This window comes from Vulpes lagopus, chromosome 12, assembly GCF_018345385.1.
Source record: "Vulpes lagopus strain Blue_001 chromosome 12, ASM1834538v1, whole genome shotgun sequence".
In the NCBI taxonomy this organism is placed as follows: Eukaryota; Metazoa; Chordata; class Mammalia; order Carnivora; family Canidae; genus Vulpes; species Vulpes lagopus.
Window position 1 is genome coordinate 81,745,406 of NC_054835.1, and position 72,089 is coordinate 81,817,494.

General features: G+C 37.3%; 1 protein-coding gene across 1 annotated transcript; it reads left to right on the plus strand.

Moving 5' to 3' along the window:
• Positions 1–14,153: 14,153 nt before the first annotated feature.
• On the plus strand, positions 14,154–21,899 carry LOC121474090 (mucin-2-like). Its single transcript, XM_041726894.1, has 2 exons — positions 14,154–14,198; positions 15,267–21,899. Exons 1-2 carry the CDS (start codon positions 14,154–14,156, stop codon positions 21,897–21,899), a joined length of 6,678 nt encoding a protein of 2,225 aa, XP_041582828.1.
• The last annotated feature ends 50,190 nt before the right edge of the window (positions 21,900–72,089 follow it).

Genomic DNA, 72,089 nt, shown 5'->3' on the forward strand with positions numbered 1-72,089 from the left:
TTTCTGATATATCAAATAAAAAATTATGACTCTTCTCTCAAAGGCCTCATCCAATCTATCAGCAAACTTTGTTGGTTCTCAAGTACATCTAGAATCTAACCTCTCTTGCCACACTGCATCCACCCTTGTCCACCTCAGCATCTCTGCCCCTGATAATGCATATTACTGGTCTCCCTGCTTCTATCTTTGCCTCTTTCCTGTGGTCCTCGCAGTATCATAACCACAGTTATCCTTTTAAAGCGGGAGTCAAATCATATCAATGCTCCACTCAAATTTTTCAATGACTCCTGCCTCATCCAGTAAAATGTTAGGCTCTATGGGATCTGGGCCCTGTTTGCTCTATATCATCATCTCTTTCTGCTTCTTCCCTATTCACTGGTCCCCTAAGCCTTACTGGCCCCCTTGCTGGTCCTCAACCAAACTAGGCACACTTCTGTCTCAGGGTTGCTACACTTGCAGTTTTCTCTGCCAGAAATATTCTTCCAGAAACCACAGAATTCATCCCCTCACCTTCACATTTTAATTAACTGGCATTTTTCTCAACAGGGCTATTAGAAGGTGGAGGAGGGACAGTAAAGTGTCCTTCATACTGAGAAGGCATTTTGAGACAGAAAAACAAAGCAAGCACTCCAGACCATTCACACAGTTTTATTTAGGATAACTTACCAACAGGTGGACATTACAAGTGCTACACAGCTATTCTCTGCAAAGTCCAGAGCTTACCTTATAGAGTGAAGAGCATTGTGGTGAGGTTAATAAGTAGTTATCTAAAGTGATGCTTATCTGTGCACCAGAGGAAAGCTCAGAACACATTTTCCTGAATTCCAGCCAGGGCATGCACTAACCATCAAGGGGCCTGGAACATGTAGCCCTGAGGGAGGTCACTGTACAGACATGAACAAGATGAAGACAGCATTGTCAGCACTCTGCAGAGTATAGATGATGATCATATGTTTAAAATTACAGTGTCCCCTCCACTAGCACTTCTGACTATCAGAAGTGGTATATGGTATATATACCATTGTATATACGTATACCACAACTTCTTTGATAATATTACCCAACTATGTTTTTTCCACACAAGGTATTGCCTTTATTACATAAATTTAATATCACACACACACAACCTAGAAGGAAATCTCTGTGAAGCAGGGGTTTTCTTTTTTCCTTCTTTTTTTATTTAAATTCAATTAGCCAACATATACTACACCATTAGCTCCAGATGCAGAGTTCAATAATTTAACAGCTGCTTATAAACACCCAGTGCTCATTACATCATGTGCCCTCCTTAATGCCCATCACCTAGTTACCCCACCCCCCCACTCACCACCCCTCCAGTAACCCTCAGTTTGTTTCCTACGTTAAAGAGTCTTGGGCAACCCTGGTGGCTCAGCAGTTTAGCACCGCCTTCAGCCCAGGGTGTGATCCTGCAGACCCAGGATCGAGTCCCTTATCCAGCTCCCTGCATGGAGCCTGCTTCTCCTTCTGCCTCATGAATAAATAAATAAAATCTTTAAAAACAAAAATAAAGAGTCTCTCATTATTTGTCTCCCTCTCTGATTTCTTTCAATTCTGTTTTCCCTCCCTTCCCCTATGATCCTCTGCGCTGTTTCTTATATTCCACATATAAGTGAAACCATATAACAACTGTCTTTCTCTGATTGATTACTTCACTCAGCATAATACTCTCCAGTCCCATCCACATCAATGTAAATGGTAAGTATTCATCCTTTCTGATGGCTGAGTAATATTCCACTGTGTGTGTATATATATATATATAAATATATACACATTCTCTTTATCCATTCATCCATCAATGGACATTTCTGCTCTTGCCATAGTTTAGCTATGGTGGACATTGCTGCTATAAACATTGGGGTGCAGGTGCTCCCTCAAATTTTGTTTTCCAGAGTAGCTGTACCAACTTGCATTCACCAACAGTGTAAGAGGGTTCCCCTTTCTCTGCATCCTCACCAACATTTGTTGTTTTTGGACTTCTTAATTTTAGCCATCTGACTCAGGTGAGGTGGGATCTTAGGGTAGTTTGATTTGTAGTTCCCTGTTGAGCATTTTTTCAGGTATCTGTTGGCCATTTGTATGTGGGATTTCTTTCTCATATTGACTGATACAACCCAATTCTTAGAACAGAAACAAAGTAGACATTTCATAAATACAAGTGAATATTTTTCCATTACTTTAATCTACTAGGTTTTGGTCTGATAAAATAAAATTTTAATTCAGCAAATGTAGAAGACATTGCTAGCTCTTCATCAATAAATAAATAAATAAATAACCACTTCCTCTTGTCCTTGGGCACAGCTAGACATATCTCATTATCCCCTGTTATTAATTGGTCATATGACTGAGTGCCACCACATGGAATATGAGTAGAAGTAAGGTAGTCACTTCCAGGCCAAGGCTCTTAAAGGTCTGTCTACTCTTTCCTCCTCCATTTCTCTTTCATCAGCTGGATAAAGGTGTTGATGGGAGGCTAGCAGATGGTGGGACTACAAAATGAAATAAGCCAGAGTTCCTGAATCACCACATGAAATAAAGCTGCCCACTGACCTAGAACAGCAATCTTAAAGTAAATAAATAATTTTCTGTTAAGTGTGAGCCATTATATATATTGGATTCTATTTAGCATCACTCCATCTAACATGTAGAACATCTACACTGTACAATAAAGTTCTATGCAAAGTGCTATAGAACTACAGAAGATACAAAGATGAAAAAGATACCAAGTCTGCCACAAAACTAAGTAGCAGACAAATGTAAATTACTAAAAGCAAACTTATGAATGTCATCAGTGGGTAAGAATATTTTTAAATAAAAGAGAGAATATTATGAGAAAATAGATTAAGCTTAATTTTAAAAGGGGATCCTGGGAGAGTACTTAAAAGATTACATAACAATGTCTAAAAGAGATTGTATGAAAGATCTCTTTAAATGAAACTTTAAATCACAAGAGAGAGAACAAACTCAAAGAAATCCCATCAAATAGCATGCTTAGAGAAAATATGACATATACCCAAGGTCAATGACCTATGAAAATGTCAGAAAATGCTTGTTGCATGAATAAGTTTTGTCACCCCCGAAACATTTTGAAGATATAATAAAGCCAGATTTTCTTGTGCTAAATAATATCCTGGAGCAATTAAGCAATTCTATAAGGAACTCTGATTACAACACCAATGTCTCCAGATGAACAGAAGATAAGTTGAAGGCATCATCAAATATCTAAAAGTATTTGTCCAGAAAATAAAAGCCAGATCTAAACATAACTTGCATGCTCCAGCCAATCCAACTCACTAAGTCACAATATAGTTCTTCAGGAAGAATAGATATCCAAGAACAAATGCCAAGTTGCATCAGTAGCAACTACCTGTCCTTTGAGCAAAATGTCTCACTCCAGACATGATCTTCTCTGATGTCCAAATGAATCTATCAGTAAAGCTACAAGAGCCTTCTCATGGCACCTCCCTTGTCTCATTGTTCTATTTCTCCTGGGCTTGCAGATGCCTAACCACAGGGGCTGCTGAGACTCCCTGACCTCTCTAAGAGGAAAGATCCCACTCAGGTGGGTCCTTCGAACCCATGTAAAGTGGGCTTTAATATAGATCCAGGTTCGAACCCTTAAACATTATTTCCAGGGGCTAATAAGCCAGCAATGTTGTTAAGTTTTTTACATATTTACACATATCAGTGAAGAGAAAAGCATCAAATAATTCATAGTGATATTACTTATTAAGAAACCCTATCTTCATTTGCATTAGTTTCCAAGGGCAGCCCTAAAGAAGTACACTCTTCATACTCTTCAAATACAAAATTTATTGCCTCACAATTCTGGAAGTTAGAAGTTCAAATTTAAGGTGTCAGCAGAGTCATGCCTGCTGCCTCTGAAACCTGCCTCTTCTAGCTTCTGGTAGCTCCAAACATTCTTTGGCTGGGGTAGCATAATTCCAATGTCTGCCTGTCCTCATATGGCATTCTTCCTGTGTCTTCATATAGCCATCTTTCTATAAGGACACTAGTCATAATGGACTATTAGAGGCTCATCCTACTCCAGTATGACTTCATCTTAAGTGATTATATCTGCAATGACCCAATTCCCAAAGAAAATATCACTCTGAGATACTAAGAGGTAGGATTTAATATATATTACTGGGGGCACAACTCAACCTATCAAATTATTTAGCATGTATCTCTTGTCATCTTTTCCTAAAATTTTAATGCCAAATAACATTTAGTGTGGGTCACATGTATTTACTACCTGTCTTAATGTAAGAGTTTGCATTTTAGCTAATAATTTTAGGTTAATAAATGTTGACATTATTAAAACAAGACAAATCTGAATTCTAAAAAAAATTCATTAACGTAACATTAGAGTTCAAACACTTCCCAAATTAAAGCTATGGACCCATTTTTGGTAACTATGAAACTCTCACGAAAACAGAAGAGAAAATATCTCAACAGATCCTTCACTGACACTTCAATTGCAAACCACGGATAACCAGATGCAAGAAAAAAATGAAAGAGAGAAGAGAGACACCAACAAAGTATGACAGGGAACTAAATTATGGGGTACTAAACAATAATCAAAGTTCAAAGAGATGAAAGAAGAAGAAAAGTTCTACAATGCTGGTAATCTCATCAAATATGGCTTCATGAAGGAATTTCATTAAGGATGGCTTCATAAATACAACTTGAGAAGTCTCATTTTGATGGATAAGTAGTCATATATTACGTCAGATGCAGGAGAAAAAGAAAAATGACAGATCTCCAAAAGTGAAGTGAATGATAGGTATAAAAGCTATGAATAACTTTTATTTTAATTATACATCTAATATTCCAAGTATTCCTCTACATATCTTTGAAATATAGGGAGGGGGTGCAGAATGTGACCCAATCAATGCTGCCTGAAGTTATATTTTACATTTCTAAAGTAAATTATATCCTCTGTAAGATATAATAAAATCAGGCTCAGCAAGCAGATATTAAGTGCCTGATTTGCACAATATTCTATGCTAGAAGCTGTGGCCAATACAAAGGAGAACAAGTCCTCAAGCACATCCCCGAGTCAGACAGATGTGTACATTACTATAATAAAAGATATACTGAGTATATGCAAAATAAAACAATGTACTGGGATTTACAGAATAAATAAAATAAGCTCCTATCATTAATATTTTATAATACCACTGTCACGCCTTCAATCCTTTTTACGTTCTTTTCCAATTTATACATTTTATCTTGGATAAAATGAGCATGATTATAACAGGCTTTTTTTTTTTTTTTTTAAGACCATAGGCGGAAGCCTGGGTGGCTCAGTCATTCAGCACCACCTTCAGCCCAGGTTGTGATCCTGGAGACCCGGTATCGAGTCCCACATCAAGCTCCCTGCAGGGAGCCTGCTTCTCCCCCTGCCTGTGTCTCTGCCTCTCTCCTCTCTGTGTATTCTCATGAATAAATAAATAAAATCTTTTAAAAAAAGACCATAGGCTTTCTTCAGAATTATAGAAACTTGGTGTTTTGCAACCCTTCAGGCACATAGATTACCAAAACCTCCTGAAAATCTAAGTTGGCACTTGGAAAACCTGGCACCATGAACCACAACACAACTGTTCATCAGGAAGGAAGCCAAAGGACAACTGTCAAACACAGTAAATGACAACCACCTATTCTTTTGTTCAAGCAGAACCCTTCAATCCAGTCATGACCTTCTCTTCCATCAAAATATTTCCTATCCCTAAGAAGAATGGAATAGGGAAAACAACAGGTTATAAAAGCCACAATTGCCTCACTGGTTCTTCTTACTCGATTCCTTAGTCTTCACTTATTCCTAGATCATGAAGATGTTCAAACACAGTCACTGACAGGAGTAATTTGACCACATCGGGAACAAAAGATACTGCAAGAGTAAGTACTAGTAATTGTCAATAGAGGCTTTTGAAAAGACTCAGAGTCAGTTCTTTTAATTTAGGATTTTTCAAGTCAATAAAAAAAATTTCCAGGCATAGGATGAATTTCTCTTTTCTTTAAAGATTTTAATTGTTTATTTCAGAGAAAGGAGAGAGAGAGCACGCAAGAATGAGCAGGGGTTGGGGCAGAGGGAGAAGCAGGCTCCCCACTGAGCAGGGAGCCCAATGCAGGGCTCCATCCCAAGACCCTGGGATCACAACTTAAGCCAAAGGCAGACACTTAACCAATTGAGCCACGCAGGCACCCCGGAATGAATTTCTGATATGCCTTTAATGAAATTGTAGTCAATGATGCTGTTTTTACATATTTGGAATATCTGGTATATGTGGTAGGATATGATAAAGAATTCATTAAGCCCTATTTAGAAGAGCAAGTCCTATCTAATGAGTATTTCTAGACTCTTCTTCCAAACTTTTGATGTCAAGTAACTTGACTCATTTAATCATAGGTTTAAATTAATTGAATGTTTGTCTTAACATAATAGCAGAATATTGTTCATATTATTTCTACTCAGAAATTTAACTACAGCATCTATCATAGTATGGAAAGAGTAAAATTTTTAAAATATCAACTATGTAATTTGCTTACTCCATTATTCTTGTTCCATGGTTTAATTAATTTCCCAGAGAGCAGCACATAGAACTAACAAAAAATAAGACTATATTAGGGAAGAGATGCTCCCTGTCACAAAAAAAGTTTTCTTTCTTGAGAAGTTTTTGGGAAAAAAATACATTTTTTTAGATCGTCTGCAATAATATATGTTTTGCAGTTAGAAAATCATGTTTTCAAATCCTAGCTTTGTCACTTACCAGCAAACAAGTTGCTTAAACTTTTTCTTAGTATTTCTATTATAAATGAAGATAATTTTACCTACTTCCTAAAGTTGTTTCTAGAATTAAGTAACCAATGCAAATAAAACATGAGCCCATTTCTCAAAACAGTTCAGTAAATGGTAGTTACTCAGTAAATGGTGGACCTGTTTTCGAGACTGGAGACTATGTTCTCAAGACATACTGCACTAATGGGTCAGAAATCATCATCAGCTCTCAAATCCTTTAACTCTCACATCCCATGACTTCATAAAGTGAATTCCCAGTACAATGAAATATCTGCTTTAATCATACTAGCTCTTATACTACAGTAGTAGAGACAATCATAACTTAAATAATACAAAATTAAATAAATCCATTATATAGTTGCTGTCTAGACAACTAAGAATGAGCCAATTCTTGTTCTTTCAGGGAGCAGATGGGAAGGATGAAAGGGCTCTACTTGACACTGGGCCTCTTGGCACTCACAACCTGCTTCTCAGTAAGTACCACCAAGTCTACTCTGCTTTCATATATGGTTTAAAGACATTAATATGCACCTTAAAGCCATTAATATGTAATCTGAATTTTTTTAAGATTTTATTTATTTATTCCTGAGAGACACAGAGAGAAGCAGAGACATAAACAGAGGGAGAAGCAGGCTCCACACAGGGAGCCCCATGTGGTAGTTGATCCCCAGACGGGGATCACGCCCTGAGCCAAAGGCAGACGCTCAACCACTGAGCCACCCAGGCACCCCTGTAATCTGAATTTTTTATATTACTAAGCAACTATATTTTTCGATTTGGAGGGTGAAATAAACAACTGTAAAAATCATTAATTCAACAACAAATAATTATTGAGCATCTACCAAGTACTACATACTATTCTAGACACTGGAATACAGTAATAAGCAAAATAAACAATAAATAAATACATGATATGCTAGTGGTAATAAATGTTAAGGAAAATAATTAAGCAAGGAAAGGTGATATACAGAGGGATCAGGCTAATTTTTTTTACTGGATAGCCAGGGAGCACCTCTGAAAAGATGACTGAAAACATGACTTTAAAGGAAATAGCTGAGGGGAACAAGTGAAAGTGTGCCTGATATTTTCAAGGAACAATAAGGAGGCCCACATGACTGAAGTTGAGTTGAGAGAAAAATTAGTTTGAGATTATATCATAAACGTAACAGAAGCTAGATCATATAATGCCTTAGAGGTCATAGTAAAAAGTTTTTTACTCAGTAAAATGAACAGACACTGGAGGGTGTTAAGTGAAGGTATGACATGATCTGGTTTATGGGTTTTTTTAAGATTTTATTTATTTATTCAAGAGAGAGACATAGAAAGAGAGAGGCAGAGACACAGGCAGAGGGAGAAGCAGGCTCTATGCAGGGACCCCAACATGGGACTCGATCCCGGGTCTCTAGGATTACGCCCTGGGCTGAAGGCAGTGCTAAACTGCTAAGCCACTGGGGCTGCCCTGGTTTATGTTTTTTTTTTAATAAATTTATTTTTTATTGGTGTTCAATTTGTCAACATACAGAATAACACCCAGTGCTCATCCCGTCAAGTGCCCACCTCAGTGCCCGCCACACAGTCACCCCCAACCCCCACCCACCTCCCCTTCCACCACCCCTAGTTCGTTTCCCAGAGTTAGGAGTCTTTCATGTTCTGTCTCCCTTTCTGATATTTCCCACTCATTTTTTCTCCTTTCCCCTGTATTCCCTTTCACTATTTTTTATATTCCCCAAATGAATGAGACCATATAATTTTTGTCCTTCTCTGATTGACTTATTTCACTCAGCATAATACCCTCCAGTTCCAACCACGTCGAAGCAAATGGTGGGTATTTGTCGTTTCTAATGGCTGAGGAATATTCCATTGTATACAAAACCACATCTTCTTTATCCATTCATCTTTCAATGGACACCAAGGCTCCTTCCACAGTTTAGCTATTGTGGACATTGTTGCTACAAACATCGGGGTGCAGGTGTCCCGGCGTTTCATTGCATCTGTATCTTTGAGATAAATCCCCAGCAGCGAGTGCAACTGCTGGGTCGTAGGGCAAGTCCATTTTTAACTCTTTGAGGAACCTCCACAGTTTTCCAGAGTGGCTGCACCAGTTCACATTCCCACCAACAGTGTAAGAGGGTTCCCTTTTCTCCGCATCCTCTCCAACATTTGTGGTTTCCTGTCTTGTTAATTTTCCCCATTCTCACTGGTGTGAGGTGGGATCTCATTGTGGTTTTTTTTTGTAGTTCCCTGATGGCAAGTGATGCAGAGCATTTTCTCATGTGTGTGTTGGCCATGTCTATGTCTTCCTCTGTGAGATTTCTCTTCATGTCTTTTGCCCATTTCATGATTGGATTGTTTGTTTCTTTGGTGTTGAGTTTAATAAGTTATTTATAGATCTTGGAAACTAGCCCTTTACCTGATAGGTCATTTGCAAATATCTTTTCCCATTCTGTAGGTTCTCTTTTAGTTTTTTTTTGACTGTATTCTTTGCTGTGCAAAAGCTTCTTATTTTGATGAAGTCCCAATAGTTCATTTTTGCTTTTGTTTCTTTTGCCTTCGTGGATGTATCTTGCAAGAAGTTGCTGTGGCCGAGTTCAAAAAGGGTGTTGCCTGTGTTCGCCTCTAGGATTTTGATGGAATCTTGTCTCACATTTAGATCTTTCATCCATTTTGAGTTTATCTTTGTGTATGGTGCAACATACCAGATGCTGTGTTGAGAATAACCTACATTTTGTATTGATCTATGTTTTCAGCAGATTAGTTACTATGTTGAGAATTAACTGCAGGAATTAATGATTAGAAGTGAGAGGACTAACTAGGCAGTTACTGCAGTAAAAGATACTGATGGCTTAGGGTACAGTGGTAGTAGTAGAGAGGATCAGAAGTCATCATATCCTGGTTATATTTTGAAGTACAGCCAACAAGATGGACAAGGTGGGAGGCATGAGAGAAAAGTCAAATTTGACTCCAAAGTCTTATCCTAAATAACTAGAAGGTAGAAGTTGCCATCACCTAGAAAGGGGAAGCTTTTCCCAGAAACTTGCAGAAGTCCTGGAGGTCAGAAGTTCAGTTTTGATATAATAATTATGAAATTGTTATTAAATAATTCAATTAGAGGAGCCCCTCAGTGGCACAGGCAGTTGAGTGTCTAACTCTTGGTTTCTGCTCAGGTCATGATCTTAGGATTGTGGGATCGAGCACCATGTGAGGCTTCAAACTCAGCAAGGAGTCTGATGCATTTCTCTCTTCCTTTGTCCCTTCCCATGCTCACTCACACTCTGTCTCTCAAATAAATCTTTTTAAAAAATAAATAAGATCTAAACAATTCAAGTAGAGATTTCAAGGAAGCAGTTGGATGGAAGATTCTGAGTTCAAGGGAAAGTTCAAGAGGATGTTATAAATTTGTATGGTATGAGATTAAATGAGATAACCAAGGGAGTACTGATAGAGAAGACAAGAGCACCCAAGAATGAACCGTAGGCCTTACAAAACTAAGACATCAGGGAGAAAGAACCATGCCTGAGGAAATTTGAGTGCTAGTATTTATGAAGCCAACTTAAAAAAAAAAAAAAAAAACTATTCCAGAAAGGAGTGATTAGCTGTGTCAAATGCTGATAACAGATCAAGTAAAATGAAGACTATGAATTGACCACTGGATTTAGCTACATAGAGGTTATTGGTTATCTTGTGAACAATGACTTCTGTGAAAGAGTAAGGATAAAAGACTGAAGAAAAGACTGAAGGGAGTTTAAGAGAGAAGAGAAGTACATTTGGAGTAAGAATAGTTAACTCTTCCCAGGTGTTTTTCGCAAAGGAATGTGTTATAGCTGGTGGGGAAAGTAAGTCAAAAAAATATGTTTTTACTATAGAAAACAAATTGATGACTACCAAAGGGTGAGTAAGTAAGGGGATGGGTGAAATAGGTGATGGGGATTAAAGAGTACACTTGCCATGATGAGCACTGGGTGATATATGGAACTGTTGAAGCACTATATTATACACCTGAAACTAATAGTTTTTTAACTATATTATAGGAATTAAACTAAAAAAAAAAAGAACCAGTCTGGTCGGCTCAGTAGGTTAAGCCTCTGTCTTTGGCTCAGGTCATGATCCCGAGGTTCTGGGATAGAGCTCTGCATCCGGCTCCCTGCTCAGGGAAGTCTGCTTCTCCCTCTCCCTCCTGTCTCCCCTCACCTCATGTTCCCTTTCTCTCTCTCTCTCAACCTCTCTCTCCCTCTCAAATAATCTATTAAAAAATAATTAAAATTTAAAAACACAATATTATTTTCCAAAAAAAGAAATGTTTTTATACTGATAGAAATATTTTTGGAGGAGCAAAATATTGATGGAGGATAACTGCAAGAGTAACATCCTTGAGTAGGAAATAGGGAGTAGGTTTTAGAGCACAAGTGAATTAGAGCAGGTTTACATAGAGAGCAGATTTATATCTTTGGTGACAAGTGGGAAGATGACAGTAGATGGGTGAAAATGTCAGTAGGAGGGTAGATGTTGTGGAAGTTTGAAGAAGTTCTCCTCTGTTCAGTTTTCTTAGGAAAGAAGAAGCAAGGTTATCTATCAGGTGAGAATAAGAATAGAAGAGGTTTGGTAGTTTCTTAGGAAAGAAAACAAGGCAAGAATTAACTTTACAGAAAAGTAGAGGAGTGAGGACACTAGGGATTTGTCATTATCTGGCAGAATGGAATACCCACCTAGGGAATGTGCATAGAAGGAAAAGAGAAGAGATCCAAAGTCACTATACCATGCACACAGGCAACATTTAACTAGATTTACCAGGTGTCCACCACTTTCTTTGCCCAATATAATCATAAGGCATAGAATTTTAGGATGAAACTTTTACTTTAGCAAAGCATTAATGTCTCTTGTTAATGGAAACAAATGAATAATTCAGCTTCATTCTTAAGGGACTCTATTCTTTTATCATTTTCTGGTTATTTTTATTATTTTTCTCTTTAGTTTTTGATATTCTACAGTTCCACTATAATGTATATAGAAAGATTTCATTTTGTGTATTCATTTATTTGGTATCAGGCTTCTTAAATCTATGGGTAGGTGTCTTTTAGTAGTTCTAGAAAATTCCCAGATGTTATCTCTGAAATAATACCTCTATCCCATTCCAAGAAAGTTATGTTAGCCTAGTCCTTGTCACTCCATCTTCTATTTTAACACTTTTTATGTTGTCCATTTATTTGCTCTCTGTGTTGCATTCTGGATAACTTCTTCATATTCCCATTTTTCTCTTGAGTTGCACCTAATCTGTAGTTAAGTATGGATATATTTAAATGAGTTCTTGGTTTAATCACTGGGTTTCTTTTTTCCTTTCCTTTCACTTTTCTTCTTTTAAAATTTACCTTATTTTATGGTATTTTGTTCCTGTACATGTTTTCAAAATATCTTTAAATTTTTGTCTGATAATTCCATTATTTGGGGTCCTTTGAAGGTCTAATTCAGCTGTTTATTGTTTCTGCTGATTATTATTGATGTGCTTTTTTTTTCCATGTGAAGTCAATTATATTTGAATATAGGCTTCTCATTCTTTGAGACCTGGAATAAAGGTGAGTTCCTCCAGAAAGAAAATCTACATTTGCTTCTGTTAGGTGCCTGGACAAACAGCTAGGTCTGAAATCACTCTAAGTTCTTAACTTAAAGTTTCTTACATCATGCAGAATGTGAATTGAAGCTACAAAACCAAGGGAGTGACAACTTGTTTTCCAAATTCTTAGTATCAATATCCTTCTTTACTCGTACTTAATTTCCAATAAGCTGGTTTTTCTTGCTATCTTTTCTTAAACTAAGTCCATTTTGACACAATTGTCATTTCATAATATGTTTTATGTCAGCGCGGAATAATCATTCAAAAAATGTATTTGTTCCCACATTTCTTTCAAAATATCAAGTGTTTTATTTTCTGTAAAATATTTACTTATTTTGTCTGTCAAAAATAATTAGCTTTTGTCTACTCATCTTACCACTCAGTATTTAGTTCACAATAGTTGTCCTTTATTTCTGTAATTTCCCTTTCTCGCCACCCTAATACAGTGTCTCCTACAATAAATACACTATAAATAAAATAGCCACCAGAACCCAAAGGTACCCAACCTCTAGTGATAAAGAAAGGAACAGTAATAATGATTACATTGCAATGTGTCTATGTCAAGATAGTAATATTCAAAGAAAATTCTAGGGACACTTGGAATAGGCACCAACCCCAGTAATTTCTCTAGCATTTCACATTTTTACCCTTACTCACTACTTACCACCTCTCCTCAGACCATGTGTTGCCACATCTGCAGAGGCTTGAAAAACTGGTTCAGAGTTGGCAGTATGAAATTTACCAAAAAGAAATTAATAATAGCAGCCAGTTTTTGTGGACTCTTATTGCATGCCTAATATATATTAACTATTTAAATGTTTATTTCACTTTTTACAAGAACCTTAAAAATAGATAAATTACTATAATTTCACAATGTATATATTATAAACCAAACCACAGACTGTTTAAAAAAAAAAAAAAGTGTCCCAAGGTTGCAGAGCTGGTCAGTGTCAAAACCAGAATACTGAAACAGGTCCATGTGATTCCAAAGTCTGTGTTTTCACACATTAACATATATAGTATTGTATCACCCAGTAATAAATTGTTCTTTATTTCAATTTTTCAAAACCAACTTGAAAAGAACATAAGAAACATAATAAACTAACAACAATTTTTTAAAAATACATAGGAACTTAAAGTTGACTACAAATCACTTTAGTCACTAGTCAATATTAGTCAGTAGTGTAGGCAGTTATTCAAACAAGTGAAGTGAACTGAGTGCACCAACAGGGCAGCTGAGGCCTACACTAATTAGAACACACCCACCTCACAGGGCTGTGATGTTAAAAGATGATTTGATAATAGAAAGTGCAACGAAATGATCCTGGTTTATAATAAATACTCAGTAAACACTAGCTTCAATACAAAAATAAATTTAATAAAATCCAGGAACATATTAATGGAGGACACTGAAAAAACTGAAAATGTTCAACAGAAAAAATTCAAGCAGGTGAATGATTTGAAAATTTTTTCATACGGCAATGGAATGGAAGGAAACAAATGATATTTAGGCTGAATAAGAGAAGTCTTAAGATGACTATGATTGCAAACTGTCAAAAACTTTTTCAATCAATGAATATTTTTGTGGCCTTTTTTTATAAAAGACACCTTCATTAGCAAAGAAGCAATAAATAGTGTATAATTTCTGGCAGCAAGGGACTACACTTTAGTGCGGTAAAAAATGATATATACAAATACATAATTGCATGTCAATGCAAAATAGAAGAGATGCCACCCTCAGAACCAGAAATCACTTTCAGCAAGAAGCAGCAGGTAGTACCTATAGTATCAAAGGATGTGTAGGATTTCTGACAAGCAAAGATGTGAACCAAGGGTTTTCAAACCCAGAGAATTACCAAAACATACAGAACTAGTAAATCAGGTCAAAAATTAAGCAAACATAATGCAGAATTTATAAGTTTAAATTACAGGGGCACCTGGGTGGCTAAGTCAGTTAAGTATCTGCCTTCAGCACAGGTCATGATCACAGGGTCCTGGGATTGAGCCCCTTATTGAGCTCCCTACTCAGTGGGAAGCCAACTTCTCTCTCTCCCTCTGCTGCTCCCCCTGCTTGTTCTCTGTCTCTTTCTCTCTGTCAAATAAATAAATAAAATATTTTTAAAAAATTTTTAATCTTTTAAAAGTTCAAATTACAGACTTGAATCAAATCATAAGGAGGTAAAATAATCAATTCAGTACTCTAAGAAAATTCAAAAATATTAATTCAGCAAAAACTGTTGATTTAGAGGACGGAATGTAGCAAACTGCAAAGATTAGAGGAAGTTTCTATGAAGATAAATTACCAAGTTGTCTAGAGGATGTGCCAAGAAAGATTAAAGAGGAAGTAGTAGAGAAAAATTATTTGGACAGCTATTGTACAACAGAGGTTCTTTATATAAATATATTTTATAAATATATAAAGCATATTTCTATTTATATATTCTCTAGTAAGTAGATACTGAGTACCTAAAACACACAAGTCCCTTAACTAATGGCTCTGAATATAATTTGCTTTAGCCCCTCTATGAGTTGGAAGAATTGCAGTCTAATAGAAGACTCAGAGCTTCACATTCTAACTCCATAGCATCAGTCAGGGATATAAGATTTGGCAGGTTCTGTGACTCCGGGACAGCAGCCACCATGTGATATTCGAAGGGTCCTCCTAAACCAAAGTTCTATTCCCAATACAGCAGCTGTCTCAGAGAAGAGTTTTCCCTATCATTCAATAACAACAGAATTTTACCAATGCATAAGAAAAGCTTACTCAAGATTTTGAATCCATGAAATTTTAAATGAGGGTTAATTTATACTAAATGCTTTTCCTTTCTTTTTTTCCTGTAGACAAGTACAACACAAGAGAGACGAAATAGGCTGAAAAATAGACTACAAATGAATCCATCTGCACAAGCATCATCTTCACCTCAGCAAGTACTTTTCTTAAGGAAAAGTGGTAGAATTCCCACTCAGCTAAATCCATCTGCACAACAAAGACTTGGAGGCTCTCGAGCCTATTTAAATCCCGCTGGTCCAAAGAGATCTCCAAAGATGAAATCTAGTCAAACCTCTGCTGTACAGCAAATTAGCCGAAAACCCTCAAATTACCTGAATTTTCCAGTTAAAACAAGATCTAGAACTATCAAATTTGATGTAAATAAACCTGCCCAAAAGTTAATTAAAAGTAATAAACCTCTCATGGATACCTACACTCATTTAAAATTAGATAAATTCAAAATTCCTTCATATCAAAAAAACATGAAGCCCAAAACTAAGCTAAACTTATTAAGTAAACCAAGAATACCTAGCCAACCAAAATCTCAGTCAAAAATACCTGAACAAAATCAAAATAAACGCAAAAAAGAACAGCGTGTTATAAAGAGAAATCACCTAAGTGGGACTAAAAATCATCAAATTAGCCAACCAAAAGCTAGTCAAAAATCTGCCCATCAAAAAAGCCACCAACTCCAAAATAACATAAATATAACAGCTCACAAAAGATCTAGCAATACCAAATCTCATCTACTCAAAACTAAAATATTACCAAGGAAATCTAAATCTCTTTCCAGGGTAAATAATCAACAGAACTCAGATTTGACTAAGTTACCCGCAACTTCAACTGGTAAAAAATATAGTCAACGTCAAACAAGGCCACAAAGATTAGGTCCACGGAAAACATCTGGTAAATCAAAACTTCTAAAATACAACAGAAGTAAAGGTAAGAAGGTAAAGCAGAAAACTGGTCCAAATAAACCTGATCCAACTGGACCCAGACATGATCAACCTGGTCAACCCAAGCCTGGTCAAAAAAATTACAAACAAAATGTCAACCATCTCCCACATCAAATGAATTCAACAGCTCCCCTCAAAATTAACAAACCCAAATCTCAGCAAGGAAAAATGGTTAAAAAATCTCCAAGAAAACCTAAGCCTCACTTTATAACCAAAGTTGAGCAAAATCCAAAAAAATCTAATTCTCCTGTAGTTTTAGTTGGTAAACGAAATGGCCAGCACCAACCTAAACCACAAGCAATAGGTTCACATAAAATATATACTCTATCAAAGCTTCATAATAATGCAATCAAGAAACAACGAATGAGTCCAACAAAGACTTCTGAACAAAAGAAAATTAACCAAAGGAAGTATCATCTAAATTCTACTAATGAATCTGGAAACTCGAAACCTGTTGCAAACAGATCAAAAAGAACCAAAAAAGTGAAAAAACAATCTGGCCAACAGAGACCAGTGTGTAGACATTGTCCATCAGGCCAATCAAGACCTCTTCAAATATTTCCTATACAACAAAATAGCTACCAACTTTCAAATCACAGGCACTCATCAGCTCTTAAAAAACCTAGAATTATCAAATATCAGCCAGGCAAAATTACTAAAAAGTTATCAAGGAAACCTAAACCTTCCTGTGGGACAAAATTTCAACAAAAGCCAAAAGTACCCAAACGACCTTCAATTTCAAATGGTCCAAGGAAAGGTCATGGTCAAACCAAACCACAACCATTAAGTCCCAAGAAAATATTCAGCCAAGCAAAACTCCATAAAAATCCAACCATAAGGCAACAAAAGAGTCAAGTAAAAACTTGTCCAAATATTCCCAAACATCATCAGACTGGGCCCTTAGGGCATCATTTGAGTAAACCAATAAGAAAACAATCTGGCCAAAGAAAACCGAAGGCAAAAGCAACCAAGCAGAAGAAAAGCAGGAAGGCAAAGAATCCACCCTATTATTCAAGACCTCCCCACCCAGTCCCTCAATTTCATCTCCCTGGTCAACCAATACCTAGACCAAAGGTGCCCTATCCTAACCCACTTTATATTCATCTGTATAAACCCATACAACACCCTGCCTCACACATACATTGTGGAAAGCAACTAGGTAAAAAGCACCAACTTCACCCACACAGAACTTGTCAAAAGCCAGCACTGAAACCTAAACCTGGATTTCAGCAGCAGCATCCAGGGATACTTCCTACCACACAACCTGGAAAGTTGACAACAAATCTCAATCCAAAAATTTCTAAAACTGTATCCTCGGGACCATTTTTAGTGACCACCAAAGCCTCTGCAGCCATTTCATCTGGATCAACTAGCAGAAAGCCCACCACAAACTCACTGGCATCTACCACCAAATCTTCCTCAACTTCTAATCCAACAACCACAGCCACAGAATCCACTGTTTCCACCAAACCTGTGGTTAATACTCCCAAATCCTCCACAACTGCAAAGTCAGCAGTTCCTACCAACAAATCTTCCAGCACTAATAAACCTTCTACAACTATCACTATACCTACTACCACAACCAAAGTTATCTCCTCCACCAAATCCATCGTGAACTCTACGCCTGCTGCCTTCACAATCAAATCCACGACAACTTTAAAACCTGTGATTTTCACTACCAAATTGACCACCTCTCCCAAGCCTGAAGCACCTACCACCAAACTTACTACCATCATTAACACTGTAGCTGACACCAGTACATCTGCCACTGTATTACTTAAACCAACTGAAATTCCTAGTTTCTCTTCCACTGGCCCTACTACTATAAAACCTGCCCAAATGACCAAATCCGTGGTGAAAACCACTGAATCCCTTCCTACTACCACCAAAGTCAACAAACCTACCAGCTCAATATCCATCACCAGAAGAACTCCTGCTTCTAATTTCTCAACAATTGTGGCAGAAACTACATCTCCTCTCACAAAATCAGTTTCTCCATCTTTATTAACCACCACTCCACCTGCTACTACCACTGTTTCACCTGCCAGTACAGCCACACTGTCCTCGGTCCCTGCTACAACTCTGGCAGGAAGCACTAGCACCTTAAGAGCTGCAAATACTACAAAGATGCCAGCCACAACCACAGTTTCTCTCTCGACAGCATCACCAAGACACACGTCTGCTGCCACCACAGCTGCCCCTACTACATCTGCTCCCAAAGCTACTTTGCCCCCTCTCACCACAAAGGGTGTTCCCAACAAAGTAGGTATCTCTACCACATCTGTTGCTTTAACCACTCCTGCTCCCTCTGCCCTTCCTTCTTCAGTTTCTTCTACCTCCATCACCAAATCGTCTCTCTCCCCCACGGCTGCTGCCACCAATCCCACATCCATTGCTGAGGACACTACAGTTCCCGTGACCACAACACAGGTTTTCACCAGCACCCCTGCTGATTTTACATCTATTTCTACATCTACACTGACCACCACATCTATGTCTACGGGTTTAGAAGTTGGTGACACTACCTCTGACACTACAGCCACAACGCCCATGGAAACTACTGCTTCTCTTTCTAAAACCACGGATGCTCAGTCCACTGCACCTGCTGCTCTAGGCACAACAAAATACACAGTGATCACCCCTGAAACAACCACGAATCTTACTTCCACCACTACCACTATTCCTGATATGTTGCATTCGACTACCAGAACAGACGCTGCAGCTCCACTCACCGACACAACCCAGATCACTGCAGATGAGACATCAACACCTTACTCTAGCACATCTGATGACACTACACTTGATTATCAGCCTGAGCCTCCTGACTTCACCTCTGCTGCTTCCTATACATCACCTGCCACCACACAGCCCTCCACCTCCAAAGACATTCCCTTGGCTACACCTGCTGCCACTACAGCTGTTCCTACTGCTCTTCCTAAAACCACCTCTACTACTAACACAGATCTTGTTACCACCCTGCCTGCTGCCTCAAATATTTCCACTCCTTCCAGCACCATTCAAGCTGCCACCTCCAAAGCTGTACTTCCAACCACAGCCACTGCCACCTCTATCTCTGGTGTCACTAGCCAATCAGCTTCATCGACCTCACTTGGAGCAGCAGCATCCACAAGTATCACCTCTACTACCACTAACGTGCCTCCTCTGACCACAGAGGCTCCTACCACAGTTTCTTCCACAGTCACTCCTTCCTCTGCTGCTTCTGTCACCACACAAGCTGCCACACACGTGTCTGCTCCTCTTAGCACCACACACAGGGCCACAGGTATAGCCCTCCTCCCCATGTCCTCCACTGGACCCAGCACCTCCCTTGCCAACACAACCACTGCTATTCTTGACACTTCCCCTCAGGTTGCCGCTATCACTTCTCCAGCCCCCACTCCCGCTCCTTCCACTCCAGGTGCCTCCACTTCTGCTGCCACCAGCACTTTATCAGCTTACTCCTCCATGTCTTCTAGCACTTGGCCAGCTTTCATCACATCTCCTGCCCTCAGTTCATCAACAGCCACTGCGACCACTGCTGAAATCACTACGGGTGCTATTTCCACTACTTCATCTGACTCCTCTGCTCCTCACTCTACTACCATAGGAGACACCACAACCTCTCCTACTGACATTGTACCAAGCACCCTGCTCACCACAGATGATACGACAACACTGAGCTCTGGCATACTTGATGACACCACTACCGACTATGACCTTGACACTACCACTGCTGCCTCTGCCACCACTCACCCTGCCACAACCTCTCCAGCTCCTTCTACCACCTCAGAGCCCAACACTACCACTAATGATCACTCCAGCTCACCTGCTGCCACAAACATTTCTTTTCCCTCTTCTACTATACAGTCTGTCGCTACTACTTCTGACACCACCCCAGCTGCCACAGCCACATTTGCTCCTGCAACAACCACTGCATCTCTGACCACAACAGTAGCTGGGGTCACTAATAAGCTGGCTTCTTCCACCACAGTTGGAACACCTCCAGCAACATCCATAAGTACCACATCTGTGGCCACCAGCATTCTGGCCGTGACCACAAAGGGTGCTGGCACCAATGCTTCCACATTGATTTCCACCAAACCTACCTCTGCTCCCTTTACCACATCAGCTTCCACCTCCACTTCCCCTGCCGCCTCCAGCACACCCCCTCCTAACACAACCACTCCTGTCTCATCTACCACAGTCAGGACATTATCCTCTGCTGCCACCAGCACATCATTTTCTACCATGACAACTTCTCCTTCTCCCACCACTCAGGCTGACACCACCACTGCAGCCACCATCACACCTGCCTCTACCACCCTCCCCACAGCCACCTCCACATTGACTACCACTGAGCCCATCACCTCCACTGTGGTCTCCTCATCACCTACTACCATCACTAGTGCTTCTGCTCTTCCCAGCACCTCACAAAGTGCCACTAACACAGCTCCTCCTACCAGCTCAACCACTGCAGCCACCATCACACCTGCCTCTACCACCCTCCCGACAGCCACCTCCACGTTGACTACAACTGAGCCCGTCACCTCCACAATGGTCTCCTCCCCACCTACTACCATCACTAGTGCTTGGGCTCTTCCCAGCACCTCACAGAGTACCACTAACACAGCTCCTCCTACCAGCTCATCCACTGCAGCCACTAGCACAGCTCCAGCCAGCTCAACTATTTCTCCTCCCTTAACCACCACACAGTCTGTCTCTACCAGTTCCGCTGCCACATCTGTCCCTACCACACCCACTACTACAACCACCCCTGTCACAAATGTTGCCACCTCCACCGTTGAAGTCAGTTCCTCATCCGCTGCCACTATGACACCTGCTACAGGCACACTTGCCCCTTCTACTTCCACACAGCCACCCACCAACACAGCCCTGCTCTCTATCTCCTCTGCTATGAGCTCCATCCCTGCCACTACAATCAAATACTCCTCAACCACCACTCAGGCTGACACCACCACTGCAGCCACCATCACACCTGCCTCTACCACCCTCCCCATAGCCACCTCCACGTTGACTACCACTGAGCCCATCACCTCCACAGTGGTCTCCTCATTACCTACTACCATCATTAGTACTTCTGCTCTTCCCAGCACCTCACAGAGGTGGGAATCTTCGCCAACATCTGTAAGCACTATACACATGGCCACTCACAGCACCATGGTTACTAAAGCCAATCCTACCACATTAGCCTCTACAACCACTCCAGCTACTTCTACAGGCACACAGGCTACCACTGCCATGCCTGGTCTCACTACCAGGTCTGCTATTATTAGCACCATACCTACCACCACAATGACTTCAGTTCTCCTGACCACCATGTCTAGCACTTCAACCACTCCTTTCTTTAGTGTCTCATCAACACCCACCATGCCTGTTGTCACTACAGCTGCAACCACAGCAGCACCCTACATCACTTCAACTGATGCATCCAACACACCTGTTTCCACCAAAGAGATCATCTCTGACACCCCCAAGACTCCTTTGCTCACTACTACATCTGATTCTTCCACACTTGATGATACTGCCACTCCTGACACTGCAACTCCAACTATTATGACAATCAGTCCTGACATCACAGATGATGACACTTCAACACTTACCCCTAGCACATTTTATGAAACTATACCTGATGGTGATGATGGCACTACTAAGAATAACACAGACGAACCCACATCAGAAGATTTTACAGAAAGTCAGACTCAAACTGAATCATCATTTACTGCCTGACTACCATCAAGCACGATTTACATGGATTGAATTTCTGAACCAAATTTAACCTGAGACAAAAATCTTAGCCCTACTACTCTTTCAAACATACTAAATTTTCTTCTAACTAAAATAATGTTCATTTCTATTCTTAATATTTAAAGGAAGTTTAAATAGCATAAATGTATTTCATTTCAGTGAAATTTTCTATTGCCTATGAAATTAAGACTTAGCTTTAAATAGTACAAATCATGATGACTTTTTTCTCAAATCTATACCCAAAAGAAAGATTTAAGGAAATTATACCTAAACATTAATGGTGTTTGTTTTGGCGGATGAGATCTAGATACTTCAGGACTGAGACAGAATGGAATCATATTTGACCAAAGAAATTCCTATACAGAAAAATCCTATCCAACACCTCTCCCGAAACCTATCCAATTCTCCATATCACCCAATGAATTCTACAAATCCATTCTGGACTTTATAGATACCCACAAATACACAAATGTAAATCTTTAAGAAATATAAACAATTTTAAAGTAATCAAACTGCAAGCAAGTCAATTTATAAAGAAAAGTTAATAAGTAATTACTTACCAGTTATTAGTATCACAAAGAGATCCTAAGTTAAAAGAGTCTTTATCTGGGGTGCCTGGCTGGCTCAGTCAGTTAGGTGTCTGCCTTTGACTCAGGTCATGATCCTAAAGTCCCAGGATGGAGCCCCTCATCAGGCTTCCTGCTCAGTGGGGAGTCTGCTTCTCCCTCTGCCCCTCCCCCTGCTCATGCTCGCGTGCTCTCTCTCTCTCTCTCTCTCTCTCTCTCAAATAAATTTTTTAAAAAGAGTCTTTATCCGTGAAGGTGCAAAAGCAATTATAAATGAATTAAAGGGATCCAGCATCATCACTGTTTGAAAATCAATAGAGACCACAGGAAATATAAAATGCAAACAATCTGAGCTCTCATTCACATGAGACTGGCCATAAACATGCACATGGCTGCTGTTACCCAGGGCTCATTTGAGTGATAAGATTAAGATGTTGTCCAGGAAGAATAAGCTAGAAGCAACAAAAATTTAATTAAGATTAAAACTAATGTGAGAAAACTGAAGATATATTGTTGACATTTTCATTTTCTCTCTAATAATACTTAGACTCTGAAAAGATAATTTTTAAAAGATAATTTGTAGTTTTGAGGTGCACCAAGCACAGATCAGTCATTCATTAATCAAAATTATGAAATGGTTAAAGGTAACCTTTTACAAGGTGACAACATAACGCTAAAAGGAATTAAATGAATTATACATGAGAAAATTTAATATGGAGTATACATTATTCTTTACCCTACAAATTTATTTCTAAGAATTCTTATGAAAGTCAATCATTTTTAACCCAATCATATCAAAAGCACTAAAAATACCCACTATATAATACCTAACACTTATAATAAGAAAAAATCACCTTTTCTTTTATCTGCTGGGAAGCACTGAATTTTTATTCATGGCATTTGCTTAAAGAGTTATCAAGGAGAGTATGAAAAAATAATTATAAATTCACTCCCAAAATGGGATGCCTGTGTGGCTCAGTGGTTGAGCATTTGCCTTAGGCTCAAGTCAGGGCATGATCTCAGGGTCCTGGGATCCAGCCCTGCATCGGGCTCCTCGCCAGGAGCCTGCTTCTCCCTCCACCTATGTCTCTGCCTTTCTGTGTCTCTCATGAATAAATAAATTAAATCTTTAAAAATAAAATTGACTCCCAAAGACTATGATTGTGTATCTTTCACAGATTATACATAATAGCAGCAAGCACTAAAAAATTTACTTCAAAGCCCTTTAAGCTCTTTATTAGTTAAGCATAATAAAGGTCTTGTTAAATAAACAATGTATGTTAGCATTACCAAACAGAAGTAAATGCCTGCCACTGATAGGAAAGCTACAACCAAAAAAAAAAAAAAAAAAAAAAAACCCTCTTTTTTTATTTTCTCTAATAAAAGTTTTAAATGACCATTTTTTCCATTTGTTGTACATAAAAGAATCTTAGAGCCCCTCCATTTTGATTAAAAGGATATGTATGATAAGTTAAATGCAGTGATTAGATCTAGCCACACATAAAAACCTCAGATGCAAAAAAAAAAAAAAAAAAAAAAAAAACCTCAGATGCACCTCCAATACTTTCTTTACAACCTTATAACTCCTCAGTCTGGACAGATATTTGACTAGAATATATACCTGCAAATAGTAACCTAAATATAACACATTTCTTACATTTTTCAAGTGAGAGGACAGCCAAAAAGCTTCTGAATTTGTAAACTCAAACTTCTAAAGATGTAAATTAGATGATCACATTCTACTTATTTATTTAGTTACAGTTATATATGTTTAAAATCATATGTTATATGGGAAAAGATACTAATTTTTAAATGATGCTCTTTTCTGTTCTCACATTCATATAATTTTCTTCAAACTCTGCTGTTTCATCTTTGATGCACCATGAAATACATCTCATATCATATACACACCATTTTTAATATTTTAATGCTAGTCACTCACCACTAATGTGCCACAAAACATAGTTTGAAAAACACTGCGTTAAGAGTTACATTTGAGCTAGACTAATGAATCATCCAATGAGCATGGGTCACAAGCTACAAAATCCATTAACGTGTTGGGAATTTAGTTTTTTGAAAAATAACCTTTCCCCTGTTGATTACCTCTCCTTTTCATTCTAGTTTCTAGTCTTTGAGTGTGAACTGGCAAGGTTATCCTCCTTACCTTGCTGTCACGTCTCCAGATCTTGGCTAAGCAAACCTGAGTCCATTCTTCTCTGGGACTGACCTAGCACTGTAACCATCAAACCTATTTTGACCCGGATTCCAATTTCAACATTTTCAGTGCAGAATTTTCAAATACTCTTCCAATCCTAACAGCTTCTTTGTCTCACAATTAGTTGTCTTTGGCTGTAAATGGTGCCTGGACTCCAATTAATCCTGTAAAAGCCAAGAGCCTCTTCCCATGCCAAGCCAGGGCAAGTAAACCAATACAGCAAGAGAGTCCAGGGGAAAAACAAACAAACAAACAAACATGATCTACTAGAAATTAAGAAATATCTCAACCCCTGGGACAAAAAAAAAAATCAAAATTACTTATAAAGTATCTAGAAAGTTAGGAAGAGTTGAACACTTTCAAAGCTGTTTATCAAAGAAAAATCTAGCCTTAAATATTATTAGCAAAAATAAATACGACTACAACAAACTAAAAAGCTTCTGTTCAGCAAAATAAATAATCACAAAATAAAAAGGCAACCTAAAGAGGAGAAAAAACATTTGAAAATCATATATTTGATAAGGGGTTAATATCCAACATACACAAGAAACTCATACAACTCTAGCAAAAAAGAAAAACAAAACAAAAAAAAACAAACAGAAAACAATCCAATTTAAAAATAGGTAGAGGAATTGAGTATTTTTCTAAAGAAGATATACAAATGGTCAACAGACACATGAAAAGATACTCTACATCACTAATCATCAGGGAAATGCAAATCTAAACCAAAATGAGATATCACCTTATCCTTATTAGGTTTTCATCAAAGAGATAAGAGATAACAAGTGTTGGCAAGGATATGGAGAAAAGGAAACCCTAGTGCACAGGGTGGGAACGTAATTTGGAATAGCCACTCTGGAAAAAAGTATGGAGGTACTCAAAATATTCAAAATATAACTACCATACAATCTAGCATTCCCACCTCTGGGTACATATCCAAAGGAATCAAAACCATTATTGTGAAGAGATATCTGCACTCCCATGTTCACTGCAGCATTATTCACATTAGCTAAGGAATAGAAACAACCTGTCTGACAATGTATGTATGAAGCAAGAAATATAAGGGGTGTGTGTGTGTGTGTGTGTGTGTGTGTGTGAGAGAGAGAGAGAGAGAGAGAGAGAGAGAGAGAGAGAGAGAATGTGTGTACACACATACACAAAAGAATATTACCCAATTTAAAAAGAGGAAATCCTTTCGTTTGTGACAACATAGATGAATTTGGAGAACATTATGGTAAGTGAAATAAGCCAGAGAAGGGTGCCTGGGTGGCTCAGTTAGTTAAGCATCTGCCTTCAGTTCAGATCATGATCTTAGGGTCCTGGATCGAGCCCTGCTGTGGGTTCCCTGCTCAGTGGGAAGTCTTTCTCCCTCTCCCTCCACCTCTGCCCCCTACTCATGTTCATGCTCTCTCTCTCTCAAATAAATACATAAAATCTGAATGAAAGAAAGAAAGAAAGAAAGCTAAAGGAAGACAAATACTACATAATAGCACTTAATGTGGAATCTAAAGAAAAAAATAGTTAAACTCAGAAATAGAGGGTAGAAAAAGTGGCTTCCAGAGGCTGGTGGGGGAAATAGGGAGAGGTCAGTAAAAGAGTACAAACTTTCAGTTACAACAATAAGCTCTAAGGTCTAAAGATCTAATATATAATATGGTGATTTAGTTGATAACACTATATTATATAATTAAAATTTGCTAAAAGAGTAGATCCTAAATGATTGCACAAAAAAAGATAAATATATGAGATGATGCATGTATTAATTAACTTCATGAGGGAAATTCTTTCAAACTGTATAGGTGTACCAAATCACCATGATGTACACTTTAAATTTCTTACAATTATATACGTCAATTTTGCCTCAGTAGTGCTAAAATTAAAACAAGCAAACAAACTCTAGCTCTTCTCTAAATGTAGGCTCCCAAAGCTTAGCCCAGAGTGGGCAAGGCTAGAGCTCACATAGTTTACCTACTAGATGATGGCTGCTCACCTGCTGCCTGCCAGACTTTGCTAGGTGCTAAAGACACAGAGGTTAATCAGGCAGATATGGCCCTGCTCCTTTGGAGCTTGTGATCCAGTCAGGAAGTCATCCAGGAAGCAAAGAATTATACAAAGTTTTAGTTACATTGTGATAGTCTATGAAAGCCTGGCAACAGTGAACTTAACCTAGTCTGGAGCTATGAGAGAAGGCTTCTCTAAAAAGTGATATTTAGGCTGAACCTTGCACTAGGCAGGAGAAGCTAGATAAAACTGAGGGGGAAATAGCCCTACACTGATATTGTCCACCTGTCCACCAATGTGAAGGCTTTTCTATATACATTAAAATACCAAGTACAGTGAAGCTCCCAGAGCCACCTTGGAAATCTCCCCATGTCACACCAATGTGATATCAAAAAGGTTCTGAGGAGCCTCTTTTTCTCTCTGGGATCACAGAACCATGAGACCAAGAATACCAGGAACACTCACTCTCCAAAGTCTACTGTGCAGGATAGAGAGCCTACACAGTTTTGTTTTGGTTTTTCCATTGCAAACTTAGGCATAAGCAGCAGTATAAATATAGTGCCACATGCCAAACTCTGTGACTGAAAGCTAAATTAAACATAGTGGTATTCAAACAAGGAAGGAACGCTGGACAAGAGGAAACTGAATCGGCTTTGGGAGATTTCTCTAATTGATAAGATTACTTTAACAACTGTGGTTTTGAACACTTCTATTAATGGCTATGATTTTGAACAATTAGCTAGTCTCCTGGCTAGAAGTGATCCTTCTTAAATGAAAGATAAATCACTAGCTTAAAGTAAATAAATAAAACTGGCCATTGTTCTTAAAAAAACATATTAAGCTTTGCTCATAATTACTTAAACTATTAAACTTGAACATTATTTTAAGTATTAAATAGCAATTATTAGCCAATACTAGTTGTTGGTTTTATTTTTATCATAATGTTTAAATTTGAATTAATGGTGAAAGAGTGAAATGTGGTGGATTGTGGGCAAAATGGCGGAAGAGTAGGGGTCCTTGTTTCGTCTGGTCCCCCTAATTTATCTAGATAACAATCAAACCATCTTGAACACCTAGGAATTCAACCTGAGATGTAAGGAAAGAATGGCTGGAACTCTACAAATAGAAAAGTGACCACTTCTTGTACGATAAGAGTGCAGAGAAGAGAAATGGAGGGGATATATTGGGAGATAAATGGTGGGAAGAGTGAGACTTTATAAACTGGCTATGGGAAAATGATATAGCCCTGGAGCTCAAAATCAGAACATTCAGAAATCTGTTCTTATGAGAGTCTTCCCTACCTGAAAGGTGTTCAGTGGTGAAGTAGGGCACAATCACAAGTGGGATAGTGGGGTCTCAATATTCTCGGAGCCACAGAAAGAACAGGGGTGCTGAGCTGCCAAAGTCCTAAACATTGGAGCCAGGAAACGGATTAGGTCAGTGAGCCCTGGAGGAGGCTCAGCTTGTTTTGCCATAAACCACAAACCACAGCTGGATCAACTGACTGCTCTCTGTGTTGGGTCCCTACAACGTCTGGAACGCAGCAACTCTCTGCTTTCATCTGGGAGAGGCGGAGCAGGTGTGTACTCCACCGGGTGAATGCTCTCTGTGCCAGGGCCCTGCAATGGACAGAAGTGGGGCAAGCGTCTGCTTCCAGCAGGAAGAGCAGAGCGGGCAAAGGCTCTCCCTGCTGGAACACTACAAATTACACAAATCAGTGCCCCTCCCTCCCCCAGAGTAAGGATCTAAATGGGCTCCACAGGAGTTTGTAGAGTTTGGCACATACTATAATCTCTCAGCTCCAAGGATCAGGATGAAACCATTTTTTTTCACCCTCAAAAAAGGCACAGAAAGCCTTCAGGGAACAAAAGCTTACACTGAGCCCACCGCCTTGGAAAGGCGCAGTGAAACTCCACCCAGACACCTGGGAATCAGTGCAGCAGGCCCCTCCCCAAGAACAGCTGGAAGAATAGGGGAACAGCAAGTTTACTGACCAAACAGGACTGGAAAGCTCTAGGACCACGGGAAAAGTATACAGAACTTGAGGTTTTCTTTTATGATTCATTTATCTTTAAGTTTAAAATTTTCCTATTTATATTTTTCTTTTTTCCCCACCTCAACTAGTTTCTTATTTTATCAACTCCTTTTTAAGTCTTTTCTTTTTTAACTTTCATATTTTATAATTACATGTTACAGATGTATTATTCATTTTTTGCTTCCTTTCAATATATTCAATTTTGGTTTTGTACATATATAAATTTTTTTTTTGCTTTCTTTATAATTTTGGAATTTAGTATCTTCTAACACAGACTGAAATATACTCAGGAACAAGTAGATAACCTTGTTTTGTCCACTCTGTGAGATTATATTTTCTCTCCACCTCTCCTCCTTTTGCCCCTTTTTTTTTGTTTGTTTCTCTTTTTTTTATTTGTTTTTTTTTTTTAATTTGTCTTTTTTCTTTTATTTTCTAGTCCCTGACCTCTTCACAATTGTCTAGTGTATATTTTGCTTGGGTCATGGTTGATATTTTTTATTCTGCTCACTCAAACAGCCATTCTGCACTGAATAAAATGACTAGAAGGACAATTTCACCACAAAAGAAAGAACCAGAGGTAATACTCTCTGCCACATATCCCATAGATATGGATTTAAGTAAAATGTCAGAGATATAGTTCAGGATTACAATTATACAGTTACTAGTTGGGCTTGAAAAAAGCTTAAAGGACTACAGAATCTCTTAGTGTAGAAATGAGAACTAATGAGGCTGAATTGAAAATACTCTAACTGAAATGCAGTCTAAACTGGACGCTCTAACAGCTAGGATAAATGAGGCAAAAGAAAGAACAAGTGACACTGAAGACAAGCTCATAGTTAAGAAAGGAAGCTGAGAAAAGAGAAAGAAAAACAACTAATAACCCACAAGGAAAGGCTCCAAGAAATAAGTGATAGTTTGAAAAAAAAAAATCTGTATTATTGGAATTACTGAGAGCATAGAGAGAGAGGAAAAGAAGGTATATTTGATCAAATCATAGCTGAGAACTTCCCTAATCTGAGGAAGGAAAGAGGCATTCATATCCAAGAGATAACAAGGAGCCCTTCCAATGTCAACAAAAGCAGATCAACATCCTGACATATAATAGTGAAGCTTGTAAATATCAGAGATAAAGAGAAAATCAGAAAGCAGTTCAAGACAAGAGATTCTTAGCATACAGGAGAAGAAATACTAGATTAACAGCAGACCTATCTACAGGGACCTGGCAGACAAGAAAGGGCTAGCATGATGTATTCAGGGTACTAAATGAGAGAAAAATGCAGCCAAGAATACTTTATCCAGCAATGTTGTCATTCAGAATAAAAGGAGAGATAAAGAGCTTCCAAGATAGAAACTGAAAGAATATGTGATCACCAAACCAGCCCTGTAAGAAATATTAAGGGGGGGATCATGTAAGTGAGGAGAGACTCCACAGAAACAGAGAAAATCTGCAGAAACAGGGACTATACAAGAAATACAATGGCATTAAATTCATATCTTTCAGAGTTACTCTGAATGTGAATGGGCTAAATACTCCAGTCAAAAGACACAGGTATCAGACTGGATAAAAAAAGCAAGACTCATCCATTTGCTGTTTACAAGAGACTCATTTTAGACCTAAAGTTACCTTCAGACTGAAAATGAGGGTACAGAGAACCATCTACTATGCAGATGGACCTCAAAAGAAAGCCGGGGTAGCAATCCTCATATTAGATAAATTAAATTTGAAACCAAAGACTGTAATAAAGATGAAGAGGGACACTATGTCATACTTAAAGGGTCTATCCAACAAGAAGATCTAACAATTATGAATATTTATGCCCCTAATGGGGGAGCAGCCAAATATATCAACCAATTAATAACCAAAGTAAAGAAACACATGGATAATAATAATAATAATAATATATTAATAGTTGGAGACTTCAACACTCCACTCTTAGCAAGGGACAGATCATCTAAAGAGAAAATCAACAAAGAAACAAGGGCTTTGAATGACACACTGGACTAGATGGACTTCACTGATACATACTGAACATTCCATCCTAATGCAACCGAATACATACTCTTCTCAACTGCATATTGAACTTTCTCCAGAATATACCACATGCTGGGATGCCTGGGTGGCTTACTGGTTAAGCATCTGTCTTAGGCTCATGGCCCGATCCTGGGGTTCTGGGATTAAGTCTGCATTGGGCTCCCTGTGAGGAGCCTGCTTCTCTCTCTGCCTATGTCTCTGCCTCTCTATCTCATGAATAAATAAATAAAATCTTTAAAAAAATAGACCACAAACTGGGTCACAAATCAGGTCTCAATTGATACAAAAGATTGGGATCATTTCCTCCATATTTTCAGACCACAATGCTTTGAAACTTGAATTCAATCACAAGAAGAAATTTGGAAAGAAGTCAAATACATAGAGGTTAAAGAGCAACTTACTGAAGAATGAATGGGTCAACCCAGAAATTAGAGAGAATTAAAAATATTCATGCAAACTAATGAAAATGAAAGTATAACTGTTCAAAACCTTTGGGATACAGCAAAGGCAGTCCTAAGAGGGAAGTACTTTACAATACAAGACTCTCTCAAAAAATTAGAAAAATCTCAAATACACAAGCTAACCTTACACCTAAAAGAGCTAGAGAAAGAAGAGCAAATAAAGCCTACACCAAATAGGAGATAAAAAATAATAAAGATTAGAGTAGAACTCAATGAAATGGAAACCAGAAGAACAGTAGACAGGAACAACCAAACCAGGAGCTGTTTCTTTGAAAGAATTAATAAGATAGGTAAAACACTAGACATATTCATCAAAAAGAAAAAAGACTCAAATTAGTAAAATCATGAATGAAAGAGGAGAGCTCACAACCAACACCAAAAAAATACAAACTATTTTAAGAATGTATTATGAGTAACTATATGCCAACAAATTAGGCAATCTGAAAGAAATGGATGTGTTCCTGGAAACTTATAAACTTCCAAAATTGAAACAGGAATAAAAAGAAAACCTGAACAGACCAATAACCAGCAAGGAAACTGAAGCAGTCATTAAAAACCTCCAAGAAACAAGTGTCCAGGGCCAGATGGCTTCCCAGGGGAAATCTACCAAACATTGAAAGAAGAAATAATGCCTAACCTACTGACGCTGTTTCAAAAGATACAAATGGAAGGAAATACTGTATGTTGGCAAAATTAATTTAAATTAAAAAATAATTTAAAAAAGAAATGGAAGGAAAACTTCCAAACTCTTTCTATAAGGCATTACCTTGATCCCAAAACCAGACAAAGACCTCATCAAAAAGGAGAATTACAGACCATTATCTCTGATGAAAATGGATCCAAAATTCTCACCAAAATACTAGTCAATAGGATCCAAAAGTGCATTAAGAGGACTATTCACCATGACCAACTGGGATTTATTCCTGGGATGCAAGCATGATTCAACACACACAAATCAATGTGACAGATCATATTAATAAAAGAAAAGACAAGAACCATATGATCCTCTCAATTGATGCAGAAAAAGCATCTGACAAATATAGCATCCTTTCTTGATTAAAACTCTTCAAAGTGTAAGGATAGAGGGAACATACCTCCATATCATAAAAGCTATCTACAAAAAGCCTACAGCAAATATCATTCTCAATAGGAAAAAACTGAAAGCTTTTCCCATAAGGTCAGGAAATGACAAGGATGCCCTCTCATCACTTTTGTTCAACATAGTACTAGAAGTCCTAACCTCAGCAATCACACAACAATAAGAAATAAGAGGCATTCAAATTGGCAAGAAGTAGTCAAACTCTCCCTCTTCACAGATGACATATTTTATGTGGAGAACACAAAACACTCAATCACAAAATTGCTAGAACTCATATAGCAATTTGGCAGGATACAAAATCAATGGACAGAAATCAACTGCATTTCTATATGTTAAAATGAGACTGAAGAAAGAGAAATTAAGGAATCAATCTCATTTACAACTGCACCAAAAGCATAAGAGACCTCAGAATAAACCTAACCAAAGAGGTAAAGGATCTGTACTCTAAAAACTACAAAACAAATTGAGGAAGACACAAAAAGATGGAAAAACATTCCATGCTCATGCATTGGAAGAATAAATATTGTGAAAATGGCTATGCCACCCAGAACAATCTACACATTCAATGCAATCCCTATCAAAATACCATGGACATTTTTCACAGAGTTGGAATAAATAACCCTAAGATTTGCATGAAACCAAATAGCCAGATGAATGTTGTAAAAGAAAAATCAAAGCTTGGGAGCATCACAATGCCTGACTTCAAGCTGTATTACAAAGCTGTGATGATCAAGACAACATGGTACTGGCACAAAAACAGATACAAAGATCAATGGAACAGAATGGAGAACCCAGAAATGAACCCTCAACCCTAAGGTCAACTCATCTTTGACAAAGTAGGAAAGAATATCCAACGGAAAAAGGACAGTCTCTTCAATAAATGGTATTGGGAAAATTGGACAGCCATGTGCCCAAGAATGAAACTAGACCATTCTCTGACACCATGCACAAAGATAAACTCAAAGTGGATGAAAGATCTAAATGTGAGAGGAATCCATCAAAATCACAGAACAGAACACAGGCAGCACTTTTTTTTACCTTGGCCACAGCAACTTCCTGTAAGACACATCTCTAAAGATAAGGGAAACAAAAGCAAAAAAAACGAACAATTGGGACTTAATCAAGATAAAAAGCCTCTGCACAGCAAAGGAAATAGTTAACAAAACTAAAAGACAACCTACAGAATAGGAGAAGATATCTGTAAATGACATATCAGATAAAGGGCTAGTAGCCAAGATCTATAAAGAACTTATCAAACTCAACACCCAAAAACCAAACTAATCCAGTCAATAAGTAGGCAAAAGACATGAACAGACATTTCTCCAAAGACCTACACATGGCCAACAGGCACATGAAAAAATGTTCCTCATTACCTGTCATCAGGGAAATACAAATCCAAACCACAATGAGATACCATCTCACACCAGTGAGAATGGCTAAAATTAACAAGACAGGAAACAACAAATGTTGGCAAGGTTGTAGAGAAAGGGGAACCCTCGTATACTGTTGATGGGAATGCAAGCTGGTACAACCACTCTGGAAAACAGTATGGAGGTTCCTCAGAAAGTTAAAAATAGAGCTACCCTAAAACCCAGCAATTGCACTACTGGGTATTTATCCCAAAGATACAAATGTAGTCAAACGAAGGGGCACTTGCACCCCAACGTTCATAGCAGCAATGTCTACAATAGCCAAACTGTGGAAGGAGCCTTGATGTCCTTCAACAGATGAATGGATAAACAAGATGTGAGATATATATATCCATCTCCATACACACACACATATAAACAATGGAGTATTAGGAAGCCATCAGGAAGGATGAATACCTACTACATACATCGGCATGGATGGAACTGGAGGGTATTATGCTGAGTGAAATAAATCATTCCAGAGAAAGACAATTATCGTATGGTTTTACTTAATATGTGGAATATAAGAAATAGTGCAATGGGCCATAAGGGAAGGAGGGGGTACGAAATGGGAAAATAATTAGAGAGGAAAACAAACTATGGGTGACTGTTAACTCTAGTAAACGGAGGATTGCTGAAGAGGAAGTGGGTGGGGGAGGGGTAACTGGGTGATGAGCATTAAGGAGGCCACATGATGTGATGAGCACTGGGTGTTATACTATATGTTGGCAAACTGAATTTAAATAAAGAAAAAATAAATCTGAACCAATGAATGGACAGAAACAAAAGAAGAAAGTAAAATTTTCAGGGAATCCTTAAACTTCATTCACTAATCAAATCTTTTTAATTTGCTTGCTTTGTTACTTTCCTATTTTTTTATCAGGGCAATTTAATAGGTGGCAGCATGACAGAGGAAGTAACAGAGTAAACTGGGAATCAGTGTATCAGGGTTCTAATCTAGTTTTAGTTACTAATTAAATTTATTCCGTGATTTTGAATTTTAAATAACTTCATTCTTTGTAAATAAAACACTTAGTTGACTAGGTTATTTGTAAGTTTTTCTGTTGTTTAAGGGTTCTAAGCTGGGATCCCTGGGTGGCGCAGCGGTTTGGCGCCTGCCTTTGGCCCAGGGCGCGATCCTGGAGACCCGGGATCGAATCCCACATCAGGCTCCCGGTGCATGGAGCCTGCTTCTCCCTCTGCCTGTGTCTCTGCCTCTCTCTCTTTCTCTCTGTATGACTATCATAAATAAAATTTAAAAAAAAAAACTTTAAAAAAAAAGGGTTCTAAGCTAATTAAATAGAAATTTACTTCCTCTTCACATCAACTCTAATCATTAATTGCTTACGTAGGATTGTTATTTCCAAAATATAGCTGACTAGATAGTCAAACAGTGGTGGTTTGTCTAATGGGAACTCAGAGAGGTATGGGTAAAAGGGTGAGGATGATTTGTCCCAAAGGGAATTTGGCAAACCTCAAAAACTTGATTGTCAATTTTCATTCTACATGAATGTCTTCTAGATTTGGAGTAGTAAAGTTGTAGAAGAGAAAACACTCTAGTTGTTTTTGCTATCAATATACTACATCCTCAAATAAGATAAACCAGAAATACCCTATTTCATCCACCATCACTACCAGGAACTGCAAGAAAATAGACCTTGATGCTGAAGAAAGAATTAAAAAAATAATAATAACCCCAGAGAAGATGTAACTACAAGTCATCCTTGCCCAATTTAGCAGACTAAATTCATGCAGTTCATGCAATCAAAAAGATTCATTCTGGACAATGCTATAAGTCAATCTGACCTAATGGACCTTTATAAAAAAACTCCATCAAACATCAGAATACAAATTCTTTTCAAAGGAATGTGGAGCAGTCACCAAGACAGATCATGAAAAGTTTTCCTTTTTTGTGGGGGATGGAGCAGAGTCAGGGAGAGAGAGAATCCCAAGCAGGCTCTATGCCCAGTGTGTGAGCCTGACATGGGCTCAATCTCACAACCCCAAGGTCACAATCTGAGCTGAAATTAAGAGTCAGACACCCAAGCAACTGAGCCACCTAGGTGCCCCAATCATGAAAAAATTTTTAAAGTCTCAATATACTAATCTTATGAGATTTGATATCATACAAATGGTCTTCTCTAACCACAAAAAAATTAAGCTAAAATTAAATAATAGCAAGATAGATGAAAAATCTCCTAAAAATTAGAAATTAAATAACATTCTTTTAAATTACCCACCTATTAAAGAATAAATCAAAGAAAAAGTTAAAAAATATCTTGAACTAAATGAAAATAAAAACACAACACATGTTAAATTTGTGGGATGTAGATAAAGCAATGCTTAAGGAAATTTCATATTAGGAAATGCTTATATCAGCAAAGAAGAAAGGTCTCAAATCAAAGATATCAGCTTCATTTTAGGAAACCAGAAGAAGGATATATTAAACCTAAAATGGTCTGAAGAAAGAAAATAATACAAATGAGAGAAAAAAAAAAGAAAAGGCTATAAAAATAAAGAAAATCTATTAAACCAAAAGCTACTTCTTTGAGAAGATGAATAAAATTACTGAACCATTAGTCAATCTGATCAGATAAAAAAGAGAAGACACAAATTACCAAAATCAGAGAGGAGAAAAACACTACAAACTCATCAAACATTAAATGACTAATAAGGAATATTATGATTGACTTTTGACAGGTTAGATGGAATATAACAATTTCCTCAAATGACACAAACTACCAAAGCTCACACGGGAAGAAACAGGTAAACTGAATAGCGCTATATGTATTAAAGAAATTGAATTTGTTATTTAAATATTTTCCCACAGGCAAACTACAAGCACAGATGGCTTCACAAAGAAGTTCTACAAAATATGTAAATAAGAAATAATACCAATTATTTTTTTGAGAGAGAGAGAAAGAGAGAGCAAGCAGCGGGGAGGGGTAGAGAGAGAATCTTAAGCAGACATCAAGCCCAGCATGGAGCCTGATGTGGGGCTTGATTTCACAACACTGAGATCATAACCTGAGCTGAAATCAAGAGTAAGACACCTAACCAACTAAGCCACCCAGGTGTCCCAGAAATAATACCAATTCTATACGAAGCCTTCCTGAAAATAGAAGAGGAGATAATATATCCTAATTCATTTTAGAATGCCAACATTGCCCTGATACTAAAACCAGACAAGACATTATAATAAAAAAAAAAAACTACAGGCCATTTTCCTTTGTGAACATAGGTCAAATCAAACAATATATAAGGAAGATGATATGTCATGACCTAGTGAGGTTCATCCCAGGAATAAAATGTCAATGTAACATTCAAAATCAACTAATGTAATTCACCATATGGAAAGATTAAAATGAAACCATATGGTCATCTCAGTGAATAAAGAAAAACCATAATTTAAAATAATTCAACATTCCCTCATGACAAGAGTAGAAGAGAATGTCCTCAAACTAATAATGAGTACTGGCAAACAAAAAAGCCGTATCTAACATAATACTATTGGTTCACAAACTGGCCCCTGGTAACACAGGACAAGGAGAGATGGAAGAGAGAGGAAGACCATTCCAGACTGTAGGTAACAGTTTTAAGAAACAAGGGAACTTATGTACAAGGCTTGTCTTATATTCAATTGAGAAGTTCTCAACAACACATTGTTCTCTCAAGGCTGCATCCTTGAAAATGGCTCCCATAAGTGTAAATGATGTGGGTGGGGAGGAATGTACATTCCAAGGACAGAAGGGTTGATGAGCTTGATTTCACAGGTCCACTCACAGGACAACCAGAAATCATGTCCTCCTCATGACCTCCTCCAACACTACAGCCCTCCTGACCTATTTTTATAACCTTCCACAGAGCTCTCTTCCACACTGTGTCCAAAGTAGTCAGCAAGGGGTTTCATTAGCATGGAGGTAGGAAGCATGGTGGCAATAATACAGACATATGCAAGAGGAAATACAGATTAAGATAATGATTCCGAATAATAAGTAACAATTTTTTCTACCAAGAGCCTTATGATCCAAACCACTGATTTAATAAGTCCCTCAGTTTGGGAATTCACTGGTGTCATGTGATTTAAAGAAGATGACACATTAGCAGACTCATTCATCAGGTATGAACATACAATTTTCTGTTTGAATAAGGTGACAAGTGCCTTCTTATGAGGCAATAATAATGTCCAAGACCATTCTGTTTTGGATTACTGCTTTTCTCCTGAGAGACATCTCAGTGTTCAGTAAAGATAGGCTATGTCAGCTATCATTTAAGGCTTGCTGGGTGAATTTAGTAAAGAATTCTATGTAGCTTACAACATCCTCCAGGCCACTGGAGGTAAGAAAGCAGCCAAATTACCATACTACTAGAAAATAAAAATGCCCACCTAGCTTTGAGGATAGGGAGATTGGCAGCTTTAGAAATTTAACCTGGTTAATACATGTTGGCCAAGGGAGGCAGCGCTTTTAAGCATGAGGATATGCCAGATCAGGACTTCAATCTTCTTCCCTTTCTCAATGCTGCATGTTCCATTCTAGGTATAGTATATTTCAACAAGTACAGCTTGTAGTAAGACAGTGGGATCCCAGTGAAGATTGAGTAATTCCCCTTTACCCAGAGGTATAAAGTAACTCAGCCATCCTAGGAGGACATCCCATTCCAAATTCTAGTAGACATCACCTTTACTAGACATGACAGAGTTTGGCATTCTCAGCAACATACCTCACTGACCAACAGTTAAGAGTCAGACCAATAGCTGTCTCCAGCACTTTCCAAACCTTTGTGGTGTTGGGTGTCTTGGCAAGGGTCCCCAATTTTGCATACAAGGCCAGAGGCCTACTGGCTTGTCATCCAAATACATTAATGCCTAGGATATGAGGGGATGGAGAAACATTTATCAAGCAAATGGATGTCAAAAGAAAGCCAGAATATCAGACAAACTAGACCTTAAAACCAAAACTACAAGAGACAAAAAGAGGCACTATATAACCATAAAGGGAACAATCCAACAAGATATAAAAGTTGTAAATATTTATGCAACCAACATGGGAGCACCCAAATATATAATAAAAAATTAATAAAGGATACAGGGAGAAGCTAAGATAGTGGAGTAGTAGGAGGACCCTAGGCTTGTCTACTCCCTCAAACACAGCTAGATAAATATATTAAAGCCAGGGACCAAACACTTCCCATAGCAGACAGGAGAGCATCTGCAGACAAATGACCTGAAGGATAGAGCAGCCAAAACACAACAGAAGAGTACACAGAGAACAAAACAGAAACACTCCCTGAAGTGCCAGATCCTGGGCACTACATGACCACTTTTCATAAGGCTATTATTTTCAAAAGCAGGAGACCCAAATGATTTTTCTAACACAGAGAAGAAGGCAGAGTCTTAGACAAAATGCCAAGACAGAGGAATTTATCCCAAATGAAAGAACAAGATAATGCCACAGAGATCTAAGTGCAATAGATGTAAGCAAAATGCTTGTTGAAGAATTTAAAACAATGATCAAAGGATTCTCACAGGGCTTAAGAACAGAAAACATCAATAAGAATTTTACCATAGAGATAAGAGAGTTAAAAAAAATTAATCATAGGTGAAGAGTGCAATAAACAAGATTGGAAACAGGCTGGATGCAATGAACAGCAGGCTGGAAGAAGCAGAGGCACAAATTACTGACCTAAAAACAAAGTAATGGAAAGTAATAAGAAAATAATAAGGAAAGTAATGGAAAGTACTAAGGAAAGTAGTAAGGCTGAAAAAAAGAACTATGCAACAAGAGAATGGACTTAGGAAACTCAGTGACAACATCAAACATAGTAACATTCATATCATAGGAGTCCCTAAAGAAGAACAGAAAGGGGGCAGATAAATTATTTGAAGAAATAATACCTGAAAACATCTCTGAACTGGGGAAGGAAATAGATATGCAGATTCAGGAGGCACAGGAAGACTCTCATCAAAATCAACAAAAGCAGGCCAACACCAAGACATATTATAATTAAATCTGAAAAATATAGTGATGAAGAAAATATCTTAAAAGCAGCAAGACTAATAAAAAAACCACAAGACGAAAGAAGTCCTTAATTTATAAGGGAAAACCCATAAAATTAGCAGGAGATTTTTTAACATAAATTTGGCAAGCCAGATGTCCACAATAGCCAAACTGTGGAAGGAGCCTCGGTGTCCATCGAAAGATGAATGGATAAAGAAGATGTGGTTTATGTATACAATGGAATATTACTCAGCAATTAGAAACGACAAATACCCACCATTTGCTTCAACGTGGATGGAACTGGAGGGGATTATGCTGAGTGAAATAAGTCAATCGGAGAAGGACAAACAGTGTATGTTCTCATTCATTTGGGGAATATAAAAAATAGTGAAAGGGAATATAAAGGAAGGGAAAAGAAATGTTGGGAAATATCAGGAAGGGAGACAGAACATAAAGACTCCTAACTCTGGGAAACGAACTAGGGGTGGTGGATGGGGAGGAGGGCGGGTGTTGGAGGGGAATGGGTGACGGGCACTGAGGCGGACACTTGACGGGATGAGCACTGGGTGTTTTTCTGTGTGTTGGTAAATTGAACACCAATAAAAATTAATTTAAAAAAAAAAGTCAAGTATATTCTATGCAGTTAGGCTATCATTCATAATAGAAGTAGAGATAAAGAATTTCCCAAACAAAAACTAAAGGAGTTTGTGACCACTAAACCAGTACTACAAGAAATATCAAACATGGTAAATACCAAGAAAATCAATCCAAGGACTGACGAAACAAACTGCACAACTAGTGGGAGAGAAGATGCCACATCATTGAAGGCAATCTGGACACAGTGTGAAAACAGTGACCTGAAAAACACTTAGAGGATGCATGAAAGGAAATTATTTGTTCTTCTAGGAAGGCTTCCCTGACAGCAGCAAGCATGAACTCCCCTCTTCAGGGAAAAGGGAGCTGACTAGCACCATTTCCCTTCCTCATCCCTCAGTATAAACCAACTGTAGTAAACAGCACAGCACCAACATTGGCTGCATAACCTGCTTACACCAAGTCCTGCCCCCCTGCACTCTGCTGGTACTGCTTTTCTCAGGCAAGGGTGCCTAAGTATCAGTACAGGGGGCTCTTCCCCAGAAAATCAGCACAATCCCCCACATACACCATGTCTACTGAACCACAGAGTTCTGCAAGCTTCAATTCTAGCAGAAATAGCATCAGATCTCTTTTAACAAACAGACGAGAGCACAGTTAGTTAAAATTTGCCACAATATCCAAACACTCCCCATTGCAGGCAAGAAGAAACTGCAGAGGACTGACCAAAGGGACAGGACAGCCATAACACAGCAGCAGAGTGCTTGCAGCACACACCAAAAACACCTCCTGAAGTACCAGGCCCTGATCATTATACAATCTCTTCTTCATAAAACCATTACTCCAGGAAATATAATAAGATTTCCTAACACACAAGAGAAGACAGACCTTGACAAAATGGGAAGACAGGAATTCATTCCTAAAGAAAGAACAGGTAAAGGTCACAGCCAGGGTCCAGCTGAAACAGATATAAGTAATATGCCTGATCTAGAATTTAAAGTAGCAATCAAAAGGATATTAGCTTGGCTTGAGAAAAGCATAGGAGACATCAGTGATACCCTTACTGCAAAGAAAAAAGAGCTTAAAACCAACCAGGCTTAAATGAAAAATACAATAACAAAGATTCGAAACTGAATGGATGGAATAACCATAAGGATGGAAGAAGCATAGGAATAAATAAGTGATACAAAGATAAGAATTGTGAAAAATAATGAAGCTAAACAAAAGAGGGGAAGAAAAATTATGGATCATGAAAGTAGACTTAGGGAACTGAGTAACTTTATCAAACATAGTAACATTCGTATCATAGGAGTCCCAGAAGAAAAAAGAGAGAGAAATGTGGGTTGAAGATTTATTTGAGGAAATTACAGCTGAAAACTTCCCTAATCTGGGGAAGGAAACAGACAACCAAATCCAGGAGGCAGAGAGAACTCCCACCAACAAAAAAGCAGACCAACATTAAGACACATTGTAATGAAATTTGCAAAATACAGAGAAAAGAAAAAATACAGAGATGAAGAAAAAAATCCTGAAAGCAGCAAGACAAAAGAAGTTCCTAACTTGCAGAGGGAAGACTACTAAGGTTAGCAGGAGATCTGTCCACAGAAACTTAGGAAGCCAGCAGAAAGTGGCATGATATATTCAAAGTGCTGAATAAGAAAAATCTGAAGCCACTAATACTCTATCCAGCAAGACTATCATTCAGAATAGAAGAAGAGATAAAGAATTTCCCAGACAAACAAAAACTAAAGGAGTTCATAACCACTAAACCAGCCCTGCAAGAAATATTAAAGGGGACTCTGTGAGTGGGAAAGAAAGACCAAAAGTGACAAAGACAAGAAAGAAACAGAGAAAATCTCCAGAAACAATGACAAAACAAGTAATAAAATGGCAATAATAAAATATCTATCAAGAATTACTTTGTATGTAAATGGACTAAAGGCTCCAATCAAAAGACATAGTATGTCAGAATGGATAAAAAATAATAATAAGATTCATTTACATACTACCTGCAAGAGATCCACTTAGACCTAAAGACATCTATAGATTGAAAGTGAGGAGACAGAGAAATATTTAACATGCAAAGGACATCAAAAGAAAGCCAGAATAGCAATACTTATATCAAGCAAACTAGATTTTAAACCAAAGACTATAACAGAAGACGAAGAAGGGCATTATATAATAATAAAGGGGTTTACCCAACAAGAAGACCTAACGATTGTAAATATTTTTCCCTGCAACTTGGAAGTACCCAAATCTATAAAGCAATCAATAACAAACATGAAAGAACTCATTGATAATAAGAAAATAATAGGGGACTTTAATACTCCACTTACATCAATGGACAAATAATCAAGCAGAAAATCAATAAGGAAACAATGGATTTGAATGACACACTGGGCCAAATAGACTTGACAGATATATTTAGAACCTTTCCTCCTAACGCAGCAGAATACACATTATTTTCAAGTGTATATGGAACATTCTCCAGAACAGATTATACACTAGGTCACAAATCAGGCCTCAACAAATACAAAAAGATCGAGATCATACCATGCAAATATTCTAACTCCAACACTATAAAACTTGAAGTCAACCATGGAAAAAAAATTTAGAAAGACCACAAATACATGGAGGTTAAAGAACATCCTACAAAATGAATGGATCAACCAGGAAATTAAAGAAGAAATTCTAAAAAATATACATGGGAACAAATGAAAAATAAAAACATGGCAATCCAAAACATCTGGAATGCAAAAGGGATCATAGAAGGGAAGTATATAGCAATACAGGCCAACCTCAAGAAGCAACAAAACTTCAAATAAGCAACCTAACCTTACACTTAAAAGAGCTATAAAAGAACAATAAATGAAGCCTAGAGCAACAGAAGAGAAATAATAAAGATGAGAGCAGAAATAAATGATTTAAAATAAAAAAAGAACAATAGAACAGATCAATGAAACCAGGTGCTAATTCTATGAAAAATTAATAAAATAATAAACCATTAGTCAGACTTATCAAAAACAAAAAAGAAAGGACTCAAATAAATAAAATCACAAACAACAGAGGAGAACTAACAACCAATACCACAGAAATACAAACAATTATAAGAGAATAGTATGAAAAAGTTATATATGCCAACAGATTGGGCAATTTGGAATAAATGGATAAATTCTTAGAAGCATATAAACTACCAAAACTGAAATAGGAAGAAACTGAAAACTTGAAAAGACCCACAAACAACAAAGAAATTGAATCAGTAATCAAAAATCTCCCAACAAACAAAAGTCCAGAAGTCCAGAAGCCAAATGGTTTCACAAGGGAATTCTACCAAACATTTAAAGAAGAGTTAATACTATTCTTCTCAAACTATTACAAAAAAAGAAATGGAAGACTTCCAAATTCATTCTATAAAGCCAGCATTTTGATTACAAAGCCATAAACTTCACTAAAAAAAGAACTACAGGCCAATATCTCTAATGAACAGGAATGCAAAAACTCTTAACAAAATACTACCCAACTGAAACCAACAGTACATTAAAAGAATCATTCACCACAATCAAGTGTGATTTACTCCTGGAATGCAAAAGTAGTTCAATATTCTCAAATCAATCAACATGATACACCACATTAATAAAAGAAAGAATAAGACCCATACGATCCTCTCAACAGATACAGAAAAAGTATCTGACAAAGTACAACATCCATTCTTTGATGTTCTTGAAAAACCTTTGAAGGTTTTTTTCAAGGACTGGTGGAGCTATACCCCAACAGGGCCTATATTAAAAATCCATAGCTAATATCATCCTCAACGGGAAAAACTGAGAGATTTCCCCTAAGGTCAGGAACAAGACAGGTATGTCCACTCCATTATTATTTAACATAGTACTGGAAGTCCTAGCCACAGCAATCAGACAACAAAAATAAATAAAAGCATCTAAATCGGCAAGGAAGAAGTCAAAGTTTCACTATTTGCAGATGACATGATACTCTATATAGAACACCTGAAAGACTCCACAAAAAACTGCTACTAACCGACACACAAATTCAGTAAAGTCTCAAGATATAATGTACAGAAATATGATACAGGGATCCCTGGGTGGCGCAGCAGTTTGGCACCTGCCTTTGGCCCAGGGCGCGATCCTGGAGACCCGGGATCGAATCCCACGTCGGGCTCCCGGTGCATGGAGCCTGCTTCTCCCTCTGCCTGTGTCTCTGCCTCTCTCTCTCACTGTGTGCCTATCATAAATAAATAAAAAATTTTAAAAAAAAAGAAATATGATACAATTCTATATACCAATATTGAAGCAGCAGAAAGAGAAATCAAGATATTAATCTCTTTTACAACTGCACCAAAAACCTGAAGATATTTAGGAATAAACCTAAGCAAAGAGATAAAAAGATCTGTACTCTGGAAACTATAAAATGCTTACGAAAAAATTCAAGAGGACACAAAGAAATAGACATTCCATGATGATGGATTGGAAGCACAAATATTGTTAAAATATCAATGCTACTCAGAGCAATCTACACATTTAATGCAATCTTTATCAAAATAATCACCAGCATTTTTTCACAGAGCTGGAACAATTAATCCTAAAATTTGTATAGAAACACAAAAGACCCCTAATAGTCAAAGCAATCTTGAAAAAGAAAAGCAAAGCCGGAGACATCACAATTCCGGCCTGCAAGTTATATTACAAAGCTGTAGTGATCAAAAAAATATAGTACTAGCACAAAAACAAGACACATAGATCAAGGGAACAGAACAGAAAACCCAGAAATGGACTCACAACTATATGGTCAACTAATCTTCAACAAAGCAGAAAAGAATATCTAGTGAGATAAAAGCCTCTTCATCACATGGTGTCAAGAAAACTAGCCAGCAACAGGCAAAAAAAAAAAAAAAAAAAGAAACTGGACCACTTTCATATCCCATACTCAAAAATAAATTCAAAATAGATGAAAGACCTAAATGTGAGACCTGAAAACATAAAAATCTTAGAACATAGGCACTAACTTCTCTGACATAGGCCATGGAACTTTCTTCTAGAGACATCTCCTGAGGTAGGGGAAACAAAAGCAAAAAAAAAAAAAAAAACTGTAGGGATTCAAGATAATAAACTTCTGCACAGCAAAGGAAAGAATCAACAAAATGAAAAGGCAATCTCCAGAAAGGGACAAGATATTTGCAAATGACCTATCTGATAAAAGGTTAATATCCAAAATATATAAAGAACTTATAAAGAATATCCACAAAACAAATAATCCAGTTAAAAATTGGGCAGAAGATAATAAAACCTTAAACAATAAATAAATAAATAAATAAATAAATAAATAAATAAATAAATAAATAAATAAGCAAGCTCCAAGTTGACACAAATACTATGCTTAGGAATTGTAAGACTTAAATGTAGTTAAGATTCAATTCTCTCCAAACTGCTCTACAGACCAAACACAATGCTAATCAAAAAAAAAGTCAAGGAATTAGAATAGTAAAACAATTAGAATAGTAAAACAATTCTGTAAAGGAAGAAAAACTAGGAGTTCTTATACTTCTTAATGTAAGACAATATAAAGCTAAAGTAATCAACATGATGTGGTATCACTATAAAGACAGACATAAAAGTTCAATGGAACAGAAGAGGCAATCCAGCAAGAATCCACACATACACAGTCAACTCATCTTTTGTAAAGGTACTTGTCCTTGAAACTCCTAACTCCTAAAACTAGCCCTTTAGGCTGGATACCAGTTAAGATGCAGTGCTCTGCTGCTGCCTTCCTGTTGGCCTCCATTGCCAAATGTTATATCTATTCCTTTCTAGATCCTATATTGCTGTCTCAAAACTGTCAGGAGACTCCCTCTGGACTGTAATCCTTGGTGCAAACTGCTTACTTTATATTTATTGTCTGTGACCTTTAATGCCATTTTCTACCTGCGACACCAAACTACTTCCAAGAAACTGCAGCTGTTCCATCCCCAAAAGGCCCTTATCAGTCAATGTATCAGATCCAAATTCCTGCTCCACATGACCACCACACCATTAAGCCATCTAAGTGAACCATGCCTAGACATGCTCAGACATACAGTGGGACATATGAAATCTTTCAATCATGTTCATGTTCTCTGAAACTGGGCTCACTATACTGGTAAAGTCCATGAAAGATATTTAAGTTGCTATCATATAGAAAGTTCTGCCTTTAAAACACCAAGCTAGTTATATTCTCCAATGACACAAGCCCTTGTACATAATTCTCCTATCCTAACACCCTGATATTATTTAGCCTGTCATGTTTTACATCTAACAAGCACAAAGATTTCTTTGTAACCTCATTGTCTCAAGGCAATCCAGGGTGAGATGTGGCTTTTCTTCAGTTTCTACTTGTACAGTGGTTCAAAATTCACTTTATCGGGTATAAATGAAATGGGTTAGTTTCTTTGGCAAAGCTCTATAAAATATCTGTGATTTTATTTTATTCAACCTGAAAACAGCTTTTGTTTGTTTTATAGAGATTTTTGGTGCTGTGGTTCTGCATATGAATCCCTACTTTGAGCTTTGTGCCAAGGTCTCTGCCAACTGCAAGTATTTCCTTTATACCTGTGACAATATTGTGAGTTAATTTCACAAGTTTAAGTGGGAAGAGATATAATGGGTTCCAAACTGAATATAAATTTCCCCACTGCGCAGAAACAAGGATGTCATGAAATACTCTACCTGTATAACACTGTAAGTCTGTTTCTTTGGTGCAACAATTCTGGAATGCTAGCATCTAACAGTTACAAAGTAACAGCTAACATTTATTGGGCGTTTCTTGTGAGTCAAATACTACTAAGCATGTAACATGCATCATCCCATTCAATATTCACAAAAACCCCAGAGGTAAATCGCATAATCACATACATACATTACTAACGAAGAAACTAAATCTCAGAAGAGCTGAATAACTTACACAGTCATGCAGCTAGGAAGTCGGCCGGCAGAGCCCAGACAATTGAATAAATAGCCCAATAGTACATCACTCTCTACAGAAAAATACCAATCTTTTCCAGAAAATATTCCTGGGTTTTGTTTTCCTTCAAAGGACTTTTCAAACTAGGCAAACCCAAACATTACAGGTGAAATAAATTTTCTTTTAAAAGTTCCACTAATTAAAGCAGAGATAAGCAAACTCTTTCTGTAAAGAGCCAGATACCAAATGTTTTAGGTTTTGTAAGTATTTTCTGTTTGTTTGTTTTTTCAATCCTTTTAAATATATAAAAACCTGTCTTCATTTGCTGGCACAAAACCAGGCCACAGGCCACATAAGACTTAAATGCTACAGTTTACTAAATCCTGCTTTAGTAGTAAATTGGTTACTATTTTCACTAAACCTAAATTATAATATACATTTCATTCTATGATTTTTCCATAGACTCATTTAGACCTTTGCTTATTATTATTCTCTTTAAAGATCTTCTTTTGCTTCCTTTCCTAATGTTAGCAAAAAATAAAAGGAAAAATATGGATTTCCAGTATTTCCATGCAACTTTGCCCAGTGACTATCACTTTAATTAGATGTCTCCATTTTGTTTTAATTGGAAATCAGTTCTGAGAGTATCTCCTTCATAATGTTTACCTAATCTATCTTTTGGATCAAGTAGAATTTAAACACAATCTTTCTCAGAAATTGCTTGAACAAAGGATTGGGGTTTTTTAAATATTATATGAAATTGAACTTACAAACAGCTCACTATATTTAATTACATGTACTTTTAATTTTACACTTAATTACTATATTTAATTATATTTTTTATTCCTTCTTGAAAAAGAAGGAATGTTTAAAAATAATAGTTTTCAAGCAAGTTTTTTAGAAGACTATACCACATTTTTTTAATTTTTTTTAAATTTTTTTTATTTATTTTTTTATTATTTATGATAGTCACACAGAGAGAGAGAGAGGCAGAGACACAGGCAGAGGGAGAAGCAAGCTCCATGCCAGGAGCCCCATGCGGGACTTGATCCTGGGATTCCAGGATCGTGCCCTGGGCCAAAGGCAGGCGCTAAACCGCTGAGCCACCCAGGGATCCCCAGAAGACTATACCACATTTTAAAAATCATCTTCATCAGAGACATCAATTGACCTTCCTCTTGTGCTCAGAAAGTGAGATTCTACCCTTTATAAACCTTCCTTCACAGGATCCGATATACCAGAAAAGTCATTTCCTCAACTATTGTTTTATTTATTACATATCTGCACTAAAATGATATGGTAATGAATACAAATGCTGTTAACCCACTACACGAGTCAATCTGAGAAATTATTTTGGGGGGTGGGGGCGCCTAATCACAGACAGATGCCAAGAATCACCTTCTCCATTCTTGCTGTAAAACGTCCACTAATCAATCCTCTCTCTACTACAGAATGACATGTATCCCTTCTTGCCCTTTCAGTCCAAGACCTTCTTATCCCATGCCTCTGTCTCCAATATAAAATGCCATCTTTAAAGTAGACTTAAAACTTCAGAAGCAGGTATAGCAATTACAAAAATAACTGTAATTTCTCTCAATGAGGAAGAGTCTTAGTGGAATGATTTACCTTAGGTTTTGCTAAATCGAAGCAAGAAAGAAAGAATCAAAATGCAATCCTGAAATCAAAAAAAGAATTAAGAAAAAAATTCCTCCAGGGTTAGTTTTAGAAAACTAAATCCGTAAGTACATAGCTAATACAAAAGGTATAGCCATGACAAAGAAAAGATTGACAAGCTAACTTAAGTGAGAGAAAGGGAAAATACCAAATGAGATATTATACTGAAAAGTACAAATTATTTATCTAACCTTCTAGTAACAGACATGCTTAGAGAAAGCAGTATTAAGATTTCAATGTTACCATTATCCATTGTTGGTCCGCTGGCTTAGTTACATCAAGCAAAATGAGTGCCCTACAAATTTCCAGAATACTGTACTTGCTTCCTAAAACATTGATAGTTATGAAGTATATGGAATTACTTTGAAAACAAAAAGGACAGATACATTTAGGATATTAGGATTGATAATACAGATAAAACAGACTGTACTGGGAAATCAAAAACTAAAGAAGATGCAAATAATGCTTTCTTTTTCTCTTGCCTGTATAGACCTAGGTCATAGAGTCCCTGCCAAGACTAGACAAAACTGAAACGTTGCTTTCTACCACTTTTCCAGGCCAATTTTCCAGTGTCAATGCCAAATTTGCTTCCTTGTTATTTCAGATTATTTCTGTAAACCTGAAAAGACCTCCTCAAAACTCTAAAAGGAAGTCAACTCTCAAATTTAGTAAAAACAGAAGATACATTTCAAACCACAAAAATAAATCCCAAGATAACATTGATATAGTAAAAGCTATCTTAATCCGCTGATTTAAATAATTGATATTCTCTGTACTCTAATTATGTCTAAGAAGGATAAGAAAACATAAAATAATCTGAAAAATCCATGGGGTTGGCATCAGGGTAGAAAAAAGATTGGTAAAAGCCTTCTACTATGAATACTGCGTTAATGGACTTTGCTATTAACCAACATCTGATACTGATTGAATCAGGTGAGAATTTTTTTTTTTCTTTCTGACAATGAAACATTTTGGTGTAGAGGTAGTAGTTTAGCGAGGAGCAGAAAATCAGCTATTATTCTGTACTCCAGAGGAGCAGAACTCAATGGGCAGTAAGCTGTTGGGGCTATCAGTTGAGTTTCATGTCACAACACCCAGTAGTAATTTAAAATATGACATAATGCTGATTTAGTCTAGATGTTGGTAATTTCCATGCATTGTTTCCAAAAACTGTATCACTGATATGGTATAATTGCTATGGTATGATTATGAGTTCCTAAAATGCCAGGCAAGTGGCTCCCACACTGCAAGAATGTTCAAAGAATAAATTATACTCATTATTTATTTAAAAATTTTAAAAGAGCTAAACAGCACTGGATTCTTATGCTTTTCCAATATTTAAAGAAAACTAAATCTTCAGGTGAGAATCAAGACTGGAAATAAATATTTCTGGAAATCTTATCAATTTCTTATCAGGTCATTACAAGTCATCAACTAAGTGAGTAAGAACTTAAGGTAGTTTGAGAATTGTTCTAATGAAGACATGGGCTCAGAAAAACTTGCTTCATATCAATAAAAATTCTACCCCACAGTTAATTTTGACCACAGCAAGCATTATGGTAAATACATATCACTGGTTACTAGCAAAAAGGAGGGAAAGAAACTGATATTATAATCTATATCCATTAACTCAATGCCATGTTAAAAACTACTACTTCCCAATGATGCCAATCAAGCTGAAGGCTTACAATTGTACAGCACCATGTGAGACTCTTTAAATTATCTAATGTTATTCTCACAGCAATTTTGTTAGATGACACTTTGTAGATAGGAAAATGAGGCTTAGAGAAATTAGATACCTTGCCAAATACTATATTGCTATTAAATGGAGAAGCAAAAAATCAAACCCAAACAATTTACTTCTGAACCTACCCTTATCCTGGAATCAGAAGTGAAAAAACAAACTGACTAGCTAGAAGTACAGTCACAGCTTCAAAATTGTATTCCAGTTTGATGATTTTATATAGTAGAAGTATTTAATTCGGAAATCTTTATAAAAATGGTTCTTAGGCGTCTTTCTAAAAATGTCTTATAAGACAACTGGTCTAATCATTCAAGAGATCATATCATGGGAGACAGAGGAAAATGTTTTAGAATTAAAGAAACCAGTAAAACAAGTGAGTGTAATGCATGGTCCTTATCTGAGTCCTGGTTAGAACAAAACAACTAAAATTACTTTTGGCAAAATTCAGGAAATTTGCATATGGACTGAGTTTTAGGTTATATATGTGAATTACCAATGTCGTTGGATGTTACTGTTGTTGTGTTATAAAAGGGTTTTTTTGAAGTTAACTATTTAAAAAAATATTATTAATGAAAAATTTAGAGATTAGTTCTCATAATTAGCTATCATGATTTCTCAAGTATTACAGTAAATCGATCAATTAAGCATTTATAGCAAAAGGTTAACAACTGAGAAATCTAGGGAACAAGTGTATTGTTGTGCATTATATTACTGTCTGCACTTTCCTACATATTTGAAGTTTTCTCAAAATAAAAAGCCAAAATATTAATAACTACTCATATAAAAGAAGTCAATGTTTATCTTTCAGGTGTGAAACAATTGTTCTTTACCAGTATTTAGCATCATGTTATTTTTTTAATCCTCTGACCTAAGCTAAATCATCTTTCTTGACAGAGGAAAAATGGTGCTTCATCACATGAAACTGTCAGAGGGAGATCACACTGCTTACTTTGAGAAGCCAACAGGAAACTGTGGAAGATCTATTCCTTCTTGAAAGACCTGGGCCATGGTTGTCCAACTCTTCCTAGGTGTCATCATTCACTATAATACTTCTCATCAATCAGGTAAACTATTCACTGAGAAGCTCTTATTGTTACCATATTTATCAGGAAGAAACTGATGTACAAAGGACTGCTGTCAACCTGGGCAAATTACAACTATCCTCTCTTTGTTTTTGAAATCAAATTCCCTGACAGAAATGACCTTATCCTAAATCCAATAAATTTCCTATTTCCAAAAAACTCAACTGAAGAGCTATAAAACCTGAAAATTCTCTTGTCCTTTCTCCTCCTTTGCTTCCAGTTACCATCCTAAAAGGATCAGCTGAAGGCCATCAATTGCATCGAACATCCTAAGAAGAAAGAATCACACTTGGCCAGGTATACGGATATTTTAGATATGTTGGGGACTAATAATATATCTAATGTAAACTAAGCAGCTTTCAAGTTACATGCATATATTGAGTAATAGCAGTAGTTGTTATAATAGTTATTCTCCTCTCTTCTTGTGAACTGCTAAACTGTGTAATAACAGATTCAACTCATATGTTAATAGAAGAAAATATCATCAATGGGGAATATTTTTTAATCTCAAAAATAAAGAGAAGACACTCCGACAAGATATTAGGAATCTAATAATATAATAATGACAATTCCTTTCTCCACTTGGGCCAGATGGTTTTCTTCTGGGTATACTAGTACTATAATAATTACCACCACTAAGCCTTTATCATGGATCAGACATTGTGCCCAGTATAATCTGCAATATATATCATTCCAGTTAATCTTCAGTACAACCTTAAAATGAAAGTTTGCAATTCACTCAAAGTCACACAGTAAGTGGCAGAGCTGTGATTTAGACCAATTATGACTGACTCTAACACCCGTGTGATAAACAGCAGGGTTCTCTTGTGAGATGTAGTTGATCTGACAGCACACCACATTGACGTGTGCACACGAATTTACTTGCCCTAACAGTATTGTCTACATAATGATTTACCTCTCAAACTGACATGTACATCTTGTATAAATGATCAAAATAAGAAAAATAGAAGGCCATATCCTTCCCTTATGCTCTCTTGCTACAACCTAAAGCCAAAAGTAAAATTATTTTGGAAATATCTTTTTAATTGATTAAATTGTACTCTGTACTGACTACAATGATATTATAATGAATAAAACATAATTCCATCCTTTAGAGATTTAGAAAAGGGGCATCAAATAGAAAAACCTTCAGCAGAATGAAGTTTGGGAAAGAGTCCATTTGATAAGGTTCTTGATCCTAAGTAACAGCCTTATAACAGAGAGACAAGGAACACTTTCTTTGCTTAAAAGAACATCATAGAACACTTAACAAAATCATAAACATTTACTGCTCAATAAATATCAGATTATTCGATGCTTCATCAAAAAGGGAAATTTCTAGAACTAAAATAGAAATAAGAAGGAAACTATTTTGTTCTCTTATTAAACTTCCTAAGATCCTGCCCTTCCTAGGCAATCTTTAGTATCAGTGGAAAATGCCCCTACTACAAACTAGTTAAAAGAATAATAATAATTCCTGACTCTCCTCCATTGCTTTCTCGCTTAAAGAGTGTGTTTTAGCTTGAAGTAATTTTGCCTCACCGCTACGGAGTGGAAATATATACATAATTTTTAGAAACCATTGCTGTCTTTGAAACCGTACCTTCTAACAAAACTAAGTAATTTATCAAAACGCATTCCACCTCTCACAACATCCTAATAGTGAGCAACCTTTCTGCTTTCCTCAAGAGTTAACAGAAAAAGATGAAGACTCTGACACTGCTGGCATGCATTTGTGCACTGACTGCTTGCTTCTCAGTAAGTATTCATCCAAATAACTGTTATTCTTATACATCAGTAACCTTTAGTGCATATATACCTAATTGAGACTTCAAAAGTACATGTACGTGTAATTCCTATTTCCGAGAAGCTTAACATCTTTTGTTTTCTGTAAAACATAAGAAAAAGCTAATTAAAGGAAAAGGAAATGATTCATTTCAATTATGTTAATCAATATTTCCATACCACTAACTTTATCATGGGTGTGATAAGACGGAGATACAGAGAAATCAATCATATAGGGCCTCACTGGTGTAGAACATGGATTCTATTTTCAGATTATTAGGAGGTCTCAGGATGACTAGAGTGTCCACAGAGGAAGGACCTGACTCTGGGTCCAGGGAAAAAAATAGATTTCAGGGGACAAAAACTAAGGTAGAGAAACCAGGCAAGAGGCTAAGCTAAGGCAGGGCCCAGATAGAAGATGGTGGTATCTTTTACTAGATGTCAGCAATTAAAACAAAATATGAGGGTGAATTTAAGACATACTTTGATTAAGTCTACCATACCTTATGCTGCTTAGGTGTGTAGTCAAAGAAAGAAATGAACAAAAGAGTTTTGTTTTAGATGTGTTAAATTTGAAACGTTGAAACGGCTATTAGACTTCTTCAAGGGGATGTCAAGAGGCAACTATACACTGTCTGGAGTTCAAAAAGAAGTTTAAGAGTGAAGTTTAAATTTTAAAGATATTTGAAGCCACGGGACCTTATCAGATAACTTAAGAAAACATGTAAGAAGTTTGGATATGGATAGAAAAATGAAGGAAGCATAAAAAGGGACAGGAAAGAACAGTTTTTAAAAGCAAGAGAAGATTACAAAATGGGACTCTACCTTTTAGACATTTACCATCCAGGATGCTTGGATGGCTCAGTTGGTTAAGTGTCTGCCTTTGGCTCAGGTTGTGGGTCCTAGGATCAAGCCCTTCATGGGCTCCTTGCTTTGCTTCTCCCTCTCCCTCTGTCCCTCTGCTCCTCTTCCATTTGTGTACTCTGTATAAATAAATAAATAAGTAAGGTCTTTTAAAAAAAGATATCTAGGGTCTACTGGGAAAGGAAAATTAAAATTAGTAGTGATTCAAGGGGATACATGATGTAATAAAGAACCATATTTACCTCTAAGGCTATATACCTATACATATTTGTTCACTTTTATTTTGACAAATTTGAAGAAAGGGTCAAGAAGTGAAACACAAGATTTACTAAATGCCGCTGAATGGCCTCAGAATACTATGGCTATAAAAACAGATATAGAAGGCAGAAGAACTGCTAAGGTAGACAGAATTACTCTTGGGTACTCTCCTATTCCTCACTTACCACATAATATCCATTCCCCCACTATCACCAAAAATATTTTGGGCTTTACCCTGGACCCTAGTGTTGATTTCCATGATTACAGCACAAAGTGCACACAAATGGCATTCAGAAAATGTGGGTTTATGCTCATTATCTGAACATCCAGATGAATCTTTGAGCTGTAATCTATCTATAGGACTCCAATTTCCCTATGTGGAAACAGCAATAACAGTATATACCTCATAAAGCTGCTAAAGAATAAGTAAGAACCACATGTGTTTAAAAATTGTAAAGGAGGGCGGCCCAGGTGGCTCAGCAGTTTAGCACGGACTTCAGCCCAGGGTGTGATCCTGGAGACCCAGGATCGAGTCCCACGTTGGGCTCCCTGCGTGGAGCCTGCTTCTCCCTCTGCCTGTGTCTCTGCCTCTCTCTACCTCTCATGAATAAATAAATAAATAATCTTTAAAAAAAATTGTAAAGGAGAGTACAGATGTAATAATTATGATGTAAAATTGCTATAATCTCCATTTACAAATGTAGACATATTCTCCTAAAATTTACTTTATCTCTTTGGTATTCAATTTCTTCATCTGTATAATGAGGATAATAATAGGACTTACTTTCAGGTGTTGCTAAGGAATTAAGAAAATTTACATTTGTAAACCACTTAAAATAGAGCCTGACACAAAGTAAGTGCACAAAAAGCTATGATTTTTTCTACAAAAATAAATGACAGATGTGAACAGGCAAATGAGGATAACTTAAATATGCTCTTCCTGGCTTAACTATATTTAGTATAAGTACTTCCATCCTTCAATCTAAACTCAAACCCTTGAGGGATTTTCAACTCCTCCCCCTCTCAAGCTTCCCTAATCCCAATTCTAATAAAAAAGTTATGTCAGGGCCATCCACAACTGCCAATCATAATGATAATTGGTCAATATAGCTTAAGCAAACTAGTCAAACTGGTCATGTTCTGTGCTAAGCTGACATTAAAGTTAATATGACTTTAATTTGTCTTCATCAAAACATCACAGATATTATTTTGGTCATCTAAAAATTAAAGTAGCTGAAACATTTTCATATCCTAATTAACACAAATGTTAAGATTTTATTTAGTGATGAATTTGGCTTTTTTATTGTCAATTCCACGCATTTGTTCATTTAGTAAATATCTAGTGGGTGCCTAGTATGTGCCAGGCATATTTCTAGGTATTGAGCAGAGATTAACAAAACAAAATCCCCACTCTCATGAAGCTAATCATTCTGATTAATCATGAATAAACAGCATTAACTATTTCAATGCATAGAAGTCATACAATCAGCCTCTAGATCTGCAATTTAATTTAATTTTAATGACTCCATAAATGGGTACACTGAGATCCAGTGAAATTAAGTGATTCGCCCAAAGTCACTCAGTATTAATGGCAGATGCAGGACAGACCCAAACCTCTCCTGATGATCTGATGTAGTGTGTTTCAAACATTCTCTAAGATCTGGGAGTTCTTCACACCATCCTTAAACACCACACAAAAAAAGTGGAGACTGAGCTGGTGGAATTCAAGGCCCCCAATCTTGCTTCAATCAAAGCAATTTTGTGATTATCTGGATCACATATTGAATCTTGAGGAAAAATTTGCCTGAACATGTGACCTCCTTATTTTATATTGGAAAACTACTGCCCTATAATAGAGTACATCTCCCGAGAGGTTCCATGATCAGAGGAGCATCCTAGGTTCAGAGCTGCAGACTCTCATTTATATAAGAGAGCTATGCAAAAATACCAGTTATGTGGATCAAAAGCCAATATTTTACTTTATGAACATTCTCAGTTGTGAACTGAAATGTCTTGGATAATTTAATTTTTAAAACAATTAATGCTTTCCGAAGTTATTTTTAAGGCTGGGTATATCAATCTCTGAGGAAGCTATTTTAGCTGAACAACTCTGCTAATCTCTCAAAAGTTGTCACCTTTGCCTGTGCCAAACTCTGTCTCTTAAGAAAGCTTTATAGTGTGGGACGAGAAAAAGTGGTGAAGCATAGGCTGGAAAGCCATTCAGGTATACTGGGAAAAAAGATCAAGTACTGTGTGTGGAGTTGAACTAAATCAGTGTTCTCTTCAGATATGAACGTGTTTGAGAAATCATGAGAGCTACAGGTCCTCCACAGACAAAAGACAGAAACATGCAAAATTTTCCTACAATATCATAGGATTCATTGACCCCCTAGTTTCTGCAATTATAATTTTTATAATGATATAATTAAAATGTAATGGCTGGGTGCCTGGCTGGCTTAGTTGGTAGAGCATGCAACTCTTGATCTTGGGGTTGTGAGTTCGAGCCCTATGTTGGATGTGGAACTTACTTTAAATAAATTAGTTAAATATATTTTAAAAAGATAATAGCCAAAGTTCTTTTTCCAACTGAAAAAAAACTAAAAACTAAGTTTTCTTTGATGTGGAGGTCATAAAGGAAGTGGTATATTTGTTAAATCGGTTGTTTGGGATTTTGTTGTTTTGTTTTTTGATGATGGCAGATATGAAAGGTGTGATTGAGAAAAGACTCCTTAGTCCCAGGCGAATGCCTTTGAAGTTTCATGATCAAAGTGCAGCAAACAGGGTGCCCTTTTGTTCAGTCCTCAGGCAGTAACCTGATCATTCTCTACTATAGAAGAAACTATAAGCACAAAGGACAATCTAGCTAATTCTCTAGACTTGAACCCACAGGAGTATATCCGTTGTAGCTAGCGGGGAAATAAACACTTGACAAAGTGAAACTCTCTAATAGCAAGTTGTTCTTGAGATTTGGTAAAATTAGAACAATTATTCAACCCACCGCTATCTGGTTTCCATTCCTAGAGCTCCATAAATACTGCCCATCCAACATTCAGCAATAAACCCCTACTTGATAAATCAATGGGTGTTTTCAGTTCTTGCATTTTCTTTCTTTCTACAGCTCTGTGAAGGTCGGAAAAAGCAAGGGAAAATACATCACAAAAGGAATAATGTCCAACAATATACATTAGACCGCCGATTACCAACTCATCTCAAATTTCACCCTAACTGGAATATATTAATTCAAAAGCATTTAATTTTTGGTCCACACAGATACCCAAAGCTTCCAAATCCAAACAGAAGAAAACCAAAGCCGAACCGTCCCCAGCCACCTAAGTGTCCAACTAAAAATAACACCGTTGTCAACAGTAGCACCTCAGAGGCCAACACTCAAATCCCATCTTTGAGTCCCATAACTACTTCCAACAAAACTGAAACATCTCCAGGTGTGACTTCTACTAATAATGCTTCCACCATATCTCAAAAAGAAGATACCAATACAGGCCCTTCTGCAGCTACCCCATCAACACAACCTTCCCCCGCCCTGCCAGACACCACAGCTGCCCCACCTACATCTTCCCTAACTACACCAGCACCACAACTTTCCTCAACTCTACTGGACCACACAACTGCCCCAAATACCACACCTAATCCTGCCCCAAATACCACACCTAATCCTTCCCCAAATACCACACCTAATCCTTCCCCAACCACTCCTGCTTCTCCAACTTCTAAAACTACAACTGCACCCACCACCCAAACTACTATCCCAGCCACTACTCTAACTACTACTGTTGAACAAACAACCTCACCTTCCAGCCAAAATGCAAATTATCGACTCCTGCAATATATTTATGAGTTAATAAAGTACATTTATGGTATTATACCAAAGAAATAGTACATCATACATTATGAAGTGTTCTGTTGTCAGACATGAGTTATGAGTTACTTTTGCCACCAATCTCAAAGTGAAATAACAATATTCTTCAAATTTAAAGCACTATCACTAATCTTTTAATCTATTTACCTCACATGACTTATTAACAAGAAAAAACACCTCTATCTCACAAAACAAGTGCATAACTTTAATAGATCACTTTGTGGAACCTATAGAGACAGCCTACTGAGGGGGGAAAAGACATTAACTAAAGAGACAAAATTACATGGATCAGGAAACATTTATTCTTCCCTAAATGATGGAAACCATAAGGCCACTATTCTATACCCTCAACCAAGAACCCACCTGAATTGTCTAATCCCACAAATATAAAGGGATAATATCATGTCTCTCAAACAAAAACATGTAAATATAGATTAACCTATATTGTAGGTTAATCATTGTATTACTGGTTAGAGAAAAAATTCCTTAAACAATCATCCTAAAGCCTTAAATCCAATTCCATTCCACAATATGTGAACCAAGGAAGGGAAAGTTGATTTGAAGTGAAGATTTGAAGTTAGTGAAAATGAAATCTGGCAGCCAAGCACAAACCAGGTCCCCGGCACTATGTATTTGAGAGCATATGATTGTTTAGACTTATGGTTGATATTAATTGTATTATATCTAAGTTAATTTGCATCCAATGTACTTGATTCTAGCCTCTGTGAATCACAAGAAAACTTTTTGTGTATGTTCACATGGTGGTAATAATATTTTACTATGAATTCAATTAATTTCATCTTACTAATTCAATTAATTCAATGTGAAATGTATTCAGCAGCAGAATATTTTCTAAAACTTTTAGCCAAACATTTAAACGTGTTTTAAAGCAAACCATACTAAACTACTGCCCTGATGTTACGTTTGCAAAACTGTCTCTGAAAATAAACCCTGATTGTAGTCAATAGGAGAATAAAAACTATCTACTTGGCATAGAGAGATAATGTTAATTTGGGATGTGGAGGTATTTTTACTTTGTTTTACTACTACTGAGAACTCTGATGATTTTATTTAGATTTTTTGTCAAATAATAAAGACTTCTCATGGCAATCTGTTTTCACTGTGTGTATCTGCAAGCCCCTTATCACTTAGATTCTGAGAAGGGTGAAAATGAACATCTGCATTTTTGTCAACTCTACCACCAATTAGCCAATGACCAAACCATCCCCAGCCACCTAAGCGTCCAGCTAAAAATAACACTGTTTTTTAGGTAGGACACTCAATATCTCTGAACACTGGGGGGTTTTAATCCTTTAAACAAAGTGGTTAATTTACTTAGATTAACTTAATCTTTACTTATTTTTAACTTACAAATACATTTCCTATCCAAATTCTGTGTTTGCCCTGTGTTTCCCAGACTGACAATAAAAGACCCCTATTCCTTTCACTTAATTCTGTTCCTTCGGTTTCATCTCAGACTAGCTTAAAAGGAACTATCAGAAAGAGAAATTAAGAAAACAATTCCATTTACAATTGCATCAGAAATAATAAAGCACCTAGGAATAAATTTAACAAGGAGGTGAAAGAACTATACACTGAAAACTGCCAGACACTGATGAAAGAAACTGAAGAAGACACAAATAAATGAAAAGATATGCCCTGCTCATGAAGTGAAAAATTAATATTGTTAAGATGTCTATCCTACCCAAAGGAATCTGCATACTCAATGCAATCTTTGTCAACATTCTAGTGGCATTTTTCATAAAAATAGAAAAAACAATCCTAAATTTGTACGAAACCAAAAAAGATTCTGAATAGCCAAGCAACCTTGAGAAAGTAAAACAAAGCTAGAGGAATCACACTTTATTTCAAACTATATTACAAAGTTACACTAATTAAAGGTAATGGTACAAACAAACACACAGATCAATGAAACAAAATAGAGAATCCAGAAATAAACACACATATGTTTGGTCAATTAACTTAGAACAAAGGAGCCAAGAATATACAAAGGGGAAAGGATAGTCTTTTCAGTAAATGGTGTTGGAAGAACTGGACATTTATATTCAAAAGAATGAAACTGAAACACTATCTTACACCATATACAAAAACCAACTCGAAATGTATTAAAGACTTTCATATAAGACCTGAAACCATAAAACTCCTAGAAGAAGACATGGGGGTAAAATCTTTGACATTGATCTTGACAACAATTTTTTTTTAGATTTGATATCAAAAAAATCAAAAGCAAAACTAAGCAAGTGATACAACATCAAACTAAAAAGATACACAGAAAATGAAACCATCAACAAAATGAAAAGGCAACCTATGGCCGAGAGAAAATATTTACAAATCATATCTGATAAGGGGTTAATATCCAAAGTATATAAAGAACTCCTACAATTAATAAGGAAAAAATCTGATTTAAAAATGGACATAACTGAAAAGACATTTTTCTGTAAAAGACATACAAATGTCCAATAGGTATATAAAAGTCACTCAACACAACTGATTATGAGGAAATGCAAATCAAAACCACAATGAGGGGCACTTGAGTGGTTCAGTTGGTTAACAGTGTGCCTTTGGCGCAGGTCATGATCTCAGGGTCCTGAGATGAAGCCCCACATCAGGCTCCCTGCTCAGCATGGAGTCTGCTTGTTCCTCTCCCTCTGCCCCTCCCCTCCACTCATGAGTGCATACACATGCACCTTTGATTTGTGTCAATGTGGAAGAAATATAATTTCCAATACCTGCATTCTTCCTAGGGAGAAACTCCAGGACAAGTAGAGTTGGTTGGGTCTCAGGTGCCAGGGTGATATGTCCCATCCGAAGCAGCTCAGAGCCCAAAAAATAATTGAACACAAGCCACGGTCTTATACAGGGCATGGGGCAAGGCGGGTGGTGTTGTGAAGATGGGGAAACCAAGGTCGTGCAAAATCACAAGAGCAGAAGCACAGGGTCCAGACCTGGTAAAAAAACTGGAATGGAACAGATTCAGAGAAAAGGAAAGAATGGGTTGAAATGCTTTGAAAATTAGACTGACTCTTGTTTTTTATAACCTTCTAGCACAAATACATGAGCTGGTCATCCTCGCTTAACAGTACAGATGTGCTGTGTAAAAAATGAAGAATTAAGATACATACACATGACCTATTTATTCCTAATCTATATAAATAGAACACACTCCCTAGATGTTTTCAGTTTTACTAATAAAATAGAACCTAGAAACTTTTGCAGTCTGTTGTTGTCTTTCAACAAAATGAAGATGAAATAAGGAAGTACATATTTACTATCTAAAAATGTTTTATGAGTTTGATACAGTACAGTGTGCAGTCTTTAGTACTGAATATATCATGTCTCCAAAATCTAGGTTCTAAACAGGCTATAGTTCCCAAAGTTTTGTAAGACTTCCACAAACTTAACCTATTTTCATATTCAACAATTTCATTCCTTCTCCTCAACCTGTGTCCTCCCTGAGAGAATTCCAGCCAATTTTACAAGAGGCAACCAAAGAAATATTCTCCTGTGACTTCAACCAACAGGTTAAAAATTATATAAACTTTTTAAAGAAATGACCAACAGCAAAGAACAGTGCCACCCAGGGTGGCTCAGTTGGTTCAACATCTGCCTTGGCTCAGGTCATGATCCCAGGGTCCCAGGATCGAGCCCTGTGTTGGGCTCCCTGCTCAGCAGGAAGTCTGCTTCAACCTCTCCCTCTGCCCCCACCCTGCTCAGGCACATGCTCTCTCTCTCTCTCTCTCTCTCTCTCTCAGTGAATAAAAATCTTTAAAAACATCTTTAAAAAGACAAACGATCTCGAAGTAAAAGGGAAATGATACAGAAAAAAAGCCCTAAAACACATTTAGTGTAATTAGAGAATATTAAAAAACAAGAGAAAACTAAAAGCTTTCAAAAGAAAGAAAAAATCAGATTGACATAAGATTCCTCATTATCAATACTGAGTGTAAGATGACAATGGAGTGGTTTCCAAAGTACCGATGGAACAGAACCCAGAATTTTATATTTAACTGAACTGCCATCAGCATATGAGGCCAATAATCTCAGGAATTCAAAGACTCAAAGGCTTTGTTACACAGAGTTCTGCCATGCAATAACTGCCAAAAAGGGCTTTTAATAAAAAAAAATTTTTAAATAGAGAAAAACCCAAGAAATATTATAAGGTATATGAAGTAAATATGGCCATATATGGTAGTAAAGTTTATACTTTTTTTTTTAAGATTTATTTGAGAGAGCGAGTGAGAGAGAGAGAGCATGCACATGCGCGCAAAGGCAGGGTAAGGGGTAGAGGGAGAGGGAGGAGTGGGGGGAGGAGCAGAGGGAGAGGGAAAGGCGGACTCCCCACTGAGCAGGGAGCCTGATACCAGCTCAATCCCTGCACTCCAGGATCATGACCTGAGCTGAAGGCAGGCACTTAACCAACTGAGCCACCTACACGCCCCTAGACTCTTTTAAAACGATTTAAACATCCTTAAGAAGTTATACAATGAACAACAGTATAATCCCAAATAACATAGAAAAAAAGACAATAAATAGGAGTCAAAATTAATTAAGCAGAACACAAGGAGAGAAGAAAGAAGATTTAAAAGCCAAAGGTTAGTTCTCAGCAAAAACTAAAAAACTAATCTTTAGTAAGACAGATCAAGAGTAGAAAAGGCACAAGTTAACAATATTGTAAGTTAAAGCAAAGTAATTACACATAAAGTAAATATTAAATGTGAAAAAAATTTTTTAGATTTTATTTATTTATTCACGAGAGACACAGAGAGAGAGAGTCAGAGACACAGGCAGAGGGAGAAGCAGGCTCCATTCAGGGAGCCCAATGTGGGACTCAATCCTGGGTCTCCAGGATCACACCCCGGGTGGAAGGCAGGCGCTAAACCTCCGAGCCACCCAGTGATCCTTAAAAGTGAAAATTAAAAGTAAGGTAAGACAATGCCGTGAGCAAATACATGCCCAACAATTTTTTCAAATTTACTGAATGGACACATACCTACATTATATCTTTACAGACTTAATTAAAAAGAAAAAAACTCAAGTAGTCCCATAACAATTACATAAATCTGCAATGCCTCTCTGGGATAAAGCCTTCAAGATGCCAAAAACACCGTAAAACATCTAGGAGAGAGATGGAGCAGAACCGGTGGCGATTTTAGGAAGATATTTAATATATAACAAAATAATTGTATTACTGTTTTTCAAGGTATTTAAAAAAGAGAACTATTTTGATACTAGGAGGAAGGATACTAGAGGAAGTTCTTTTTAAACAAAAACAAAAATGAAGTATGACATCTATGTACAATTTTAATAAAGGTCCATCAGTGAAACATAGAAAGAAAAAAAAAAAAAACAGAAAAACAGAAAAACCTTTCCTCAAAGGAAAAAAGTAGCCCCAGATGTTGGATCCCGGGTCTCCAGGATCACGCCCTGGGCTGAAGGTCGCACTAAACCGCTGAGCCACCCAGGCTGCCCACCCCTCCCCCCCCCCTTTTTTTTTTTGACAATTGTGAGTCAAATGCAAGCTCTTTCAAGTAATATCAAAGATTAATTGATTCAATATTTGTTTTTTTTTAAGATTTTATCTATTTATTCATGAGAGACACAGAGAGAGAGAGACAGGCAGATACACAGGCAGAGGGAGAAGCAGTTGGACAAAAAGTAGATCTGCAAAATTGTCAATATATAGATTAGTCCAATTTTAGACAAACTTTTCCAGACATTAAGATAGAGAGAGGGAAAGCTCCCCAACTCAACTGTGATACCAGAGAAAGGAAAAATACAGGCTTATTTCACTCATAAAGAGATGGGGAGGGGGGGAGCAATAGGATATTAATTCCTAAGAAACAACCAGATTGAGTTTCTCTTCAAAAAGAACATGGTTAAATGTGAAAGGAAAAAAAAAAATCGTAAATGTAATTCAATGCATCAGAGAGATGTTAGAGACCAACTGAACATTTCCATAGATGTAGGGGAAGAAACATTTAATTAGTTAAATGTTAGCTTATTTTTTTTAATTTAATTAAATTCTAATTTTTTTAATTTTTAATTTAATATTAAATTAGAGATATAAAGGAACTTCCTTAAGCTGAATAATATGGTTTTTTTTAATATAGAAGAAAAACATCATTCTAAGTGAAAAACATTACACAATTTTTAAGTAATTGTTCTTTTTAAGCCCAAGGAGGGGCTTGAACTCGCCCCTCTAAGATAAAGACCTGAGCTGAGATCGAAAGTCAGACACTTGACCCACGGAGCCACCCAGGCACCCCTAGCTGTACTTACTTCAAAGTTCAGTGTCCTGGGGACCCCTGGGTGGCTCCGTGGGTAAGTATGTGCCTTCGGCTGACGTCATGTTCCCAGGGCCTTGGGACCAGGCCCTCAGCGGGCTCCTTGCTGAGGGGGAGCCTGCTTCTCCCTCTTCCTCCACCCTCCCCCCCACCCCCCGCAACTTGCGCTCTCTCACTCTCTGTCTCAAATAAATAAATAAAATCTTTTTTTAAAAAAAATTTTTTTTCGATATTATGCAAGAGTGCTATGGCATTGAAGGGCCGGCCAGTGCTGTCAAACAGAAAAGGAAATTAGACCCAAGTACTGAAGGACAGAACTAAAACCTATTTACACATCGCATAATCATTTATACAGAAAAACTAAAATAGGGACCCCCAGGGGGCCCGGGTTTAGCGCCGCCTTCAGCTCAGGGCGTGACCCTAGGGACCCGGCATCGAGTCCCACACCCGCTGCCTGCGTGGGGCCTGCTCCCCTCCGCCTGTGTCTCTGCCTCTCTCTATGCCACCTCACGAATAAATAAAATCTTCAACAACAAAAAAAAAAAAAAACACTAAAATACGGGCAAATTATTTAAAATGGGAAAACTGCAAGTACCTAGGGTAAGACTCACCTGCATTTCTAGATATTTTGTTTCCGTCGTCCAAGAAACATGGACGCCGTCGTCGCCTCCGGGCAGCCAGCCCCCACCTGGGCCTGGTCAGCCGGGCCCTTTCCTCACAAACCAGCCCCGCGGGAGCGCAGCACGGCTGGCCCGCATGCGCAGAGCGAGGCCGCGCCTCGTCTTGCGCGTCACGTGACAGGCGCTGCGAGCGTGGCGCATGCGCTCTTGTTACTAGTGGGCAAACGTAGGAGGTGGCGGCTCTCCTGGCCAATCTCCTGTTACATCCTTACCCTCTGCTGCCAGCCCCACACACAGCCTGGTGGTAAATCTGGTCCTGTAGGTTATGGGGCTGGGCGCTGTTCCCAGGTGGGCTCGTTCCTCCTGATCAGGAAGCTGCGAGCTGTGCCCACCCACCCCCTGCGCATAGGCAGCCGCGGCGGCAGCTCCTGTGTCTGCGGCGCCAGAGACCGAAAGAGGCGGCAGCTACCGAGGAGGAATCACAATTTGAAACAAAATGCAGTTTACGGTAATATTAGGAAATATGCACCCAGAAATAAGTGTGAGCATCCTGAGACCGCCATGCTGGAGAGGTCTCAGGTAGGCCCCCTGGTAGGCAGCACCGGCCTCACAGGCCTCTCTGCAGAGGCCCCGGACGCACGAGAGAAGCCTTCGGAGGCCAGATGGCCACGACGTCGCCTCAGCGGACACCAACTAGGTACCGCATATTTCCCTTCTCTTCCCTTGCTGCATGGTCACAGCGGGCTGCGAGCTCCATCACCTGAACAAGGTACGTAGCTTAGACGGCACAAACAGTCCCTGAGTCCTACGGGCTCGCACTCCCAAAAGCCTAAGTCACTGCAAGTGGAGTTTGAAAGAGAAAAGCTTGACCCACACCAGAAAACATTCCCCCGAGACGGGAAGGAAAAGGAAAACCTTGAACCCCAAGCAGTGGAGAACCAGGGCCTGCTCCGCGCATATCTGTGCATTGCACAAGAAGACAACTCACCCGTAACATTCACAGGATGATTAAATCCCAACATATTTGCAGCCATTAAAGTATTTTTTCGTTTATCATAGTGGACCCAGACTTTTTAGCGAACTAAACTATCTTATCTAAAGCAATTTTCCTTGATAAGGTAATAATCAAAGGAACAGTCTTAAAATTATATGATTGCACCCTCTCAGACACATGTTAATTATGAAACAATCATAGAGTAAGGTACAGCTGGCCCTTGGACAAGGGTTTAAGGTACCAACCACTCATATTTGAAAATCTGCCTATAACTTTTGACTCCCCCAAAACTTAATTACTGTAAGCCTGCTGGTCACCGGAAGCCTTTCAGGTAACATAAACTGTCAATTTAACATACAGTTGTGTGCTATATGTGTTATATATGGTATTCTTACAATCAGGTAAGCTAGAAAGAAGAAAATGTTATTTTAAAAACCACGAAAAAGAGAAAATACGTGGTCCATACTGTACTGTACTTTTAAAAAGAAAAATCCACTGATAGTGGATCCATATGGTTTAAACTCATGTTCAAGGCAAACCACATAGATATGTGGGGCCCATAAAAAAGGATTGTGTAATCTGTGTTTTATGCATTATTTGAGAGTATTCAATATTGCCGTAGAAGGCCAGAAAAACAAGCCAAATGGGTGAAATCCATAAGCAGTGTTTAGCATAATAGCTTATGAAGCATCAGCAAAACATAACACGGCAGTGCCTCCTTTGATTGTGCTTCACCTTATTGCCCTTTGCAGATACTGTGCTTTTTACAAATTGAAGGTTTTGTGGCAACCCTGCATGGAGCAAGTCTATCAGTGCAATTTTTCCAACAGTAATTGCTCGCTTTGTGTCTCCGTGCCACATTCTGATAATTTTTCCAATATTTCAAAATTTTTCATTATTATTATGTTTGCTATTGGTGACCTGCAATTCGTGACTACAACTCGCTGGAAGTTCAGATGATAGTTGCCATTTTTTAGTAATGAAGTATTTTCTTTAAGGTATATACAATGTTTACACTCATGCTCTCTCCCTCTCAAATAAATAAAATCTTTAAAAAAAAGAAAAAGAAAACATTAAAAATAATGCATAGTAGAATTTCTAATGAAAAAAAGAGAGTGCTATAAAGCTTTCAAGATAATTCTGACACACATCTACTCAGAAGCAGATTTTTATTTAGGTTCTTTGCACTGCATTTTTCAAAGCATTGAATTCTAGACTTTTTTTTATCAAAATTTCTTAGAATTCAATTAGGCTAAAGAAAATTTTAAAGCGTTCATTTTATTTTGTTTTTAATCTGCAAGTTACTTGTCATCATTCATCCTAACATTTACTGAGCGCCCATTATGTGCCAGGGACAGAGCTGGCTCGGAGAAGAATCTTTCCCCAAAATATTAATCAAGACAGCCTTTCATTTTGAGTTCCTCTTACCCGTTTCTCTGATCTACCAGTCTATTTCTCCATAACAGGACTCCTGATTCTAAATTATAAAAGTCCAGAAACTAGTCAGATAAAGGTAATAGTCTCCTTTGATAATAGGAAAGAGGAATGAGATAAAGATGGGGGAAAAAAAACAATGCTTTAAATTTGTTTCTTTTTTTTTTTTTTTTTTTACAGACTTTATTTATCTTTTAATGAGAGACACAGAGAGAGAGAGAGAGAGAAAGGCAGAGACACAGGCAGAGGGAGAAGCAGGCCCCATGCAGGGAGCCTGATGTGGGACTTGATCCCGGGACTCCAGGATCACACCCTGGGCCGAAGGCAGGCGCCAAATCACTGAGCCACCCAGGGATCCCCATGCTTTAAATTTTTATTTTATTTGTTAGTTATAACAAATACATTTTGTAAATATATTAAAAATTTTAAAAAGTTTCTTTTACTGGGAGCAATGAAATTAACTATTGTTTTTATAGGTACTTAATACTATACAGAAATTCAAAATTTTTCTTGTGTTCAGTTTATTTTAAAAATAGGCTTTGGAAAAAAAATAAAAATAGGTTTTGGGATGCCTGGGTGGCCCAGCAGTTGAGTATCTCCTTTGGCTCAGAGCATGATTCTGGTTCAGGGATTGAGTCCCCGCATCAGGCTCCCAGCAGGGAGTCAGCTTCTCTCTCTGCATGTGTCTCTGCCTGTCTTCTCCCTCTGTTTATGTCTCTGCCTCTCTCTCTCTGTGCCTCTCATGAATAATTAAACAAAATCTTTAAAAATAAATAAATAAAAATAAAAATAGGCTTTGTAGGCAATCGTAGCTGCAAACATGACCTCACAAGTAAATGTAGATCCAAACAGAACATTTGGGCCATACTAATCAAATTATCATGCCCATCTTGGATTGGTTGTAACTGTTGAATCATGACACCTGTTTTCCATTCAGTTCACCAAGTCTTATAAGTGTTTCATTATATCTCTTTTCCTAATATCAATCAGTTTTTCTCATAAACTAATCAGATGGTCTTGTATTTTTAACCCACTGAAACTCTCCATTTGGAAGGTTTTCAAATAGTTTAGAGTATTATTTTCCAAGTTTTTTAAGCATGAGAGCTTATTTAGGAGACACAAATAATTTTTGACAACAAAACTTATAGGGATATTTCTAAAACATATTTTACTGGACACATAGGTGGCTCAGTGGTTGAGCATCTGCCTTCAGCCCAGGTCATGATCCCAGGGTCCTGGGACTGAGTCCTGCATCAGGCTCCCCACAGGGAGCCTACTTCTCCCTCTATTTCCTTTCTTTTCTCTTCTTTTCTCAACATATATCTTCCCACGCATAATACCAAATTAAGCAAAACATTGTGACATGCGCCTTATTATACTAACTCAGTAGTCTACCAACAAAAAACCAATGTTCCTCAGTAGAAACATGACATACGAATGTTTGACATTTGAACCTAATTAATACCTATATTAGATACCAGTAATGCTTATTTTAATTTTTAATTAAAGACAAAGTTCTAGAATTTTCTTTCCACATTTAATTGATCATCTTACACATATCGCCAGGTGGGCTCACTCCACCCTGGAGATTTTCGGGAGGTGCAGTTAGTGTCATGACTTCTCCGAGATCCTTCAGCTTAATTTAAGAAACTTCTCTCTTCCCTGAGCACAGATGAATGAAACAAATAATGAAATATTGAACACAAGTATTAAAGCAACTTCCAACATGAAGGACAGTTTGGAGTAGTACAGAAAAGAAAAAGGAAATTCCAATAGAAAGGTTATATTTAGCACAAAACCTGTAGTTTTGTTAACAGCCTCTCCAAGTTCAACAGTCGTTTGACATAGCATTAGCATTAATCAATAATTAAGATGCTTATCTAAATAAGAAAAACTTATGTGTCCCAAATGAACACATAAAAGGAACTTAAAAATATACTAAAAGTTATACTTAGGAATCACGCTTTTTTTAACTAGAAGAAATAACTTGTGAGAGTGCCTGGGTGGTTCAGTTGGTTAAGTGGCAACTTTGGCTTGGATCATGATCCCAGGGTCCTGGGTTGGAGCCCCACATCAGGTCCCTGGTCAGTGGGAATCCTGCTTCTCCTTCTCCCTCTGCCCCTCTGCCATCCTCTGCCACCCCGTTAGTATGCGCTCTCTCTCTCTCTCTCGATCTCGATCTCTCTCTCTCTCTCTCAAATAAATAAATAAATAAAACCTTTTTTAAAAAACAGAAAAACTTGTGTTAATGTAACATCTCTCTGAGTTTAACTCTCCCACATAACTGTCTCCACAAATTTGGTCATTTAATGTCATAATATTATAAACAATCCACCTATTTCATTCAGTTCATTTCACTTTAATTTTTCACAAGTATTGGGTGTTCAAACATTTGATTAGAGAGTGAAGACTCTGCATCACACTGCATAAGACATTATACTGTCCCTGGAATTTAGCATGGAGCGATGGTGGAAATCTGAGATGAGTAAATAGCTCTTGTTTGTATTTACTATTCCTTTTAAGTTTGCTTACCTCGCTAATATTAAATATAAATGAACTCTAACCCCAGATGTCATTTCCAGAAAATAGACGATCTTAAATTCTCCTGATATTTTAGTTGCTCCAGAAAACATGGTGGAGACTATATAAAATATTTAAGGACAGCAAGGACACTAAGTTTCCATCACCTACAGGTCCTCTGATAGACACACCCCAGGGAGTCAAGAGAGTTAAGAGACTTTTCATAATGAACTCTGAATGTACAATCTGTTCACCGGAAAAATATGAATCTCTATTTGCCTAAGAAAAAAATACACGTAAAAGGATGCCTGCCAATATCTACTCACAACTACCCATTGTTTCAGAAAAGATCACCAGACTTGAAATAAGTTCATCAAAAATTTTTGTATCACCAAGAGAAATCCAGCAAAGGGATTGTGTATAATCACCCATATTTTCCTATAAATTCTCCTTCTTAATCTTCTTTTTAATTTCTAGTTATCAAGAGGACGCTCATATACAGTAGCTGTATAGCAAGAAGGAGCTCCTAACAGGGTAAGTATGTGGATATTTGGAAATATCCATTCTATTTGGAAGGTACCTAAAATTCCTCAGTTTATAATAGAATTCTTAATCAAAGGTATATATAGGAAATGCCAGAAGATTGTAATTGCAAATGATCCAAAAACTGAAATGTGCCCTAAGAAAAAGAGGTGGTGAGACATTTTTTTTTAAGATTTAAAGTTTTGGGGGCACCTGGCTGGCTCATGTGACTCTTGCTCTTAGGGTCATGAGTTCAAGTACCATGCTAGGTCTAGAGATTACTTAAATATATAATTTTTTTTTAATATATATAAAATTTCAGCAACTGAATGTGTCTGAGAAAAGAGCTTTTGTTGTTTTGTCAAACAGTTCTTTTGGAACAACTCTTGAAACAAAGATGAAATGCAAATCCAAGACCTTACTGTGGTTTAATAAGTCCTGCATTATATCTCACTGCTAGCATTTCTCTAGCTTTATCTCAACCAGTCCTCCTATTGACCACTATCCTCCTGCCACACTGGACTTCTTGAAATTTAGCTGTCTGTCTGCTTCAAACCATCTTCCCATACTCATTATCTAGCTAACTTTACTCACGCTACAAATGTCTTCCCTTTGTATTCCTTACCCCCTTCAATTAGAATTGTCCCGTTACATGTCTTCTCATAGCACCTGTACTTCTTCTTTACTGCACTTATCACCATTTCTAATTGGGTATTTATTTGTGTCTTTATTTAATTGCTGCTTGGCTCCCTAATTTGTTCTCTTAGATATGTAAGAATTCTGCTTTGCTCACTATTGGATTCTTCATGCACCACATAATCCTGCCATGTAATAGACTTGTAATAAATTTCCATCCAATTTTCTCTTAAATAAAATTTTCTTCCTAGAATAGCTTAATGTTCTGTAGTGCTCACTAAAACAGGTAATAGAAAGCAAACTAAGTTAGGTTTGTCAAAATAAATGTCATACTGAAAGACCTCCAAAACATCCTGTGGCATTTTTTATCTATGCCAAACATGAAGTGAACAGGAACAAAACACTTTCTTCCTTTAGATGTTTTTTTACTGTGATTTTTTTATTTCCATGATTTATTATCCCTACAAAATAAAAAATTAAATTATTTAACCAAAC

What these genes read in the sequence shown, in the direction of transcription:
- LOC121474090 (XM_041726894.1), top strand. Translation starts at nt 14,154, where the DNA reads ATGCCACCCTCAGAACCAGAAATCACTTTCAGCAAGAAGCAGCAG. An exon ending in CTTTCAGCAAGAAGCAGCAG is followed by an intron (nt 14,199 to 15,266) that starts GTAGTACCTATA and finishes TTTTTCCTGTAG; the next exon opens with ACAAGTACAACACAAGAGAG.